The sequence below is a fragment of the Hemicordylus capensis genome, chromosome 4 (genome assembly GCF_027244095.1).
Source record: "Hemicordylus capensis ecotype Gifberg chromosome 4, rHemCap1.1.pri, whole genome shotgun sequence".
In the NCBI taxonomy this organism is placed as follows: domain Eukaryota; kingdom Metazoa; phylum Chordata; class Lepidosauria; order Squamata; family Cordylidae; genus Hemicordylus; species Hemicordylus capensis.
This window is the reverse complement of record NC_069660.1, coordinates 12,009,334-12,081,422: the sequence shown is the minus strand read 5'-3', so window position 1 is coordinate 12,081,422 and position 72,089 is coordinate 12,009,334. Positions and strand designations below refer to the sequence as shown.

At 45.2% G+C, this 72,089-nt stretch overlaps 1 long non-coding RNA gene across 1 annotated transcript; it reads right to left on the bottom strand.

Moving 5' to 3' along the window:
- Positions 1-24,714: 24,714 nt before the first annotated feature.
- Positions 24,715-43,998, bottom strand: LOC128325296 (uncharacterized). The gene is made up of 3 exons (XR_008307354.1): positions 43,659-43,998; positions 32,109-32,156; positions 24,715-24,907 (listed from the first exon to the last, which is right to left on the bottom strand). It is a non-coding gene; the product is annotated as an uncharacterized LOC128325296 (long non-coding RNA).
- Positions 43,999-72,089: the final 28,091 nt, after the last annotated feature.

The window sequence follows — 72,089 nt, the reverse complement described above, 5'->3', positions numbered from 1 at the left end:
AATGCAGGAAGGATAAAAGCACTAGTGCTGGTGAGATCATCTGACAATATGTTCAGATCAACCTGAGTGTTTGAAATTAGGTCTCTAGGGTTGCCAACTGATTCTGTTCCTGTGCTTTTAACAGCAACCTGGCATGCAAACATCTAACAGGTGAAGCATTTGCCTTTGCTTTCTCTCTGTACTAAGAAAAGCATCACCTCCTAACTTATGTGAGCCAAGCTGCTGCTAAAGGCAGAGGAGCAAGGCCAGCTTTCAGGACATGGCTACTTGAAGGGCCATCTTCATCTGCATGGGCTGTTCAAACTCTTTGTACTTCATTGGAGGCTTTCTCTGTGTCTTCCCACCATCTGAGGTTAGGCAGATGGTGGTGCCGAGGTTTTTATTCACTCTTGCATTCCAAGGTATATTATATTTATTGTCTTGTATGTGCGACTACTACAAATATATATATATATATATATACACACACACCACTCTTCAACAAAATTCTCAAAGTGGTTTACATAGAAAAATAAATAATACATAAATACGTTGGTTCCCTGTCACCAAAGGGCTCACAATATAAAAAGAAGCATAAGGGAGACACCAACAACAGCCACTGGAGGGATGCTGTGCTGGGGTTGGATAGGGCCAGTTGCTCTCCCCCTGCTAAATATAAGAGAATCACCACTTTAAAAGATGTCTCTTTGCTCAGTTAGCAGGGGTTTGATATTATCTTATTTGTGATTTTAAATGGAAAGCAAGGCACACATTCAGAAAACAAACAAGATTATATTGAGGGTGGTCAGCTGAAACATATGCTGAAGTTTAGTTCCTAATTGATACAGGGAGGGCTGGAAAATGCAGGAAACTTAGGAAAATTGTAAACAACCCCATTTTAGGAGGAGAACTTGATCTTCATCCAAGGGTGGATTTATTGATCTGTGCTTATAGCTCAACCTGCCTTCAAGCTCAGGATCAGCAAGAACCCAAGATAAGTCAGACCTGCTCTCACTGTGTCTTTTTTTGTTTTGTTTTGTTTTGTTTTCATGTGTCTCTAAACAAGCACCAGCTCTTTAGTCGCTTTGCTCAATTTCCCACAATTGTCTGTGATTTTGTGTGTTTCCAACTGTCTTTTCTTTCTCGCATTAAACGGGTTGACGCTCCGAAGCCCTGCCATCTCAAAGCAACATCTTGACAGGAAGGGGGGAAGATGATGAGAATAATCGTTTCTGTAGTGAGCTGCTGGATTGCTGACTCCAGTCTTGGAGATTCTGGCTGACATCCAGAGTAGCGGAGTGTTTGTGCAAACAGGCTACACTAGAACAAGGAGTTGTGCCAAGTCTGGAACTTGCATTCCAGTCTGGAACTTGCATTCCAGACTAGTGTGCCAATAGTGCAAACATGGGGCCACCCAACGGGCTTGTGCTTTGTTCTACCCCCTGGAGCAGGCAGCATGGTGGGTCCTTCTGGGAGTGGGTGGAGCTTTGGGGGCCATAAGCCCAGCATGCTCCCTCCCAGAGTCAGCCCTGCTTTAGCGAGATTCTCCTTGCTCCCTCCCTGGTTATAGAACAGGCTCTGACTAATCGTCCTTTTGGTGGCCGAGTAGGAATTTTTGCACTCCCCCTGACTGGCCTCGTGTGGTTCCTCCCCGCACTTACTCTGTTCTGTAACCCTTGTAGGTTAGTTAGCTAGGTCACAACAGGCAGGGGAAGTGCGGGGTGGGGTGCTCCCCCCCCTTTATTTTCTGGGAGATCAGACAATAAACAGCCTCATTCCACAATAACTTATATAAATAAGAAAAGGAGCAAAGGACATCTTAATATATATTTTAAAAATATCATATTTTTTTTAAAAAAGGAGGGGGAGGGAAACAAAAGCAAGCCACGAGGGAAAGAGCCTGTACACAGCCAAATAGCACCATCTGGGGAACCAGCGGAGTGGGGAACTCATCGGGCATTGGGAGTTTACGCTAGGGGTGAACATCCTGGGACGGTTTAAATCAGGGGAGTGTGTATTCTGTCCTTTGAGGCTTCGCTGCTCAGGAGCTACATTTTACACTCTGCTCTTAGGACCGGGCCATGGGGATCTGGCCCGGTCCTTACCGCCGAGGGAGGGGGGCTCCAAATACTCCTCCCTCCCTCCATTTGAGCGGCAGGCAGCAGCCGTCCCTGCGGCAGTCCCCAACAAGTTGTGTGGCGTGTGGTGCGCCTGCCGGGTGCCGGTGGGGGCCATCTGCACAGGCCACAGCTGCGTAGTGTGTGGACGGGGGCTGGACCAGGCAGGGGCCTCTCTCTGGGCCTCTTCACACCACGGATTCCTGCTTGCTGCTGCTTCTCCTTGAAGGAGGGGTGCCGTTTCCCTTGTGATCGGGGCCTGAAACCATCCCGTGCGCTTCATTCTCTGCAAGAATCGGGGTACTACAGCGCCTAAGGCGCACAGGGGTTCTTTGGTGTCTCCAAAGTCCTGGCCATGCATTATCTCCAAGATTTGGGGACGGGGCATTGTTTCCTTTGCCAAAGACCCGATTTGGTTGGGGGAGGGGGTACAGATCCCCACCCCAGGCGATTCATCGGTATTGTCAAGGTGGCTTGTTCTAGGGAGCTTGCGTGAGAGAAGCTTCAATCTTGTTAGAAGGAGGCAGAATCAGGAGATGGTTGGTTTTGAGGAGAGTGGGAGGGGTTCAATGGAGGTGAGCCTTGAAGTGGCCCTTCTGGATTTGTGCTGGGGAGCAAGATTGTGCTTCAGTTTAGGGTCCCTCAAACACGAGCGGGTGAGGAGGCTAGGTTTGCCAAGAGGGCTGGCGAGTGGTTTGGTGAGGTAAGAGTGGGGCCTGGAGGGTTTGGAGAGGGGCCCAGCTTAAAGATAGTTGTATTGAGCCTTACCCAAGATAGTTTGCTCTCCTAAGCAGATAGACCTCCAGATCTCTGATATGTACCTGAGGATCTTTGAGATGTTTCCAGTGTCATCGAGCAGGGGTTCCCAACCTGTGGTACTCCAGATGTTGCTGAACTACAACTCCCATCACCCCCAGCCTGTGAATGATGGAAGTGATGAGATCCCCTGACATAGAGGATGCTGAAACACAGCTCTCTGCCCCGCTTAAATAATATTTCCTCTCTCCAAGATGTCGCTCAGTTGCTCAGGTCAGGGGTTCTCAGCCTGAGGTCCCCAGATGTTGTTGGTCTACAACTCCCAGGACTTCACAACTTCAAAGGCTGTGCAGCTTGGGGGCATGAAGTCCACCAAAGGGCCCTGACCCTTTGAGTCGGCCATGGGACAGGTATCAGCATTGATCTGATGGCAGGTTCTGAGCCAGGGTGTGTTGCCCATCTGGCTGGGGAAGGGCTACGTTGTCCAAACACATAGGAACATAGGAAGCTGCCATATACTGAGTCAGACCATAGGTCCTTCTAGCTCAGTGTTGTCTACCCAGACTGGCAGCAGCTTCTCCAAAGTTGCAGGCAGGGATCTCTAACAGCTCTATCTTGGAGATGCTGCCAGGGAGGGAGCTTGGAACCTAGATGCTCTTCCCATTGCGGTTCCATCCCCTGAGGGGAATATCTTACAGTGCTCACACTTCTAGTCTCCCATTCATAGGCAACCAGAGCAGACCCTGCTTAGCTAAAGGGACAAGCCATGCTTGCTACCACAAGACCAGCTCTCATCTCTTCCTAACACGGCATAGGTTAGTCCCCCACTGCCTGGGGTGGATTTTTCCAGCAGCAAAATCCAATTTGAGTTTATCAATAAAGTTGTGGCCCTTTCTCCCAAGTCTTGCTTCCAGTGTACTTTTGGGCACCGTGCTGGTGGGTGTGGGGCAATGCTTGTGTCTGTGTAACGAGTGCGCAACCTGTGGCATGCCGCTTATGTTTTGCAGGGCATCTTTGTACAATAATGCAAGGGCACCGTTTTGAGCATCCCCACAAGAAGCTGCCTTATACTAAGTCAGACCCTTCATCCCTCTAGCTCCGTACTGTCTGCACGGACTGGTAGTGGCTCTCCCCGATTTCAGGCAGGAGTCTTTCCCAGCTGGTAGGCCATTCAGTTTTCAACAGCTACAGATCCTACTTGGTTATTTCTAATGGTAGCAAAAAGCTCCTAGACAACAAGAATATTTGTCGGTTCCCAGGAGGGATAAGCTGGTAAAAGGGAGTTGCTGTTGAAGACTTCTGGGTCAAAACGTGTTTGGTGAAAATAGGTTTTCCGGCATATCCTTTAAAGATAAAGGATCCACAAGTTAATCATTGTGTATGACCACATGTTCAAATTATGAAGAGATTATGTTACAGTGATTATATATCATGAATAATAATATTGGATTTTGTATATTTTGGATACTCATTGCACTTATCTTTTCCTGCTTGAAATTTCCAGATTACTATATCGCAATTACATTATTGAGATTGTCTAAGATCACATGTGGAGCAAAGAGGCACCTTTTAAAAGTGGTGATCCTCTATATTTAGCTGGGGGAAAGCAACTGGCCCTATCCATCCCCAGCACAGCATCCCTTCAGCGGCTGTTGCTGGTGGCTACTGTGAGCCCTTTGGGGACAGGGAGCCATTTGACTTATTTATTGATATTTACACCACTTTGGTAACTTTTGTTGAAAAGTAGTATATAAATATTTGTCATCATATTTTTTTAACTGATATTGTTTTGTTTGCTTTTAGTGTTGTTTTAGAATATTGTTTTAAAAAGTTTAAATTGTTGTGTTTTAAATGTCTTGTTTTTGTTTTTAAATAATGTTTTAATGTTGTTTTTATCTTGTTGTAAACCGCCCAGAGACGTATGTTTTGGGAGGTATAAAAATATGTAAAATAAATAAAAATAAATAAATATTTGTATAGTAATATGTTTTGTATACTGTAGTTTTGATCTTCTTTTATGCATATCATCTTTCCAGATACCAGAGCGTGAACCTGGGACTTTCTGTATGCAAAGTAGATGTTCTGCCACTGAGCTATGAGCCCCATCCTTTTGTGCGGTGATACAATCTTCTTGCACTAGCACAACTCTTTTCCCGTGCATTTAAAGGGAGCAGCTTAGAGTATAATCCGAACTGGACCTATGAAACTTTCTGTCAAAATTGGTAACCAAATATGCTTATTTTCCAATTCCCATCACTTTTTTTCTTTTTTGCATCATGTATATTAGGTTGCAAGCTGCTGGTTAGGGCCATGCTGTTCTTAAATATACATGCAGTGCCAAGAAAATGATTTTAGACACTTTAATAATAGTAATAAGAGTAATAATAAATACCAGAAAAAGCGTTACCTGCTTAATTTCTGTGCAGGGCTAGTTCCTTCTCACTGAGGTGGTGTCATTTGGTCCCCAGCAGGGCACTCAGTATAGAAAAGGCAAGTCCATTCTGAGCGAGAGAGACTGGGGTGAGTTTTCAGAAGTTGGCTGACTAGCCATTCTTTCAGAAGTTAATAACTAATAATGACTCTAAATGACCATGGATGGCTCCCATCCTGAAAGAGAAGGCCATTGAAAAATGGGTGAGAATCACACAGGGCCATCTATAGGGGTTTTGGCACTCTAAGTGAAGTTTGGCAACATAGGAAGCACTCTTATACTGAGTCAGACCCTTGGTCCATCTAGCTCAGTATTGTTTGCACAGACTGGGAGTGGCTTCTCCAAGGTTACACGCAAGAGTCTCTCTCTCAGCCCTATCACTTGGAGATGCAAGGGAAGGTACCTAGAACCTTTGGTATTCTAAGGTGTGAGAATCAATTCAAATTTGAATCGATTTGATTTGAATCTGGCCGATTAAAATGATTTGAATTTGAATCAAATTGAACAGATTCAAATTGGAATCAATTCAAATTGTTTCAATAGCAGTTTAGGCACATTTTGGCAACTTAAAAAAAAACAATCCAGGTGCCCTGATCAGTCAAAAAAAGGCATCAAAACAGGTCAGACTGATTCAGATTTGAATTGAGTTGTCCTGTTCTGTGCTGACTTGATTCCAGTTCAAATCAAATCAGCCAGTATCAATTCAAATTAAATTCAAATCTGAAAATTTGATTCATCTACATCCCTACTGCATTTGAGCATTCAGATGCTTTTCTCAGAGTGGCCCCATCCACTAAGGGGAGTACCCTATAACGCTCACATGTAGTCTTTCATTCAGGTCTCTCGAGGCAGCCCCTATTTTGCAAAGGGGGAAAGTCATGCTTGCTACAAGACCAGCTCTCACTTGAGTGCTCTCCCAGCCAAGAAGTGTGGACCTCTGGCTTTAACTTGAGCCATACAGGATGCCTATTCATTAGTTTGAATGACCAGCTGGAATGGATGACCAGTGAATGGCTAGCTTGTGTTGGCTTTGGGATGCAGTGGGAGAAAGAAAAGAATCAAGGAGCTCAGAGCCCATCTGACACCTGCCCTTCCTCTACTGCCACTGTCTTTCTCCCCTAAGCAGTGCAGGACCTGTGATCCTCAGCACCAACCAACCTCTCTGTCTCCATGACAGGAAGCTTCTAATGGTGCTGTGTGGAGCTTCCTTCTGCAACCAATCAGGCCAAACTATTTGCCAAGACATGGGAAGGTGTAGGATTAACTGACCCCCCTGCTAGGGGTGGGCTGAAAGAAAGGCTGGGATGAAGCAACCAAGAACATAGGAACACAGGAAGCTGCCTTCAAGCAGACTATTGGATCATCTAGCTCAGTATTTTCTACAGTGACTGGCAGGGGCTCTCCAAGGTTTCAGGCAGGAGTGTCTCCCAGCCTTACCTGGAGATGCTGCCAGGGACTGAACCTGAGGCCTTCTGCATGCAAAGCAGATGCTCTACCAGGAGAGCTTGTCTTGTGGTAGCAAGTATGAATTGTCCCCTTTGCTAAGCAGGGCCCACCCCAGGTTTACATTTAAATGGGAGACTACATGTGTGAGCACTGTAAGATATTCCCCTCAGGGGATGGGACCGCTCCGGCAAGAGCACCTACAGGTGAAACTCGGAAAATTAGAATAGCGTGCAAAAGTCCATTAATTTCAGTAATGCAAATTAAAAGGTGAAACTGATATATGAGATAGACGCATTACATGCAAAGCGAGATAAGTCAAGCCTTAATTTGTTATAATTGTGATGATCATGGCGTACAGCTCATGAAAACCCCAAATCCACAATCCCAGAAAATTAGAATATTACATGGAACCAAGAAGACAAGGATTGTAGAATAGAACAATATCAGACCTCTGGAAAGTATACAGTGTACTGTGCTTGATTGGCCAGCAAACTCGCCTGACCTGACCCCATAGAAAATCTATGGGGCATTGCCAAGAGAAGGATGAGAGACATGAGACCAAACAATGCAGAAGAGCTGAAGGCCGCTAATGAAGCATCCTAGTCTTCCATATCACCTCATCAGTGCCACAGGCTGATAGCATCCATGCCACGCCGCATTGAGGCAGTAATTGCTGCAAAAGGGGCCCAAACCAAGTACTGAATACATATGCATGCTTATACTTTTCAGAGGTCCGATATTGTTCTATTCTACAATCCTTGTCTTCTTGGTTCCATGTAATAATCTAATTTTCTGGGATTGTGGATTTGGGGTTTTCATGAGCTGTACGCTATGATCATCACAATTATAACAAATTAAGGCTTGACTTATCTCGCTTTGCATGTAATGCGTCTGTCTCATATATCAGTTTCACCTTTTAATCTGCATTACTGAAATTAATGGACTTTTGCACGATATTCTAATTTTCTGAGTTTCACCTGTACATGCTTGCATGCAGAAGGTTCCATGTTCCCTCTCTGGCAGCTCCAAGATAGGGCTGAGAGAGACTCCTGCCTGTAACCTTGGAGAAGCCGTTGCCAGTCTGTGCTGACACAGAGAGAGTTTATCCGTTCTGATGTAATCAAATAATTCATTTACTTATTTATTTATTGTTAAATGTATATACCACCTTTCATTAAAAACAATCCCAAGGCAGTTTACAAAAGTTAAAAAAATATATAATAAAATGACAGTTAAAAGTATTAAGCTAAAAATATGACAACAAATCTGATTTAAAATATATAAAATACAAACATAAAAACTGTACACGGATATGAATGATCTGTTATCTTCTCCAACAACATCTGGGGACCCAGCTTGGGAACCTCAGCTGTAGGGCCAGGGGACAAAATCTTCTTTGGTGGCCTCCCCATCGTGCGCAGAGTGCACGTACTCCCAGCCCCTAAGCAACGCCCCCTGCGTCTGACATCAGATGCAGGGGGGAGGGCGACAAATATCTCCGCCACCACCCCTGCCCCTGCCCTGCCACTGCTATTTGTGTTGGCCTGGGGAGATGGAGGGTGAGCAAAGCGGCAGTGGCGGCTGTGGCTGACCGGCCAGCTTTTCTGCCGGCCTCTCCATCTGAACGTTCAATATGAAGTCGCATGCCTGTGATGTTCTAGGCATGCCATGTTCATATCCGAACTGCACAGGCACGCAGTTTGGACAGGGAGGCCAGCGGAGAAGCCAGCTGGCCGGCCACAGTGCTCATTGCTGCCACTGCCCAGCTCACCCCCCACTCATCCCACCCAGGCCAACACAAATAGTGGTGGGGCAGGGGTGGCAGGTGTGCATTTCAGCCAGAGGGGCTGGTGGAGAAGCTGGCCAGCCACAGCACCTGCCGCCACTTGGCTCACCCCCTCCCCTGGAGGCCAACACAAATAGCGGCGGTGGCGGGGCAGAAGTGGTCTGCTTGGGGGCCCCTTAGGGGCCCCCTGGCCCTCTGGGCCCAGGGACATTTGTCCCTGTTTGTCCAATAGGCCCTACGCCCATGGCCCTAGTGTGGCCCTAATTCCAAGTGTTTTGTGAAATGTTGGAGGGCAATCGTTCCTGCAAATCTTTTCTGGCTTTTTTTAAAAGGACTTTCTCCCATTGCATGAGAACTCCAGCCAAGCCACATACACCAACAATAGTAATGACAGCATTTTGAAAATCCTGTCTAATAAAGGAAGGTTTGAAAAGAAAGCAAAAACGAAGATTAAAGCTTCAACGCATGAAAGTTGCCGATATAATTGGAAATAAGCTTTCTGCTTTGGTGGCACCTGTAGGTCCGCATTACACCCGTGCTTTTAGGCAAACCTTTGATAATAGATCATGAAGCAGCTCAGCAGTGGTATCTACACAGCCAAGATTTGTTTCCTGGCCATAATGTAGGCCAGAATTGAAAATGACCTGCGGTGGTGTGTTGTTGTTGCTGTTTAACCTCTCACAAAGGCGATGTCAAAACTCACGGGATTGTAGCAGACCACGACAGGACATAAATAAGTAAACAAACAAATAATCGGACCCAGGGAAACGATGAAAGATTCATTTTAATGGAAGACAGGTTTGGCTAGTTCATACTTAATAATATTTAATATTTCATTTACTACTAGGGACTCACCTTATTTTCCTCCCCGCACCGGCCTTCCCACTGGAATGCAAGATTGAAGGCACTCGAGTCAGCGCATTAAGATTTTATAGCTGAAGAAAACAGTCTTGTAAAAAGCTGCTGCTGGAATGATTTAGCAGGATGCCAAAAACAGAAGTAAATGGGCAGTGAATTTGTCTCGCCCTCCTTCTGCATGCCACCCCCACCACTCCCCGGCAGCTGGGGAAGGAATGAAAGAGCCTCCCTTGCAATTTCATGGGGACCCAGACCAACTGCCAGTTTATTTGGAGGTGTTTGTGATAATGGTCTCCCCTCATTATTTGGAGATACACAAGGATGTCTCCCCATCGGCTCTGGCTCTGGGGCTGAAGGAGAGACGGAACAAGCTCCTCACAGCTTTACCTCCTCCCTGAGTGACCCTCAAGGTGGATGCAAAGCTGCGGAGAGCTTGTTCCTTCTCTCCTTCAGCCCCAAAGCCATTGCCAATGTTACATATGACTGGAAGGAAAGGGAGAAGTCAAGCTTGAAGGATAAATATCCGTGGAGGCCAAGTCACCCCTGCTAAATGGGCAAAGAGACTCCTTTTCAAGTAGTGACTTGAAAATTATTTATTAGTGGGGAGAGAAGGGAGACTTTCATATGAAGAACATGTGAACCGCCCCGCTGGATTAGGCCCAAGGCCTACATAGGAACATAGGAAGCTGCCTTCTACTGAGTCAGACCATTTGTCAATCTAGCTCAGTATTGTCTACCCAGACTGGCAGTGGCTTCTCCAAGGTTGCAGCAGGCAGGAGTCTCTCTCAGCCCTATATGGAGATGCCAGGGAGGGAACTTGGAACCTTCTGCATGCAGGCGCTCTTCCCAGAGTAGCCCATCCCCTAAGGGGGAATACCTTACAGTGCTCACACATGTAGTCTCCCATCTTAATTAATTAATTAATTAATTAAAATCATGGCAGGCCCTTGAAAAGATTCCTGCCTGAAGTCCTGGAGAACCATTGTTGTTCAGAGCAGGCAATACTGAGCCAGATAGACCAGTGGCCTGACTCTGTACTAGGCAGCTTCTTATGAACTGATGAAGTCCAAAAGGGCTTTGCATGGATAGGGGAAGCAATAGGCAGGCACCTGGGAAGTGGATAACCTTCAACAAGAGCAGGGAAGGGAAGGTGCAAGAAACTGGCAAAAATCCTTTCCCTTGTTATACACATAATGCATGCATGCCCTCTTGGGTATTGCATCAGGGGTGTGTGGGCTTTATCTGTATCCTAGCACACACGTATGCATGCATGGACTATGAGAGTTCACACAAAACCTAAAGGCAGCCACAACAGAGGGAAAGAGCTGCTAATGTTCCCCAAGAGATATGCCATCTTTTCCTTCCCTGTCTTTTAAATGAGCTGGCTGAGCACCAGAGGGAATTACTTTACATCCTGCACTCCATGACATGGCTACAGCAGCATTCATTCATTCATTCATTCATTCATTCACAGAGCAGTTCTGGCTGACCCAGCTGAAACCTAGTGCTCCTAGGTAGCCTCGCTGCAAGAAGGAGGGTAGGTTTCACAGCCCCAAAGTTGGGCGAGTGGCTGGCAGGAGTCATTTTTCACAGTTTTTCACTTCTCTGATGCCAGAAGAAGTGACAATGTAAAATATCACAAGGCGAAGGAAGCTATGTCACAGAATTTGCATTATCATATTAACCCGGGTCTACTTTGAGTGAGGCTTTCCTTGTCATCCTTTACAGCGGATGGGGGTGGATGGGGAGGACCTTGAATGGCCCAGGGCTCTGTGACAGAGCACAGACTGCACATATGGGAAAGTCCGAGGTTCAGACCTCAGCATAGCATCAAAAAGCTTTCGGGTACCAGGCTGAGAGGGAAAGATCTCAGGCTGAGACCCTTAGATTGCTGCTGCGAGACAAAGTAGACAAGACAGGACTAGATGGACCAGTGATCTGCATGGGCAGGGCAGATCACCCAGGAGATAAAAGAGGAAAAGATTGCAGATGGGGAGAGAGCTGGTCTTGTGGTTTGTGAGTATGAATTGTCTTCTTTGCTAAGTAGGGCTTGCCTTGGTCGCATTTGAGTGGGAGACTACATGTGCACACTGCATGTATGATATTCAAGAGAAATAAGTGGAAGAGTATTTGCATGCTTGCAAGTAGGAGGTCCCAGGGTCACTCCAGCAGGTTGGGCTGGGTCTCCGAGGTTTGTAACCTTGGAGAGCCACTTCCAGTCAGTGGAGACAGTATTGAGCTAGACAGATCAACAGCCTGATTTGATAGAAGGCAATTTCCTATGCTCCTAAGATGAGGTGGTTGCCCCAAGCAGTGAATTCTGGGGCACCACAGGGGTGGCAGTTGCTGCCCACCTCCACCTACCACCGTCAGAACTGCTCTTTGTGGAGTAGTGGCCACAGTCACTAGGTGGCACCAGTCCAGGCCAGGACTGGGGAGAGCCAGGAACACACCGAGGGTCATGTCAGGTAGATTATGAGCCGGGTCTCACGATCAGTGAGACCTGGTTCTTGAGAGTGCGCAGGGAGAGTGGGCTAAGCCCACTCTCCCTGCACACAAGCAGGGAGGGAGCCCTGGGTGGTCAGATTGGCCACCCACACAATTGCCGGCTCTGTGACGGAGCCAGCAGGGACTGAGGAGCTCAGGGGCTGTGCAGCCCCCGGAAGCTCCAGTATGCCCTGCGCGAGCGCTCAGGGGATACTAGGGAGACCCCCGGAGCCGGGAGGTGGCTTTCCGCCTCCCCTCCAGGGGTCTACTCATGAGTAGCCACAGCATGGAGCCATGCCGCAGCTACTCATGATCTTGAAAACCAGGTTTGCGGAGCGCTCTCTCCGCAAACCTGGTTTTAGGGCAGGGGTACTTGAGTGGGTTACCTGCTCTAGAACCACCGGGCTCGCAGCCAAGCCTGGTGATTCTCACAATTACTGAAAATTGGGCTAGCGGAGGCCCCTGATAACTTACCCCTGCTAACTGGGCAAAGAGGCACCTTTTTAATGTGGTGATTCTCTTTATTTAGCAGGGAGAAAGTAACTGGCCCTACTCACCCCTAGCACAGTACCTCCAGTGACTGCTGCTGATGTCTGTCTGATGTTTCTTTTAGATTGTGAGCCCTTTGGGGACAGGGTTCTATCTTATTTTTTTTATTATTTCTCTGTATAAACCACCCTGAGCCATTTTTGGAAGGGCGGTATAGAAATCAAATAACTAACTAACTAACTAACTCGCCTGATTTTCTGCAATTGTGAGAACACGATTGTGAACACAAGTGAGGAGCCAGGAGGGCCAAGAAGGGAGCCAAGATTCAGGAACACAACAGAGCACCCCAAAGGTCAAACCAAGTAGTCATCGTCATCAGGAGCCAGAGGGTCTGCAAAGGATCACATTAGACAGGCCACAAGAAGAAAAAGCGAGACACCATGAGGATCTCAAGACTGCCACAAGTTCAGAGGCGTATCTAGGGAAAATAGCGCCTAGGGCAAGCACTGAAATTGCGCCCGCTGTCCAAACATCTGACACCCATCTTTCAGATAACTTTACCATAATATCAGCTGAAAAATACAAGTCAAGCTCATTAATCTTTTAGTATTTCAAAAACTATTTAGTAGTGGATGTAGCCAGACCAAGAAGGGCTGGAAAACTACAAATTTCAGGATGCTGGGGCTCATGAAATACCTAAATACTATGTGGAGGTGTACTTGGAAAACTAAACAGAAGTGCCTGTCTAATTCTCTACTATGCACTGTAGCATCACTATTACATAAGTTTTAAAAATAAATTGAGAATTGGACTTGCCCAGATACTCTGGAAAATAATTAAAGGATATGCAGAGTAAACTGTGTCACTGCTTGGAATATATTCTAGTCTTTCAGAAAGACAGTTAAAATGAGAGAAAGAGAGCAAGAAACTCCCAGTGGGCCTTAATATTAAGGATTTCACACTGATTCAAAGACAAATTCACCACTAATAGCCATATTATTAACTCACTTATCAAAAGAAGCAAAGTAAGAGCAAATGAAAACAATCCTAGCTCATAAGCTTCAGCTCAGTATTCACAAGCCCTGATTCCCTGTACATAGTGCCAATCTGAATATGTGTATAGTGTCTTATGTTATAATAATTTTTTATTTTTTTTTTACCTGTAGCCCCTTCAGAGGGCTTCCTAAAGGCTGTGGGGGGTGTGTGTCTGCAAATGTTCCCCCTCCCCCCACTGGCCTCTAGGGCCTCACAGGAACCATGTAAGCGCGTGCGGTGGCCATTTAAAAAAATAATCTTTTTTAAAAAAATGGCCGCTGAAAACAAAATGGCCACCATGCATGCTCAGATGGCCTCTGCAAGGCCTGGCATGGCCAAGGGCCTCACAGAGGCCATTTGAACATGCACGGTGGCCATTTTGTTTTCGGCAGCCTTTAAAAAAAAAAATTAATTTTACAAAATGGCACCCCCCTTCAAGTGCCGCCCGGGGCACGTGCCCTGCCTGCCCTACTCTAGATATGCCCCTGCACAAGATCTGCTTCTGAAGGGAAGTCTCTTAAACTCTCCCTGCCTGCAGGGTGGCCAATGCCAGACCTCACAGGGCAGAGCCAGCATAGGGCCTGGAAACATGAAAGCTGCTGCAGTTCAGCAAGTCACCACAAAGGGCAGTAAGGAGTAGAGTCCCAGCCACAGAGAACTCTGACACACAGCCACTACTCCCCAAAGAGCTGCCCCAAGAGAGTCCATTTCCTTCTCCTCCTATCCCAGCCTTTACCTTCCGACTTTCCTCACCTGACTAGTAATTTAAAAGAGAGAGAGTGGGTGATGAAAGGATACGTACATGCTTAGTATATGCTCAGTACAGGCTCAGTAGAGCACCTCCTCTACTCTACCGCCCTTACGTCATTTTCTTTTCTGCTTCTTTCTTTTCATTCTGCTTCATCCGTGGCATGTGTGCCAAGGCAGAAGGTGGCAAATGTCACTGCAGCAGAAGAGGGTGGAGGAGGAGAGAGAGGCATTCACACGCATTGCAAGAACATTGCAAGCAGACTAGATCACATCAGACAGACCACAAGAAGTAAGAGCAGGACAATCCAAGAGGATCTGCTTCAGAGAGGAAGTCTCTTATAATCTCCCTCAGTGGTGCCCTTTGGACCGGACTTCCGGTCCAAAGTCCGGTCTCCTGCAGGCCTCCCCCCACCCCCGCCCCCCGCAATGCTCCGAAGGACTATTGCCACTGCCACTAGTCCACCCACACCATGCTGGGTGGCCGAGCACACCGACAAGACACGTGTGATAGCTAGGCCCAGGCTGCCTGATCCCTCCCTCCCTCCTCCCTCTAGCCAGGCTCCATCCTCAGAGACGGCAAGCATGGCAGTGGCAGCGCAGGGCAAGAGAAGCTGCAGAGCTGACAGCAACTTCTGCCCCAGCCAACCATGAGGCAGAGTGGGGAAAGAACAGGGACTGGAGGAGAAGAAACGCAGGGGTGGGGGTGGGAAGGAGATGTGGCTGTGGTGGCATAGTGGCCAATGGCAAACCTCACAGGATGGAGCCATCAGTGGCTACTAGTCTGAGGGCTATAGGCCACCTCCAGCCTCAGAGGCAAGATGCCTCTAAATACCAGCTTTAGGGGAGTAACAGTAGGAGAGAGGGCATGCCTTCAGCTCTTGCCTGTGGGCTTCTCAGAGGCATCTGGTGGGCCACTGTCGGAAACAGGAGGCTGGACTGGATGGGCCTTCTTGGGTCTCATCCAGCAGGGCTGCTCTAACAGTCTTATGTTCTTACACAGGGAAGTAGCTGATGGTGCAAAGGAAAGAAGGCAGGTGGAGGGAGGGGGCATTGGGCACCGGGCACCCCACCTTGGGCATGCCAGGGTCTTGTGCTGCTGTTCATGGTCTGACAGTATAAGTCAGCATATTGTGTTCAAGTGTGAGACCAGGATGAACCCTCCAGTCCCCAGAGTGAAAGGAAGAAGCATAACAACCCCACAGGCAAGAATAGCAAGATTCCATCTCTTGGGATCACAAAAGGGGAACAACCCCTCCAAGCTTCAGCCGGCTGGGTTCTAGCCCAAAATCCCCATCTTGACAGCCAGCGGCAAAACCAGACTTCTGTCAGCTGTATTCCACATGCCAGCTATATTCTACATGCCAAACTGGTTCTCTCCAGTCTCCATACCAGCAGATTGGAAGTATCCGGCTACCAGTCATAACAATACCCTTCCCCCCACCCCCACCCCATTTAAGTTAGCACCACCTAGCTATCAGTGGCTTACAGACTGCACAGTGAATTGCCAATCTAAGTGACAGGCGGCCTTGTTGCTCCTGTGTCCCTTTAAGCCCTGCCTGCACAACTTGCGAAGGCAGTGAGGTTCTGTGACGACTAAGGAGTGTGTACTCTCACACTTCCACTGCTGCTCCCATTAGGAATGATGTGGGTAGCAGCAGAAGTGTGAACATGCTACCCTTAGTAGCCACAGATTCTCCCCACCTTTGCTAGCTGTGCCAGTGGTGTTTAAAGGGGCTAAAAAGCAGCAAGCACAGCTGTTGCTTAGATCAGCAGCTTGCTGGGCAGTAGCTGAGCCAGTGTTCATGGAAGAAGCATCTTTAACTATCCAGGAGGACTTTGTGAAGCAGTCCTGCTTCTCTTTGGGGACCACTTTGGAGCTTGCAAAGGGCCTGCTATTCACCTTGGCCCCCCTCTGACCCCACTGCAGGAGGTCCCACTTTGCTTTGAGCAGAACCCTTTAGCCTTCTGAAGCTTTGCTACTTTACTACTAACTGGGACCAGCAGGGGCCATGAGGAAAGCTTCTTCCTCTTTGCTCCCGACCACGATGATGCTTAACTTGATGACGAGATCATCTGAGGGGGCTCTGCTCTAGGAGCCGACAATGATGGAGGCACAGTTGTCGTGCACTCGGGACAGGGCCTTCTCTGTTGCTGCCCCCAGACTTTGGAATGCTCTCCCAGTGGCTATTCGCTCCTCAGACTCCATCACAGTTTTTAGAAAGCTTGTTAAATCTTGGCTTTTTATCCAGGCCTTTACATGATTGTTTCTATTGCTGCTTCTGTGTGTTTTATCCGCATATATAGTTTTTATGATTGCATTTTATATATTTTAAATCAGACTTGTTTCATATTTTTAGCTTAATATTTTTAATTGTTCATTTTTATTGTGTTTTTTTAACTTTTATAAACCGCCTTGGTTGTTTTTTTTAAATGAAAGACGGTATATAAATTTAACAATAAACCAACAAAGAAACAAGCTTGCAGCAGGGGGTGGGGGTGGGGTGGGGGGCTCCAAAGGCCTTTAGATCCAGGCTCCAAAATTACCTAGGTGCACTTCTGGTATCCAGGAAATTATTATTTCTTGTTTACACAGTCAGACAGGTGTTATTGACTGGTTTGTTTTATCCAGACATCGAGTCCTTCCCAAGGACCTGGGATGGCTGAATTTTATTGTCAATGTTGTTGTTGTTACTACTACTACTACTACTACTAATAATAATAATAATTTGATTTCTATACCGCCCTTCCAAAAATGGCTCAGGGCAGTTTACACCGAGAAATAATAAATCAATAAGATGGCTCCCTGTCTCCAAAGGGCTCACATTCTAAAAAGAAACATAAGACAGACACCAGCAACAGTCACTGGAGGTACTGTGATGGGGGTGGATAGGACCAGTTACTCTCCCCCTGCTAAATAAAGAGAATCACCACATTAAAAGGTGCCTCTTTGCCCAGTTAGCTTGGGGATTACTTGGCGAAGTGGCGAAGATGCTTCATTTAGAAAGCCTCAGAAATGACTGCAGATCCCAGGAGCACCCATACTATTCCCCGGATTCCATGGGAAATGGAAAAAAATGGGTCCTTTTAAAAGTCAAGCTTCAGGAGGTGGCTGCTTGCTCCCTCGTGATGGGGAGCAAAAAGGAAGGAGAGACGCTTATCTCTTGGCCTCTGCTGGTACCAGTCAGTAGCTAGCCTTGAGGGGAGGGGGCCAGGGGGGCTGAAGAGTTTGGCCCAGTCTGCTTTGCTTCCACCCCCATTTGGGCCCACGCAGACAGTGCTTTGCTTCAGGCCAAAGGGGGTTAAACTCAAACAGCGCCCTCCACCCAGCTTTGCACAGCCCTACTATTCCACTAAGCCCAAGCCAAGAAAGGAAGCATCTCTCACAATGCTTACGATGACAATTTGAACTGAATCTTGAACTGAATCTTTTACACTTCGTATTCCCTTGTTACTTGCATCGAGCCTTTGGGATACACAATGAGTTTGGAGAGGGGGGCGGGACAGGAAATAATTATAGACCCTCCCTAGTTCTGGCCTGTGAACATGGCACTCTAGGAGCAATGGTATGGTATGCGTGTTTTTGAGGATGTTGAATTAGCCTGAAAGGTAGGATATGCCTAATTTCAATTCAATAAATAAAATAAAAACAAGAGGTTAGAGTTTTAGTAAGGCAGCCAAAGGATCTGGCCTCATGTGGAAAAACAGTGGGTTTCCCCTCCTCACTGCCTCTGAGTACACAAATCTGAGTGCACAAATCTTTGAGTTTGTTACTGGAGTTCCAAAATGCGGCTCTGTTTGTTCTGTGGGTCTTCGCTGACATCCCAGACCGAGCTGTGTCAGCATGCCAAGCTGCTGTGCTGTATGATAGCATTCCTCTACAGATAGAGTCCGAGCCTCTGGGAAATGCATCAAACAGCCAGATTGCGTGAACCGCATAGCAGAGGCTATTTCCTGGCCACATGCCATCCTCGCACTGGCGTGACAATCATCCAGAGGGGAAATATGGCAGGCGAGCGATTGCAACGTCGTCTTCCAGCCTGGATTGGCCCGCTTGGCTGGAATCATCTGGAGCAGCTGGCACCATTATGTCGTGCCTCTGCTTTCCGATGCTGGCAAGCTTTGGTCTGCATTGTGTTGGTGCATCTGTGGGCAGCTAGGGCTTGGATGCCTGCCTGCCTGCCTGCCTGCCTGCCTGCAAGGGATTGGGCTACAGGGATTCTGGTCCTGTTCATCTCTCTTATTTTGTGCCCAAAGTGGATGAGGGGCTACCCTGCAATGGCAGGAGCTGTGTTCATCTGTCCATCTCTGACAGATGCCTTTCCAGCCATTAATTTATTTTTTTTTAAGAAACCCTCCGGACAATAACATTCCACTGCATTCCTGAACAAATTGCTCCTTTGCCGAGTTAGCTGGTACAAGAACCAAACTACAAGCTCACGACCGGCTCGGCCCAGGTTAGGGCAGCCCTACCTTCAGAAAGCTGGGGAACAAGAGTGCTCAGAAGTGGGGAGATCCCCCAATGCAGTGAGCAGCAGAGCTTAGAAAAGGCGGGCAATCATTTGCGGGGAGGCAGGGAGGAGCTTGCCTCCACGCCAGCCCTCCTTGGCCGAAAGGACGTGTGTGATTAAATAGCAGCCATAGAAGGGTGCATATGAGAATCAAGATTGGTTTGTGTCCGGGAGGACGGCTGTCCTTACCTCCAAGGACAGAGTGGTGAGGGGGGTCTGAGGTGGCAGGGACAGGTGGCAGCTGGGGAGAAGTGACTGCCAACCGGTGGCGATTCAGCTCCAGCGGTCCTCTGCAACCTGCAGCGGGCCCAGACTTCACCCACAGAGCCAGTGAAGGAGGGGCAGAGCCCTGAAAGGGCCGAAGGGGAGGCACACGAGGATGGCATCAGCAGCACGCCTCACAGAGGGAGGGGGTCTGAGCAGGAGGTGGGCCACTGTGCGAAACAGGATGCTGGACTAGATGGGCCTTGGGCCTGATGCAGCAGGGCTGTTCTTCTGTTCTTCAAGGGGAGAGGCATTGGCAGCAGCTGTAAAAGGTAAACAATTACAGGGAATAAAGAGGGGTGTTGGTCCCGTAATTGGGAACGGGCAATGCATAGCCTGTGAGGAGGCATATAAGGAGCCGGCTGGGTATGAGAGGCTGGTTGGTGGTGAGTGTGGAAGAGGGGGTTCACAGACTTCATGTGTGAGCACTGTAAGATATTCCCCCACTTAGGGGATGGAGCCGCTCTGGGAAGACCAGAAGGTTCCAAGTTCCCTCCCTGGCAGCATCTCCAAGATAGGGCTGAGAGAGACTCCTGCTTGCAACCTTGGAGAAGCCGCTGCCAGTCTGTGAAGACAACGCTGAGTTAAATGGACCAATGGTCTGACTCAGTATATGGCAGCTTCCTATGTTCCTATGAGGCACAGGGTGATGCTCAACCCCTTCCGCGTCCCTGCTCTGAGGCTGGACCCAGTAAGCCTAGCCAGGCTTGGTAAAGGGGACAGGGACATGTAGCCGGACAGTTTATGGGGAGGGTTCGTTAATCCTCTCACATTGCAACACAATCCCAATGAAAACTGTGCCTGTGGAGCTGCTATCAGCCCCAGAAAAGAAGCCTCACTTGGCAGTGAGAAAGGATTCAACAAATGCCATGGTTCAGATTGGGATCCCTCCACAGCTGAGATTTAACTTTAAAATAACCAACGGATGTACTTAATCCAACCCTGTACTTAATCCTGAGTGGCGCTCAGGACCTGGTGCGAGATCTCAGTGTTGTGGAACTGATAGGGAACTGCAATCAAAGTGCAAAATATACTTCAGCGTATATGCAAGTGGAGAATTGTCAAGGAAATCTAACACAGACACTTTTGACTTCAGATGAGGAAACCTCTCAAAAATAAGAGGATTGGTGAAAAGAAAGCTGAAAGGGGAAAAAGTCAGAAGGGCTTAATCACTCCAGAGCACATAATTAATCTACAGAATTCTCTGCCACAGGATGTAGTGATGGTCACCAGCTTAAATGGCTTTAAGTGGTATTTAGACAAAGTAATGGAGGACAAGTCTATCAGTGGCTACTAGTCCGGATGGCTATAAATGACCTCCAGGCTCAGAGGCAGGATGCCACTTGTACCACTTGCAAGAGTACCACTTGCAAGGGAGCAATGGCAGGAGAGGGGACATGCCTTTATTTCCAGCTTGGGGGCTTCCCAAAGGCATTTGGTGGGCCACTGTGGAAAACAGGATGCTGGCCCAGAGAGACCTTGGACCTGATTCAGCAAGGGTCTTCTTATGTTCTCATGAGTGGCAGAATTGGGCCAAATTCATTGAGTATTTGGGGCCAGTCACCATCTCTCAGCTTAACCAACTTCAGCACAAGGGCCCACATGTCACACAGCTGTAGAAGAGCAGAAGGGCTGTGCCCTCACAGAGGGTCTGGAGTGTACTACATGCTGCTAAGCTTGTTCCAAAGCTGAAGGCAGGGCCAGGCAGAGGGGACTGCAACTCTGGCCTCCCTCAAAAAACCCTTTCCAATTGCATGAAAGTGTCCCCGATGGCTATACAATCCTTTTAGGATTGTTGCAGGGAAGAAACAGTGTAAGCTCTTCACTGAGCTATTTAGATGAAGGGAATGATACAATACAAATGCAAAATAAATTATAGCTCTATTTTAGGTTCAGTTAAAGGTCTACCCAATCTGCACACATGCACACGCGTGGACACACACAGACACACACACACACAACTCCATCCCCCAACTATGGAAAAGATGAATGGAAACCCCTGTGTAGTTTTCATCTATTTTTACAACCCCCACCATATAGTAACCCCCGATGCTTATTATGAAATATGATGATTTAAGTGACGGCAGCGGTTCATGAAAAATGACCCCAATAAACAGCTTTGTGGAAAAGAGATGCAGTAAATTAGCACGTGCCTTAATGCAATCATTTGGGTTGTGTGTCATACATTAGCCTAAATGTGCTTAAATGGACAGTTCACCAGCCTATACATAAACTCTTTAAATTATTACCCCGCCCGAAAAGGGCCATTGCTAAAAAGGCTTAAGCTTGTGCTCCATCATTTATGCAGATGAAAGCCGGAGATTAACAGAAAAACATCCCTGTTACTGTTACTGTTAGACAAAGTGCAAATAAGCTTTTCATTGCATATTAATGAATTGCTAATGCTGCTGCTCTTCCCAACGCATTTTTATGCAGATTAGAGCAATGCTATTTGCACCATTGTATATAATATGAATTTACTTTTCTCTTTCCCCCCTCACCCTGTAAGATGCCTACCTCAAGATCCCTCCCCCACTTTCAAAATCCTTGGAAAGCTGAGACCAGAAGGCAAACGTATAACACAGAAATGTCTTTTGGGAAGACAGAGCCAGAATAACATGGGTTATTGAAACAGGGCCTGAAATAATTTTATCATGAATTCAGGAACTAGAATGCAATATTGTGGATTGGGGAAACAAATTGTTAAAGCCGCAGTGTGTGTGTAACAGGCGCTGGACAAAAGGTTGGCTTTAGCCCTATTCACGCATCATGTTCAACACTCATACAGTCAGCATACAGTGTTATTCCCACATGATGTTCAGCACAGATACAGTAGTACACTTCCTAGCTGTACTAGGCATTTGAGGGACCTGTACCAAAGTTCACTTTTAAAATGAACACAGGTACAGTCATTCACACACACACACACACACACACACACACACACACACACGCAACAAGTGAGAGCCATTGTGGTGTAGTGGTTAGAGTGCTGGACTAGGACCAGGGAGACCCGAGTTCAAATCCCCATTCAGCCATGAAACTAGCTGGGTGGCTCTGGGTCAGTCACTTCTCTCTCAGCCTAACCTACTTCACAGGGTTGTTGTGACGAGAAACTCAAGTATGTAGTACACCGCTCTGGGCTCCTTGGAGGAAGAGCGGGATATAAATGTAACAAACAAACAAATACACAGATACAGACACTGCTACTCTTGTACAACGTAATGTGTGAATGGGGCTCTTGATCTGTCCATTGGAAAGACAACAGTTTGTAGCAAGAGTCCTCGACCTGACCTGCATGAGTTGTAAAGTCACAACCCAACTGGGTAGTGGATTTGGAGTTATTTGGTGGCAGATTTTCCTGTATATCCCAGGGGATTTCTGAGGATCTCAGCAAGCTCTAGTAGGTGCCCCCCTCCTATTTGAAAAGTACCGGGATGGCACCCTGTCTCCCTTTTTGCCCTGACCACGAGGCTCAGAGATTTCCCATGATGGAATAATCAGATCATATCAGTGCCTAGAAGATCTTCGACAGGCTTGGTAGGGCCAACCTTTAGTAGGGTGAAGCAGGGTGGCTTCCCCCAACCCCGCTTGGAGCCCTGTGCCTGGCCCCTCCCCTGAGGTTGCTGCTTCCCGCCTCTTCCTCATGGCGCAGCTCTGCCTTACATTCTAGGCAGGCTGCAATGGGGTGTTAAAGTGGAGGGAAGCAGTGGCTGACGAGAGAACCCTCCCTTGCCAACCATGGTGGGTCCATAATCTTAACCCCTCAATGCAGCCTGCCTAGAAGATAAGGCAGTGCTGCACACCTGGTGGGGAAGAAGAGGCTGGCCCAGCTGCACGATGGACATATGTGGCGGTGGGTGGCACACACACGGGGCTGGGGGAGGTGAGGCTGGAACTTCAGCCAGGTCACTCGATGGAGGGTTTGCTTTCCCTCTTGCAAGCCCTCCTCCTCCTAGTGAACTCTCTGCAAGCTGGGATCAGAGGGCCTGAGGAAGGGGTAAAGGAGATGGAAGGATGGCACCCCTCAACATGAGAGGCCCTCAACATGAGGGGCATGGAAGGATGGTGACCCTCAACATGAGGCATGCATGCTTACATTTGCTCAGGGATCTGCTCCCTGCACAGGACGGCTCCGAGGCATAGCATGGGCTATAAACACCAGGGGATCTGACGAAGCAGAAGATAAATTCCCTTCACTTGGTGCCCTTTCTCAAATTCTGGAAAATGTGGTAAGAAAGTAGGAAATTCATGGAAACCCAGCTCCATAAGATAAGGAGAGATTATATGTGCAGACCTGATGTAGCATGAAGAATTATGTAGCAGTAGTAGTAGGAATGGCACAGCGGGGAAATGACTTGATTAGCAAGCCAGAGGTTGCCGGTTCGAATCCCTGCTGGTATGTTTCTCAGACTATGGAAACACCTCTATTGGGCAGCAACAATATTGGAAGGTGCTGAAAGGCATCATCTCATACTGCACAGGAGATGGCAATGGTAAACCCCTCCTGTATTTTACCAAAGACAACCACAGGACTCTGTGGTCACCAGGAGTTGACACCGACTCAACTGCACACTTTCTTCACACACACCCCCAGAGCATATAGCATTATTTCACACACAGAGAAGTTGATTGGGCAAGGCGCTCCATAGATCATCCATATAGGATTGCAGCATATGTCATAAATATGGACATAGAGTTCAGAAATTCTGGAATACCAAGGTATGATCTTGTCTATGTGGCAGAAATGGCTGCTGACCCTTCATTTTAGATTGTGAGCCCTTTGGGGACAGGGATCCATCTAATTTATTTATTATTTCTCTGTGTAAACCGCCCTGAGCCATTTTTTGGAAGGGCGGTATAGAAATCAATCAAACAAACAAACAAACAACAAACAAACAATTTAAGGTGCAATTAAAACATTATTTAATGTCTGGGAAATGGATCAGTATTTTTTGCATTTTAAAATGTTCCTGCCAGCTGCCAGCAAGGGAACATCTGTCTCCATCATGGGCTGGGTGTATTCTGACTGTGCAGTCCTCTGCCTCATGTCAGAAGGAGCTGCCAAAAGGCAACACGGGAAGATCAAGGATAAGCCACTATGAATACAAAGCATATGGGACAGGGTCTTCTTGGTTATTGCTCCAGACTTTGGAATGCTCTTCTTGAGGATGTCCATGCTTGTATGGATTTTAATGTTCTGTTTTAACTTAGTAAATCACTTTGGGACAAATTTATGAAATGCAGGTATCAATCAATCAATCAATCAATCAACCATCCTGGAACCGTGAAGATGCTGGCTGACATTCTACTGAAGTGCTTGCATAATACTGCTACTGGTTCGTGCACATCCCCACTGGAAGGCACCTCGCCTGCCATTTTGAATCCTGTTTTTGTACAGTCCCAATTGTGCAAAGAGTTGCCTACCTACGCGCATACACTTGGATGTGCACAAGTCTTTGCAGATGGGCCAATGAATGTACGGACAGTGGTGGGAGGAGCTTTCTACCATAACACTGCCCCTGCACATTAATTGCACACATGTAGGTCAAGCCCAAACTTCTGCAAAGGGCGAGTATGTCTCATCTTGCCACCTTCATTTTCTCTTGACTTTATGTTTCTCAAACCACAAACATAATTTAATTTTTCATTAAGTTATGCCAATTATTAGCATGGCTTAATATAAAAGTATTAGTTAATTTTAGCTGGGCTCCTTAGGGTACATGGGATTGTGGATGCAACCTGTGGGAGTAAAAAAACAAGTCAGGTCAAGTCAAGTCTTTATTGTTACGGCCACCGACCAGAACAATATAAAAACAAAACAAAACAAAAAACCAGCACATAAAGTTAAAAAGATTAGTTAAAATACAATGCATCAATATCAATAAAATAGATATTGTAAATTAAAACAATAAAATTCCCTTATTAATCATCTGCCAACAAGTATTAATGGCAGCAGTACAGGTTCCAGCAACTCTCGATATAACTGCAGACTCCGAATCTGAAAGCAACAAAGAACAATAGAATTGATCCTGAGTAAAAAACAAAGTATGCTCTGCCGGAATTTTCACCTTGACTGCTTATATACCAAACCACATATTTACCTTTGATCATAAACAACTTCTTCAGAGCTATTATAATCCACTGAGTAAATAATCTGTGTGTGCTTCCTAAATACACCACACACAAATGTTCCAATGCATTATTAATGTAGGTGTGCGTCTGAGAACTATTGGAGGTCTCTTGGACATGTAATGGGCCTATCTTGCTTTGGTAGATTTCAAGCTCTTCCAAGACCACTTTTGGGCTTCTGGGCTCTGACATTCATATATACACCAGGGGTTCCCAGCTTGGCTCTCCAAATGTTGCTAGGCCACAACTCCCATCACCCATAGCCACAATCAGAAGTGGCCCAAGGTACTCCTGCACCTGAGGTGAGGTGCAAAATGTTGCCCTGATAGGGACTAGACCCTTTCACCAACTCTTGCAAGCTTCAAGAGTTCATGGGGGCAAGGGAGGAGGAGGAAGAGGGAAGATTGCTAGCAACCTCCTAGTCTTTTCTTGTGTTTCTTGCAAGTTTTGCAAGGAGTGAGGAGAGGTGCTCCTTGCAATGTTGGCTAAGTTTGGATCAGTCCCAAAGAACTGCTCCATTGGCATCAGGAATCATCTTGTGGGGGTCATCTTGTACCCCCAAAATCTGCCACCTGAGGCAGTTGCCTCACTTTGCCTTATGAAGTGGCAGTCCATGGTCAAAATGGCCAAAGGCTACTGTAGCTGACAGAGTTCAACAACATCTGGAGACCTAAGGTTGGGAACCCCTGGTATATACAATGAAAGAGAAGGTTGAGAAGGAACACAATTTAGTTTTCATGCTTCAGCTAAGCAGGTCTGGGCCTGTAGGCTGCCGAGATGAGAGGCAGCCAGGAATCAGGAGACTAGAAGAACCATCTTTGTCATATCCCCTGTGTCCAGGTCATAGGAACATAGGAAGCTGCCATATACTGAGTCAGACCATTGGTCTATCTAGCTCAGTATTGTCTTCACAGACTGGCAGCGGCTTCTCCAAGGCTGCAGGCAGGAACCTCTCTCAGCCCTCTCTTGGAGAAGCCAGGGAGGGAACTTGGAACCTCCTGCTCTTCCCAGAGTAGTGGCTCCATCCCCTGAGGGGAATTTCTTACAGTGCTCACACTTTTAGTCTCCCATTCATATGCAACCAGGACAGACTCTGCTTAGCTAAGGGGACAAGTCATGTTTGCTATCACAAGACCAGCTCTCCTCTCCATCTTCCATCTAGCCAAACCTGCTTAGCTTCAGTATTCTCCTTTCATATGAAATTGACCATCTACTGACCCAGTTCACTTGGCCAGACTCTGGCATCACAGGTATGGCTGGCTGGGATACAGGAGATGACATTCTCAATTGGAGCAACCAGAATGTGGAACTTCCTGCCTCAGGAAAACTGCTCAGGCCTCTTCTTTTGTCTGCCACTTGAAAACTTTGGAGTTTCGGCAGGAATCTGTCGTGGCTGGATGGTTACCTATCCCCTTGACCTCTTGGAGGCTTCCCCACATCTGCCTTGCCCTGTTGTGTCTTTCAGAGTTTGTAATATGTTTCTATAAGTGTTGCAAATGTCTCTACTTGATTGTGTAGGCTGCCTTGGGCAACTTAGAAATAAAGCAGGGCAAAAGTATCCTAATAAAATAAACTGTACACAAGCTACTCCAAGCAATTTGAAGGGAAATGGAGGTGCAACCATGAGCAAATCATTCGCCCCCTTTCACTCTTTCCCAGATGTAGTTTATTGGCTGCGCTCAGTTGTACAGCATGGGTGACTGTTACTCAGTGCAAGACCATCTGCTCTGCATTCAGAAGACCCCAAACCCATTCCCTAGCAGCATCTCCAGATAGGGCTGCAGAAGACTCCTGCCTGAAACCTTGGAGAAGCAGCTGTCTGTCCATCCAGACAATACTCACCTAGATAGACCAGTTATCTGATTCGGTATAAAGTCCATGTTCCTATATAGTCAAGGCTGTATATTCTGGGCAATGTGTCAGTTATTCTTACAACAACCCTACAAGTAGGACAGAATGAAGATGCCTCAAAGGCAGGATGCCTCTGAGTACCAGTTGCAGGGGAGTAACAGGAGGAGAGAGGGCATGCCCTCAACTCCTGCCTGTAGGCTTCCAGCAGCATCTGGTGGGTCACTGTGTAACACAGGATGCTGGACTAGATGGGCCTTAGGCTTGATCCAGCAGGACTGTTCTTATGTTCTTAAGATGAGGGATTGGGGAAGGTTTGCCCTTCAGAGGAGAATAGTGACTTGCTTAAGACCTCCTTTTGAGATCATGGCTGATGTCTGTGTTGCACATCAGCCGATCAGTGAAAAGGCTCTATGTTCTGCAGTTAAGTCAGGAGACAAGAAGAAAATGCAGCAATTGAAATTCCTACCATCCTGGCAAAGCCAAGGAGCTGTCCAGCAGGTCAGGAAGCAGAATTGCCTCTACAGCAGGGAGCTGTCCAGCTTAGGCAGCCTCTGAAACAAAAAGCTCATCTGGATGTAGCATTGCATCAACAACTGCCAACCACTGACTGCACAGCCCTCTGCCCACCCTTCCTAGAAGGATCAGCAAGGTCCTGATCTAGAGCACATCTAGGCTGTGATCTCCTCCAGGGTAGGGCTCAGAGATGAGAGTCCTTGTGCTGGCAGAGGGACAATTTATGACTATTGTTTCTAGGATCTTGGAGGTGATTTTTTTTTTTAAAGGATAATATATATTTTTCCCATGTAACCAATTATTTGCATAGATATAGAAAATCAAAATTTGGTATCATTTGATGTATATCAAATCATCTTAAAATATATTTAAGCGTGTGTGTGTGTGTGTGTGTGTGCGCGCGCGCTTTATTACAATCATTGGTCAGAAGTACAAGCAAACCGATATTACTACATTCAGATAAGAATTCAGTCAAATATATAAATATGCTTATCAACAGGATAAATCTCTCTGCTTCAAAGAACCATAGTGACCATCTGCCCTATACCAATTGCATTGCTCTGGTTGTTATGAAAGAGGGATGAATTTGCCTATCTCCTTCTCGGTGAATTTGGAGAGTGTGTTCTCTAAGAAGCCGAGAGGCTTCCTAATTTCTATTCTATTGATGTTCCGTTTCCCCCCCCCCCCCCATGGAACTTTGGCTGGCACACATGGGGTTCCCTGGGAATCTGCAGTTCAGGCACTGGTAAGACCAAGAGCTGCTGAGTTTCAGCAAGGTGGCTATATCACTTTGCTTTTGGACCATACCTTGAAACTTCTGCTTATAAGCAAGACAAGAGGAATACACATGGGAAGGAACTCTGTGGTCAGAAGCGCTATTCTCATGAATGCTCCATGTGTTTACTCTTTGCATGGAGGGAGAGGGGAATCACAATGGCTGTATCCATCCCGACAACCTCCTCATGCTGATTGGCCCCATCCCAAGCTTTGTGGATTGAGTCAAAGGGGAGATTTCTATCCTTGTACATGAATGCGCATGTAGACCTGCCACCTGATGGGAGACCCTGCTTGATCTGGGTTCCTGGTTGCACAGAAAGATCTGCACACATACCACTGTACACAGGTAAGAACCCAATTCTTCCTTTTGCCTCAGTGATTGAAGGTCAGAGGTGCGGGGTGGTGTGGGCTGTTGACCCCACTCCCCCAAGATGAACAGATCACTAATCAAGGGTGGGTTTGAGCTTGGAAGGAGACATAGGAGGGAGGACAGAGAGCAGGAGCACAGGGAAGATGGGATAGACTGATTCTGGAGCAGGAGAAAGCACTGGCAAGAGAGGGCTAATTTCTACTGGGATTCTTCATCATGCTTAACTGGATGTATGGCTGCATTGATGTTATTGTTGCTTCAATGCAAATTTAACAATATTTATATATTTTAAATATTTTTAGTCATATCTGTTTTATTTCTTAGCTTAATATTTTAATTGTGTCATTTTTATAGACTTGTTTTTAATTTCTGTGTGAACCGCCTTGGGGTTGTTTTAATGAAAGGCGGTATACAAATTTGACAATAAAATAAATAAATAAACTAGCTGACCCGCACAGAGCATCTGTGCACTCTTTGCCTCCCCCCCAGTAAAATCTTTTCCTCCTCCAACTCAAATCTTAAGTGGCATCCTTGGAAAACTTGGGAGGAATGAGGAGTTGCCGATGCCAAAATAAGCACTTGGTTTCAGTGGGAGCAGGGTTTTGAGCAGGATTTATTTCAGCATTCAAGAAGAGGATTTATTTCGGCAATTTCAAAAATAATGAATCACCTACTGAAGAATTTAATTCGGGCTGTTGATAACGTTGCAGCACTTTACAGTGGTTACTTACTGGTAGTCCTCAAATAGGCCCCGTATTTCTAGCATTGCTATACGGAGCTAATTAAAAGTGCATCAATATTTAATATTCGACGCAATTTCCCTCCCCTTCTCCTCCTCCATTTTGGTTTCAAATGCAACTCGATCATAAAATTACAATTATGGGTAAATAAATTAAGAAAAATACACACCACCAAAACCAGTGTGAGCTGCAGCATTTAATGCTAGGAAAATATGATCAAGAGCAGTGAAAGACGCGTGGCCAGACCCTTGGAAAACACATAAATGTTAATCATTTAGCACTGCATATTTTTGTGCCGGTGATTAACATATACTAATAAAGATTTCAGAGATGTGCTCATTTTAATAGAATGCAGAATTATAATTGGTGACCTATTTTAAGCAATTTAATTTCTCATGACCTGCTTTCCAATTTAATTTCTCATGACCTGTTTATTGTGTTTGGGAACAGAAGCTTCTCCTTCAAAGATGCCTATTTGACTATATGACTTGATTCAAAGGTGTTTTCTTTTATTAAAATGCTCATAAGAACTTGCAAAAACTATATTTAAATGCAGCTTTTTATGGTATCTAATGAACCCAGAATTTCAGATGAAAGCATAAGAAGAAACAAAAATAAACAAGGACATACTGAGGATCTAGAAGATTATTGTAAAGCATCTCAGCTCAGTCACACTGAATTAATTTCAACTCACTATTACGGACAAGCGGTTTGAGGAAGACAGACCTCTACTTTGAAGTTTCCTAGTCTTATAAAGTCTGATCACCTAAGTTGATGACATCCAGGTCAATTTCTTCTTTTAACTGAAGCTAGATCAGCGGGTTGCTCAGTGTGTGCTTGAGGTAAATAATGGACTGGATGAACATGCATTAACTCAGTCTAGACAGGACAGAGTTGCTTATGACCAGAGAGGAAGTGAACATGCCTGGTCTGGATGGCCCTCAAAAGGAGCAAGTTCATATTCTGGGGGTGCCGCTGGATCCAGGCCTGCTTCTGGATTCTCATGTGTCAGAGAACTTTTACCCATTTCAGCTGGTTAGAATCCGAACCCTTTCCTGGGTGCGGGGGATCACAACTCTTTTGCATGCTCGAATAATCTCTGGACTTGACTACTGTATGTGGAACTGCCCTTGATGACAGTCCAGAATTTTCAACTGCTAACTGAGCAAAGAGACATCTTTTAAAAGTGGTGATTATCTTATATTTAGCAGGGGGAGAGCAACTGGCCCTATCCAACACCAGCACAGCATCTTTCCAGTGGCTGTTGCTGGTGTCTACCTTTGGGGACAAGCGACCATCTTATTATGTATTATTTATTTTTCTATGTAAACTGCTTTGAGAATTTTGTTGAAGAGAGGTATAAAAATATTTGTTTAGGTAGACTATGGTGGCTCAGTTGTTGCCCAAAGCTAGTTTGTATGCAAGATATAATGCTGGTTCTAAGAGAAATTCGTTGGTTACTACTCCATTTCCAGACTAGGCACTGTAAAAACCAATATGGCTTGGTATGAGGGATTGTCTCTTTCTCACATTTCCTTTCCACATGATGTTAGAAGATGAAACTTTTCTTCCTGTGCCCCAGTGCTCAGAGGCAAGATTGGTTAGTGCCAAGCCTAAGGAATATTTTTTTCCCAGTAGTAGAATTCCCTAAACGAGGTCTGTACCACTGATCTTTTAGGACAGCTAAATCATTGATGTATTAGTCTTATTTCACCTTCATGCTTTAAGCTGCTGTGACTTCCTTTTGTATCATCTTCTGTGGGAAGTTTTACATACCTGGCTCTCAGTTTACATCTCCTCTGGAATGGAGATGTGCATTCACATATCAGCCAAATTTACCCGACAAAACCGACAAATTTACCTGACAAAACCAACAAATTTTGTTGTCGGTTTTGGGAACAACTTTGAACTTGCAAAAAAGCATCAAAGAAGATCCATAGTAAAGCCTGCTGTCTGGGAAAAATCCTGCTGATAGCAATAGCAATAGCAATAGCACTTACATTTATATACCGCTCTATAGCCGGAGCTCTCTATGCGGTTTACAATGATTTAGCATATTGCCCCCAAGATTTCTGGGTATTATATACCATACTTTTCATTGTTTTGTTGGAGTGTTTTAATGCTGATAGTCTTTTTACATTTATTATTGACTGCATCCTCACAATCACAAGGATCTTGGTCAAAAGGTTAATCATTATCAATTAGCCCCATGAGGCTGATTGTGAGAACACAGAATTTCAGGACAATCCTGGTCAAACTGCTCCAGTTAACCAGCATTTAACCAGGATAAATAACTAGCATACCCTTAGTTCAATTACGTTATCTATCCTGATTATATGCTTATTAACCAGAGTAGTTTGACCAGGATTGCCCTGAAATTCTCACAATTTCAGAGCGCTTGCTGATCTTAATTAACTTTTAAACCAGGATTCTTGAGATTGTGAGAATGCAGTCATTATTGTAATATTGTAATATTTATGTTGTGAACTAACTGCTTTGAGACTTTTTAGTGAAAAGCCAATTTTCAACCTAAAAAATAAAATAAATTGTTGTAGTCCTGGAGGACATCTACATTCCAGTGGAAGGGACCTTGTTGGAGGTAACTCTATGACACCAGTAACACATATCTGTTTCAATGTCATATGAAGCTGTATAGCAACACACTCTCAAGATTTTGGAAGTTGTGTCCAATCCAGTTCTTTTCCATCATATCCATCAGCAGCTGTTTTAGTCGTGAATCAATACCTGGAGATGGTTATGGATGACCAATGCTGGGCAAACCATGCAACAGTCTTGCCCAGTCTGACTCTGGACAATACCTGGACAGAAGGCCACTCAGAAGTCCCATGAATGCTGCTCCACACTCCCTGAAAGAAAGGCAAGATAGAAACAAAATTAGGAAATATAAAAAACTAGTAGGTGAGGCCCATCTTTGACCAGGCAAAGTCATTTTGCATAGATTACACTAATGGGAAAGCTCAAGAAATTAAACGTATATAATATAATTTTTGTTTATGTGCTTGTAAAAGGGAAATAAATGAACAGCTTTAAAATTTGTAGAATTTCAATGTCAAACTGGATCCATTTTATTCAATTATTCACATATATGGTAAATTTGAATCATAGGAAGTTTGAATCTGAGAAAGATTTATTTATTTATTTATTTAAAAATTTAGTTATTTAAATTTTCTTATATACCGCCTCCTCCAAAGACTCTAGGTGGTGAACAACAATGATACCAATAACAATTAATTAAAATAATAAAAAAGATCTTTTGCTTCTATTGAGCATAGTGTCATTTGGGAGTTATTGATCTGATGACTGAGTGTTAAAATCTGTTGAGGGAAAAATATGATTATTATATTCAGAATTTCTTCTAAAAATAATTAAGAGATAAAACATCCCCCCACCCCCACCATATTCAGGTGTAAAAAGTAGCACATTCAGCTAATTTAAGGATTTGGTATTTGTAGGTAATCTGGAAGTATGATTTTATTTCAGACAAGCATACCTGCAAACTCTTCAAAATATATAATAGATTATTGTTGGCAACCAGAGTGACCTAGGTGGAGAGGAGATGGCTAGACTACCTAGAGCAACATGTGTAGCAGACTTCCAGCTTGCTTTGTTTCTTACTAGTATCCCAAGGCAACTGGAATGATGTGCAGAGCAGTGAATCGTGTGTGTGTGTAAATAGACTTGGAATAAAGGAACACACAACACAGTGCCTTTAAGCATGGCTGCTGCTACTATGACTTATATAATGTTTTTCAACTATGGTTCTCAAAGCAGTTCACATAGAAATATAAATAAATAATAAATCAGATGGTTCCCTGTCCTAAAAGGTTTCACAGTCTAAAAAGAAACATAAGGAAGACATCAGCAACCGCCACTGGAAGGATGCTGTGCTGGGGTTGAATAGGAATCGTTGCTTTAATAAGAAAATAAGAACAGCCCTGCTGGATCAGGCCCAAGGCCTATCTAGGCCAACATCCTGTTTCACACAGTAGCCCATCAGATGCCTCTGAGAAGTCCACAGGCCAGAGATGAGGGTATTCCCTCTCTCCTGCTGTTGCTCCCCTGCAACTGAGAACCTATCTTGCCTCTGAGGCTGGAGGTGGCCTGTAGCCAACAGACTAGTAGTCATTGATAGAACTGTCCTCCATCAATTGGTCTAAGCCCCTTTTAAATCTATCCAAACTAGTGGCCATAACCACATTCCACGGCAAAGAATTCCATAGATTAGTTATGTGCTGTGGAAAAAACTGCTTCCTTTTGTCGGTCCTAAATTTCCTGACTTTCAGTATCATGGGATGACCCCTGATTCTAGTGTTGTGAGAGAGGGAGAAAAATTTCTTTCTGTCTACTCTCTCTACTCCATGCATAATTGTATACACCTTTCTCATGTCTCTCCATAGCTGCCTTTTTTCCAAACTAAAAAGCCCCAGATGCTGTAGCCTTGCCTCATATAGGGATCTGTGGACAGGTTCGACAATGAACATGTTTGACATTGAACCGGTTTGATTGTTTGGGGTTGAACCAAACCACTCCCTGTTCAGTCAAACCCCGGACCGAACCACGCTGGGGGTTCGTGATTTTTTTTAAAAAAACATTTTTTAAAATGACACCCTCTCTGAGGGAGTTGTTTGAAGCAATGGTGAGAGGTCACAGAGGTCCCCCCCCCCGCTGGCCTCCTTTGTTAACTGCTTGGTGCGACAGCCATTTTGGAGGCTGCGGCATCTGTGCATTGGACCTCTGAGTGGCCTGGACTATCAAAAATGGCCACAGCACTGAGGAGAAAAGGCTGCAGAATGGCCAAAGAGTGGCCAAATAAGGGAGGCTGGCGGAAGTGGGGAGAGGGAACCTCCATGGACTGCCCTCTGCCCAACTCCCCTAGAGGGAGTAAGTGTAATTTTGATTTTTTTATAAAACCCACAAACTAACCCCCAGACTGAACTGAACCGGGGGAGGGGCGGGTTTCAAGTGGGTGCCAAACCTAACTAACCCAGTCTGGTTCAGGTCCAGTTTGGACTTGAACCGGACTGGACCAGCCGGTTCCGTGCATACTCCTACCCTCATAACAAAGGTGCTTCAGGCCCCTGATAATCTTGGTTGCCCTCTGTTGCACCTTTTCCAGTTTTACAATGTCCTGCTTAAGACACAGTGATCATATCTGTACATGGTACTCCAAATAGATGTCCACACCATAGATTTGTATAATGGCATTAAAATAGTAGCATTTTTAGTTTTGATACCCTTCCTATTTTGCCTTTTTCACAGCTGGTGCGCACTGAGTCAACACTTTCAATGATCTGTCCACCACTACCTCAAGATCTCTCTCCTGGTCAGTCACTGACAGCTCAGGTCCCATCAGTATATATGTGAAGTTGGGGTTTCTTGCCCCAATGTGCATCTCTTTACACTTGCTTACATTGTATCACATTTGCCATTTGGTCGCCCATTCACCTAATTTGGAAAGATCCTTTTGGAGCTCCTTGCAATCTCTTTTGGATTTCACTACCCTAAATAATTCAGTATCATCTGCAAATTTGTCCAGTTCTCTGCTTACCACTACTTCTAGATCACTTGTGGACAATTTAAACCACATTGGTCCCAGTAGAGTTCCGTGAGGGACCCCACTTCTTACTTCCCTCCATTGTGAAAACTATCCATTGATTCCTACCCTCTGTTTCCTGTTCTTCAACCAGTTATCAATCCACGCATGAACCTGTATCTTTATCCCATGACTGCTAAGTTTACTAAATAGCCTTTGCTGGGGAACTTTGTCAAAAACATTTTGGATGTCCAAGTAGACTTTGTCAACCAGATCACCTTTATCCACATGCCTGTTGACACTCTCAAAGAACTCCAAAAGGTTTGTGAGGCAAGATTTGCCCTTGCTAGGGATGTGCAAACCAGTTCAACATCAAACAGGTTTGCCATTGAACCAGTCTAGTTTGAAGGTTTGGGGTCAAACCAAACCACCCCTGGTTCTGCTTGACCCCGGACCAACCCCTCCTGGACCGTTCGGGGGGTTTGTGGACCTTTTACTTAATTTTTTAAACTTTTTTTTAAACTAACCCCCTCTGGGTGGGGGCTGCTCCGAAGTGGCAGGAGGGGGGTCTGCATAGGTTCCCCCTCCTCCGCTGGCCTTCCTTCTCTCGAAAATGGCTGGGTTTGGGCCTTTCCCATGCAATGGGCCTTTGCATGGCCTGGGTTGTGCTCATTAGAGTAGTTCACATGCGTAACAATTTTTTTCCAATCCTTCTCTTCCTTCTGCTGCCTCTGATGCATGTCCCTGATTATTCCTCTGGGGCAAATAAGGGGGAGGGCACAGCTCTAATTGAACAAGGTGTGACAATGTCCCTGGGCCATGGGGGGGGGAGCTGCTAGTTCATGCTTTGTTCTCTCCCTCCTGCTTCTCCAACCCATTGGCATACTGTTGGCTCCTGACTGGAGAACATGTCTCAGCTTCAAGCAAAGCACTTCCTCTCTAGGAGTAGAGGGAGGAGAATATTCAGGCAGTGTCTGACTGGCTGGCTAGTCCCAGGTCCAGCCCACCCCTTCCTCAGCTTGATTGGCAAGTCCAACAGTCAGAGAAATGTCACTGGACATCAACCAGCCAGTCACAAGGAGGAGGGAGGGATGCTGCTTGATGCTTCTCCCCCACTCCCCTCCTGAAGATGCGAGAGAGCTGAAAAGATGTTCAGTTAAAGAAGGTTAGGGGTCCTTTTTGAATCCTGACCCCATTAAAAAGGATAGAGTAAAACTATGAAACCATAATACCCTATTCTCTGCTTCCCCCCTCAATAGCCCAATTCAGACGTTATGCTGTATGTACATTATACACGTACATGTATGTGTGTGAATGACTGTACCTGTGTTCACTTTAAAAGTGAACCTTGATACAGGCCCTTCAAATGCACGGTACAGATAGGAAGTGTACTTCAGTGCTTGCATTCAACTTAACATGTGAATGACTATACCGAATAAATAAATAAATTGAATATATAATATAATATAATATAATATAATATAATATAATATAATATAATATAATATAATATAATATAATATAATATACCTGCATGCACCATACATTCTTTGTAAGAGTGTAGAACATTATGAGCCAGGTCTCGTGATCAGTGAGACCCAATTTGGGAAGCTCAGCTAAGCCCACTCTCCCTGCACACAAGCAGGGCGGATCAGCTGCCCACACTATTGCTGGCTCCGTGACGGAGCCAGAGGGGGCTGGGGAGTTCGGGGGCCGCGTGGCCCCTGGAAGCACCAGTATGCCCTGCACAAGTGTGCAGGGCATACTGGGGAGACCCCTGAGCCGGGAGGCTACTTGTGAGTAACTGTGGCACGGAGCTGGACCACGGCTACTCACAATTAAAAAACCCAGGTTTGCGGAGCGCTCGCTCTACAAACCCGGTTTAAGGGGCAGGCTGCTTGAGCGAGTTACTCGCTCAAGAACCTCCGGGCTCGCAGCCGAGCTCAGTGGTTCTCATGATTGTAGAAAACTGGGCTAGTGGAGGCTAGCCCGATTTTCTACAATCATGTGAATAGCCCTATGTGTTAATGGGCCTAATATTGCTTAGCAATGGGGTTGAGTTTACTCCTAATCCTCTGGCAAATCTGGGACTTGGTTTCCCTTGGAAAATTTTGACTGGTGTGTGTGTATGTGTGTGTGTGAGAGAGAGAGAGGGGGGGTGTTTTTAGATGTATTTATATATGAATTGATTAATGTTGATATATATGTTTTAAAAAATGTTTCTGAGCCAGGGAAATATCCATGTGCATGTGTCAGGTGTCTGCATGTGTGGAGAGTGTGTATTATTTTCCTAGGCGCGAAAGAAAGGTTGTGCCAAGGATTTTTTTTGTTTTTCACAATGTTCTTGCAGTTCTTCTGCAGCAAAGACAGAGGAGAAGGAGCCCTAGGGTTGTGGCCAGGAGCCAGTCTTCACTTCTGATCCCAGGGCCCACTCCAACCTTGCGATGTCCTTTGCAGGAGGCATAAGGGCTAGTAGAGGGAAGAGGGGATTAGCAAAAACAGTTCTAACATGAGGGCAGCATTTTCTCCTCCATTCCTGCATTTCTCAAATCCAAAGCTTTATTTGTTGCTCCCTTTAGGGGAAAAAAAAAATCTCTCCCTTTAGAGCTCCCTTTAGGAAAAAAAAAAATCCCTTTTTGTTGTTGCTGTGGTCAAAAAACTGGAGAGCCAGAATCATTTGCCAATCTATCTGTACTGATAGATCTGAGATCTATCAGTTGCTCCTAACCTGCCTTCTCTCCAGTATGATGAAAACCCCACAACAATTTGTCTTATATTAGAGCAAACAGTGAACTGGGATTAACTTGATCGTGATATTTTTAATCCCAGTCCCCACTAAAGTGCGGCCCATTTTCAATCAAACTTTTAAATAAATGCAGTCAATAAATCTATATGATAAAGGTGCTTTTTCTCTAAAGCTGTAATGTGTTACTTTCAACACAGTTGCAGTATCATACATTCTAATACTGGTAATACATTCTTGGAGATATTAATTGCTTTCACTACAAAGCAATATGGAAAACACCAATTTAATTTAAAAGGGGAGTGCAATCCAGTGGGAGGTTTTCCTGCACAAGCCCCACTGAAATGAACTGTAAGTGGAGCTTGTGCAAGGGAATTTCCCACTAAATTGTTTCTCAAGTCTACCAATGTTTTTCTACAGAAATTCTCCCTAAATCCCAATTTTTCCTCACTAGGTTATTAAAAGAAGAAAAGAGGGGCAAGAGCAGGGAGTGTCCATTCTTATTTCCACCCCCTCAGTGGTGTCACATTATTAGCTGTCCCCTTTGCGTCCCCTAGGCCACCTATGGGAAGCCAATGCAGCTGATGCAAGAAATCAAAGTCCTGAATTTCCCAAACAAATTACTCCATGCTGAGCTCATACACAGACAAAGGGAGAATTCTGGCCACCACTGAAATCAAGGGGTGCTTGGAATAAGAACTTCCACCCATGTAGTGATTGGTTTTTTACATCTCAGCAGTAACCCTGCCGTGCAACATACGATTAAAAATGTGACAGGCCTGTGATGTACGGGGCCATTAGTGTGGCCATGAGAGACACAGGGTGAAGGCCGAAGGCACTTGAACCACCTGAGAAATGCATTTATAGCCCAGTTAAACACACCCTGGAGTGCCATAATGCTGTCGTAATATGGAAGGTTCCCTTTCAATTTTAATTAGATTTTTGGTAGGGTTGGAAAGAGGGGGAGGAGGGGTAAATGCATCTTCCTAGTGTAATTAGAGTTCTCTGGTGGGTGGTTTTTAAAAAGTTATTTTGAATGTATTTTGTATTGCTACCAGATCTATATTTAGAATAAGTTCTTTGCAAGGATTTCTCTCTCTCTCATTGACACCAGATGATGCTCAGTGGCTGTATGCACTGAATGTATATCGATTGATTCAGTGCCCAATGGTGAGAGGCAGCACAGAATTTAGCATCCTAGGAATCTGAGTATACTAATAAAATAAAATAAAATAAAATAAAATAATGATGATGGTAGTGGTGGTGGTGGTGATGGTCTACACAGTGCACAAAGATACATCAGCAGAGTAATGTTGCACTATTTCCAGTGGGCTTACCCCCGTGTAACACTGTTTGTGCATTTTTTTTCATTTACTATTTTACTAAGTAAGCATCCTTCAGCAAACATTCTTGGGAATTTTTCACTTAACAGAAATCTGGAAAGAACCCAATGCTATTTTTCTTTGCAGGGAAGGGGGGATGTGGAGGAAATACTAGGGCTGTTCTCATGACCATCAGTTCCAGGGCAGAAGGCAGCTATTCAAGCTTGTGTAGAACCACAGGAATTGGTTCTACATAGTCTCCACCTTGCTCTGAACCAATGTAGGAGGAAAGGAGTCCTCTCCTACCTTCCCTCCCCACCCCAGCCTTTTCACTTGGCAGAACACTGCACCACCTGTGCCCACATGGCTACCATAGAGTTCCATGGCCAGAGCAGTTGGCAGGGAGCAGATGCTGCCGGCATGGACTTTTCCTAGGCTTCTGGTGGCTCAGTACATGCTGGGAGGGTAGAGGTGTGTTTAGAGGACCATCCACCATGAAGTAGGACTTGCAGCTCCATATTTCAATGAAGACCAACTCTGGAGCCTCAATTTTGTGGACACTGAGTTTGCAAAGCCTGCTTTTCTACCCACCCCCAGATGGTCGTGTGAACAAGTTTACTATGTGCTACTTTGTTGATTGGATTTTGCCTCGTGTGTCAAAAATAGCCAAGGGCCAGCTGGCATGATTAAAGTAGTCCCACACTATGTGGTAAGAATGGTGATCATGAACAAGTGACCTTGATTTGGATTTTCGGTTGGGGGCGGAGGGGTTGCTGCACCACTGGGCTTGGTTCAACTCAGTTGCTCCATTCACCTGGTCCTGGTAATGCGAGATCAGACTTTAAAATGTTTGAAGACCTGAGCTGATGGCAGCAGAAGGTAGATCCAGCTTATCTCAGTCAGTGGGCTGCTTTGTACAGGAGACGGGAATCAAGAAAGGCAGCCAGTGGGCTTAACAAGGCGTCCCCCAGATCTGCAGAAACGGAGATGACAGACAGCAAGTCTTTGCAAGGGAAGCAGAGAGCATCAAGGAGCTCTCTGGTGATGACACTACCCTGGATACTGAACTTCAACACACCTGGCTGTCATCAAAGGCATTGTGAAATGCTTCCCTTCTGCACTACCAGAGTCACCTCTCCCCCTCCTTCTTTTGTTCTGGGTCGCCATCTCATGGTCCCATCTGTCCACCCACAGTTGCCAACATAGCCCATGCAGAACACACAAAAAATGTGATTGCTTATGCTCATACCACCAGGGCACCCTGAATACTGATAACATCAGTCTGTGTAGAAGCGGGTGCAGCCTTATGTACTATACTCCTTAGCCATTGCAAGTTACTCTGTACAACAAACAAACAAACAAACAAACATAGGAAGCTGCCTTCTACCGAGTCAGACCATTCGTCCCCTGCTTTCGTCCCTCTTTCCCCAGCAAAGAGGCACACTTGGTGATTCTCTTTATTTTGCAGGAGGAGAGCAACGGCCCTATCCATCCCCAGCACAGCATCCCTCCAGAGGCTGTTGCTGGTGTTTCTTTTTTAGATTGTGAGCCTTTGGGGACGGGGGCCATCTTTTTTATTTGTTTTGTTTGTGAGCTGCTTTGGGAATTTTTGTTGAAAAGCGGTATATAAATATTCATCATATTTGTATTTGTATACGTCCATCTTGCTCAAGATTGTCTACACTGACTGGCAGCAGCTCTCCAAGGTTTCAGGCAGGTGTTTTCCCTAGCCCTACTGGAGATGCTACTAAGGACTGAACCTGGGGCCTTCAGCCCTGCTACTGACCTACGGCCCATTCCCAAAATATAATTCTGCTTTCTTATTCCACTACCATATTCTTCATAATATATAGAATGTTTCTTTCAGTCATATACCTAGTAATGGCAACAGCATGCCCACCTGTAGTATTTGGTCACATGCTTATTTAGTGCTCCTCTGAAGATCCCGACTTATGATTGCCAAATAGCATCTATGACAGGGTAAAGGAACAGGGTAAAGGATCCCCCCCCCCAAAAAAAATATTTATGTAGCCTTCTAGGTCCTGTTAGAATTGTGGACAACTGTGCGATTTCCCAAATATTCACAACACTTCTCTCTCCTGCCTGCTTTTCTCTCTCTTGCAATTTGTCTTCTCTTTCCCTCCTCTCTCTCTACTGCTTCAGTCAGTCAATTTTGTTCTGGCTTCCTTCTTGATCATCATTCCCCCTGTCCTAAATTTAAAAATCTCAGCAGATCAACAAATATCACTGTCTTAATTAGAACAAAATGTGGTTTCTGTCCTTCTAAGCCTGGAAGGGATATCCCCCATTTGCTGCATCTGCCCTAACCTTCTGTGCCTTTAGTTAAGGGGATGTTCTGTGGTTAATCCCTCTGAAAGCTGGATTAATTTTTAAGGACACATTTAAGACCAGTCAGATGTAATGCATTGCTGTGCAGAACCAGCAAGCACCTGTCCCACTTGCCAGAGTCATTTTCTGTGTATTTGAATGTTATAGAAATTCAAGAATAGACCCACAACAGATGTTGCGGTATATCCCCAATGTGTATCTGTTACCTGAACCTGTGGCTGAGCATGGTAAAAAAACCAAATGTCAGCAACAAAGCCAGGAGTCCCTGTTGTAGCTTGGGTCTTACTTCATATGCAACTTTTATTTTTCTCTGTTTTCTGGGTGTTTTTCTTGCGTGGGGTGAGTGGGGACTGGTGCTCGGGCCCAGCTCCTTTTCAAAGACCTTCCTTCTCAGAAACACAAAGCTGTAAAATGGCTGATGAGAAAGCAAGAGTTTTGGATACCTTTACCCTCGAAAACAGAAGGGCTTGAGACTGTCTTGAGGGAGTGCTTTTCAAGCTGATAAATTTCCCACTCTTTTTTGTTCAGGCCCTCCTCCCTGTACCACAACAGATTTGCATTACTGTCACCCACCTGCTTGAGGGAGCCATGTAGGTCTCAGATGAGAGAGGGTTCCACAGCCTGGGGGCAATAACTGAGAAGTTGCAATGCACACCTCCAGTTTTATATGGTTCCAGGAAGAGATTCATTTGTGGGGTTTTTTAAAACCCTGAAGTTCTGGACAAGGCACAGGTTTTGGGCGGAACTCTAGTCTCTTCAGAGGCATCGACAATGGCTGAAGCTGCTGAAAAGACTATATGCATCAAGAAACCCTACACATTTAATAGGACTGTAGGGTTTTTGGGGGCAGAGGGGAACATTTGACATAAAAGCTGCATATTCTGGGTGACAATTCAAGCTGAATCACACCAATTTGATTCAGAACTGGTTTGACCTCCAAACTACACCCCCACACACACACCATGTCACAGCCCAGAAGCTTTAACTTCAAGAGAATTCTAGAGATTCTAGAGAATCAATATTTCCTCCAAAAGCAAAATCGAGACAGGTACCAAAAAAATAGGGACAGTCTGTAGTAAATAAGGACAATTAGAGCATGCGAGCAAGTGACAATTTTCTGAACTCCCTCATCTGTAATATGATGATAGCAATATTGACCCCGGTTACAGAATTACGGAGGCAATATATGTGAAGCACTGGAAATGTGCTATAGAAATGATTGTTATAATTATTTGCCGAGTAAAAGTCAAGGCAGAGCGGTACATTTCAACCACAAATGGTCTGGTGATCTTGTGTTCATTCAGCAGCACTCAGCAGCACACTAGCGGTGAAAGCGTAATACATGCAGCAACCATGGCAACCACTCACAGAGTGCCCATTGCAGCTGTGTGGCTCCCCCACCAATCACAATCACGTTATCCATGAATAATTTCCCAAGAAAATGTACACAAAAAGCACCAATCACTGTGCAGCACCGATGTGACTTCATGGCTGCAGACACTTCTCTCAAGGAGCCCGAAAACTGAGGTGGAGTTATAAAAGAGAAAACAAAAGTTCAAAAGCCCTCTAAATGTTGCTGGGTGGCTGTTGTTTTTACCGTCCAGCCAAAATAATGCTGACACTGCTCATCTGTTGAGACATTGCAAAGGCCGACACCATGATCATATGCACAGCGTATGCACATTGCAAGGGTGAAATGTGTATATCTTCAGGCATCCTGTGTGCTCTGATTCATGGCACAGGGCCAGGGCTGGTTTAGGGGTGGGCATGCTGGGCAGCAATCTGAAATGGGAGCCAAGCTGATAAATTAACCATGGGGGCAGGTGCAGCCTGTGCTTCCTGGAGCAGGAGTGGGGTGGTGAGTGTGGGAGAGTATGCTGTAAAAATAGTCCCAACTGCTGCTGCCATCCAGCATAGGAACATAGGAAGCTGCCATATACTGAGTCAGACCATTGGTCTATCTAACTCAGTATTGTCTTCACAGACTGGCAGCGGCTTCTCCAAGGTTGCAGGCAGGAATCTCTCTCAGCCCTATCTTGGAGAAGCCAGGGAGGGAATGTGAAACCTTCTGTTCATCCCAGAGCGGCTCCATCCCCTGAGGGGAAGATCTCACACTTCTGGTCTCCCATTCATATGCAACCAGGGCAGACCCTGCTTAGCTAAGGGGACATGTCATGCTTGCTACCACAAGACCAGCTCTCCTCCTGCATCTTGCAGGCCCAAGATGGTATCCCATGCTCCTGGCTCTCTCTCTGCCTTGGCGCTGTCAAGTTTCAGCAATGTTTAAAGTCATACTTTCCCACCCTCACCACCACCCAGTGATCCTGGCCCTCTTCTGATGTGGAGCTAAACCACAGAATGGTGTTAATATAAACACAGACTTTAGAAGAAGTGTGCTTACCTCAGTGCAAATCTGGCATTACATCACCTTATGACAGCAAACTCAAAGGATCTAAGCCTCGGGTGCAGGGGGGATAATTCCATGTATTGGGATGTGCAGAACTGGTTCGATCTGAACTGGGTCTGATTTGAACCAGCCCAATTCAACCAGTTTGCATTCGAACTGAACTGGCCTCAAAAAACAGGCAGCCCTGTCCAAGTTTCAACCAAACTGGGCCTGGTCTTTTATGGACCTGTTCAACCTGGTTCAAGGGGTGATGCCTTTAAAGGGGAATCCAGTGAGGGGGGCAGTAAGAGGGCACATTACCGCCACCTCCGGTGGCATCTCTAAACCCGGGCACTCCCCCTAGCAGTACAGCTTGTGCCACAGCATGGTTCTGGTCTCCATGCATCCACAGGCTGCACTGTGCTGGGAGCAGTGCCAGGGTATAGAGGAGCCACTCATGCCACTGTTAGCACCGCTGGTAAAGTGCCCTCTCACCACCCTCCCCCGGACACCCTTAGAGACATTTTAAAGGCAGGATTCCCCTTTATGGAATCCTCACTGCATTCCCTTTTACAAACATAGCCCCTTGAACCAGGTCGAAGTGGTTCAAACTGGTTCGACTTGGCTCGATTGAATGGACTGTACTACCGGCCGGTTCCACTGAACTGGCTTGCAGACTGGCGGTTTGGTTCAAAATCGGTTTGAATCCAGACCAAACTGCCACACCCCTACCATGTAAGTATTTCCTTTCATTCACCTTTTTATTTTATATTATATTATATTATATTATATTATATTTATTTATCAAATTTATATACCGTTCAAACTTTTATCTCTGGGGCAGTTAACATAAAACAATTAAAACACATATAAAAAGTTCAAACAATTCAACAATTTAAAATCAATCACAAAATTAAAACCAACGGATTTTAAAAAGCGGAAAAAGCTTGGTTGAAAAGATGGGTTTTCAGATGTTCTTTAAAAATTGCCAGTTGAATGGCATTCTGTGACTTTAAGTAACGCACATTACATATGCATGAAGAAGGAACCAGAGAATACAATTCTCTGTATTTCCCTTGATGAGCATGTTTGTCCTCAGCAGAACTCCCCACTTTGGGTGGAAGAGGAAGTCATTGGGAGGAGGCTGTCATCTTCATCTCCATAAAGAACTTCCGCTTCTCAGGAAAAAAAATGAAAAAAAAGAAGCTGTCTGTCTTTCTCCTTCAGGAGAACAGGAGGGCTCCACTCCAGAAAATTGCTCACAGGCTCAATTGCAGAACAATGTGTGTATAATGAAGGTAGACAGAGCAGTGTGGATAGTCCCTCTGCATCGGGGCAAAGAGGGAGCCCATGTTCGCCCCTCTCCCTGGCGGTCCCTCGCAGTGACGTAGACAATGAACAAAATAGGGAGGGATGGAGCTGCGGGCTCCGGTTATTTTGAACGCATCCACTCAGTTATAGATACACCCCTGCTCTGTATCCCCATAGTTGCCGCTTATGAACCCACTTCTTTAGTCAGGAAGGATGTCAGCCACAGTAACCAAAGCAGTGCGAGGTCCTATCTGGGCAGAGGCTCTGCCTGTACTGTCCCTTGTGGCAATGTGCGGCACTGCAGTAGACTTCTGAGCCTCGAGGCTCTGGGCAAGCCCCGCCTCACGGGATCTCTCTACACAGCTGTGTCTTCAGAGAGAGGAGGAATCAGAAGAGAAGCTCCATCCGTTGCCTCTGCAGCTGTCTCTTTTGAGGGCACTAAGCTTCTGATGCTGATTGCTGGAGAGCCTGTCTAAACTGTAAATTTGCTGATGGAAGGATGCAACGAGAACTGTGGCTGAAGCATAAATTCACTTTCTATAAAAGGGGAGAAAATGAAAGATACAATGTATGGGAGACCCTGGTATATTACAGGCCTTGTGTTTATTAGGAAACTATAGGAGAATAACGTTAAGCAAAGACGTTGAAAGTTGCAGGAAAATCCCTAGTCTTTCTAGAAATGTTTCATATGGAAACAAGTTGCTCCATAAAGAAGTGTTTGTGAAAAATTGCTCAGGCTCTTTCAGGATCTATTCGAGGCACAACACAAGGGGAATGTAAAACATATCCAAGAACCATGGGATGCAAGGGGGAAAGTTTTCTGTGCTGCTTTAGGACCTCCAGTGTGTTGCAATCCTGTATGCTGAAAATCTTTGGTTTAAGAGGAGAGCTTTAAACTTTCACTTGTGTTCTAGAAAACATGGAAATTCCAAGTTAAGGGGCCCATCTTATCTTCTGCACCATAGAAGTTGTAAAGACTTTGTGCAGTCTTGTGTTTTACGCTGGCTTTAGAGGCTCTTTGCAACCACAATTTGCTTGGTCTTTCCGTTTGAGATTGGTCTGGGGAGGATCCAGCCAGGTAGAAATTCAACAGGTGTAACCTTCCTCAACCCCCTTGCTAGAGATACCCCTAATTTCTGCCTCATATCGCACTACAAGGCTCAGTGCTTCTCCACCATGCCCTCTATTTAGTAAATGTCCAGCCAGAACTTCCTGATTCCTGATGCATTGTGATGCATCCGGTTGCTGGTGCATCCCACGATAAGACTGCAAACTGAATATGCTATCAAAACCTTACACTCGATTTGCATTCCCACAGCATCCGGCTGTAATCCTCAAATAGGCTACACTGGATGCAATAGGCAGCTTCAGTCCTAGAAAGCTGTCCATGTTGACATGAGTTCCTCGCACCTCTGTCAAAACTGGCAACAGCCGCTGGAGGAGATGCAAACAGCTGGATCAGGTCTTTGATTCTTCCCAGACATGTAAGAGGATTCCCCCTGCCACTTGAAAAGTGATATATTAATAGCAGTAGTGGCCGGTGTAGGGGTGGCGGAGAGAGGGACATTTAAGTGTAAATTAATAGGTGCTTACCACTGCTACCGCTGCACTTGGATGCTTCTTCAAGCAGCAGCATTCTGTCCAGCACCCCTTGTGGCGGGGGATCACCTCCACCATTCAACTGGTCTCCACAGTGCAAAGTCCACCATTGGCAGCCAGGTGAGTGGTGGAGGCGACCCCCCACCCCAGGGGTTGCAGGGCAGCGTGCTGCTGCTCGAAGCAGTGTTCAGGTGCAGCGGTTGTGGAGGTAAGCACCTATTAATTTATTTTGATTATTTTTATTATTTATGGTATTTATTTGATATGATTTATATACTGTCCTTCCCAAATATGGCTCAGTGTAAATGAGCCATTTAAGTGTAATTTACACTTACTTACTTAAATTACTTAAGTATAATTTACACGTAAAGGTGTCTCTCGCTGCCCTGCTGGTGGCCCCCTCACCGGCCGCTATTGATTAGTAGCATGTCTACATAGAAAAGTTTGCATAGCCATGACCATTTATTTGGCTAACTGATCTCTGGAACTAATGACACTTGATACAGCCATGACATATTTTGGTTATGCGGAAGAACAAAGGTGACATCTCTGCCTAAAAATGGTTTGTAAAGGTTTATAGTCATACACAATAAATTGGATTGGACTAAAAATGGAAGAAAATACTGAGCAACCAGGGTAGCCACAAGTCCACTCAGAGCTAAGCCAAATGAAGGTGGGAGCTTACTTCACAAACATGTTCAACTCTACCCCCAGTATAAATTGTTTTTGCTTTGGTGGTGGTGGTGGGGAGAAAATAGGCCCATTCACATGTTATGTTCAACACCTGTACAATGAGTGTACAATGTACACACAGATCTATACACAGGTACAGTCATTTACATATTATGTTGAACACAGGTACAGAAGTACACTGCCTATCTATACCATGCTTTTGAAGGGCCTGTATCCAGGTTCACTTTGAAAATGAACACAGGCGTAGTCATTCACACATGTACGAGTGTACAGACATCTGTACACTCATACAGCATAATGTCTGAATCGGGCTAATGTGTCAGCATGTTCTGAAGCAACCAGCTAATACTCCCCTTCTTCTCATTCTGAGTTGGCATGCAGTGAGATCCAATTAAATATAGTGCCCAAAGCCAGAAGAATCCCAGCCTTGCAATCTTTCCTCTGCACTCCATTTAGATTGATAACCAAGAAACTGACTCAAGATTGATGACAGGAATACTCTTGATGTTGGATCATATTAAGGTATTGAAAATATCCTTATTAGGGGGAAAACGGAGCCCATCTCCTCCCAAATGAATGAGCCTTCACTTTAGGGACATTCCTGTGGCAACACTGATGGAGAACTGGTGTTTTCTTGGTGCTGATTTTGATGTCTTTCAGCACAGAACACACATAGTTCTGTGAGCTTCTGCTGTTGCTTCCTAACTATTTCTTCCCTTACAGCTACATTAAGTAGGTAAATGAATAAGGGCTAGGGATGTCCCCTGGTGCTAGCCACCATATTCTTGACTGTGTCACATCTTAATTAACCAGATTGGATGTTGTCCTCACTGGACCCGCAGATGTTGTCTGTGGCTTTATTTCCCTCATCTTTGCCTAGAAAGAATTCTCCCAACCCTCTCTGTTCTGTTCCACTTCGCCCCGGGAAGTGGTGTCCCCCCACACACACTTTTTGGAGCTACGTTGCATCTCTTGTAAAGAGTATTCTTTCATTTGGGCATCCTTTCAGCTTCCCTGAGAGGTAGCACATTGTTTTCCTTTCTTCTCTTGTACCCCGGTCAAAAGGAAAAGAAACACCCAATGTCAGTGGCTTTAATCGCCTAATAAAGTCTTTCACCCACACACCCCTAGACCTGGCTGGCTGGCAACAAGAAGTCAGGGGCACGGCAAACTAAGTCATCGAGTGTTGTTCAATCTGTCAGATCCCTTTCAGTGTGCTTCTCCCTGCCAGCCTGCGCCTGTGTCTCTGGTGGAAGAGGAGGAGGGGCAGAAGACCAAAAGAGGAAGCGGGGGGGGGGAGAAACCCTTCATGGCAGCATGCCCACAGAGGCTTGGCACCCATCCAAGTCAACCTCCTCTCTCCGCTCCCCCTTCCATGGGCACAAGAGCCTGCCAATCTGTTCCGCAGCCCCGACACCCGCCTGTCGCAATGCAAGTGGGAGCTGGCATGTGAAGGCCATCGGGATGACTTTCCAATAACTTTGCTCACAAGTGGCCCTCTACTCAAAGCTTGGCACCTCCGGTCTCCTCCTTCCTTGCTGCTCCAAGAGCTGGACAGGTTCCAGCCCTTGAAAAGCCAATTCACCCTCTCCTTTTGTGGAGGATTGCTAAGCCTTGATCTGATTTTATTGACTCCGCCGTGCCAAAAGGAAGGCGGATGCCAAGGGTCACTACAACGCCTGCAGAACTCCACCAGCCGCATCAAGAGGAGCCGTGGCATGCTTTACAAGAGACGTTCTCCAGTGACAAAAGACAAGGGTGTTTTCCATGCACTAGGCGGCTGTGCCAGTTTTTATTTTTTCTTCTTCTCGTGCTTGCTTTCCTCCCCATGGCTTCCACGTCACACTTTTCTCTTTATAAGCTGCACGGTGGAAGGATTTGAAGGTCAAGTGAGGTAAGCTTTTCTCCTTTTGCTGGCTAAACCATGCATGCAGTTGAACAGCATGGCCACCAGGAGCAGCAGAGACCCAGAGAGATAACAAGTGACTAGGAGAGACAGTTGGAGCACTCTCGATGGTGGGTCATGCTAAGGTACTGGAAATATAGTTATTCGGAAAAATGAAGCACAACTCCTGTCCTCAAAAAAAGAAAAGTATGCATATTCTAGATTGCTCTTTCCTTTCTTTGAAAGTCATAGAAGATTGGAGCAAGGAAAGTCTGAATGCATCAATGCGCAATGCTACCTCTTATTCCGCACAGCTTTGGAGTTGTTCTGTAAACTAGCTTTCAGGTGTTCCCATGACTACTGCAAGGTTCTTCCTCCCACCTAATTATTGTGTCTCCTGGAGGACAAACATCACACCTGAGTCAATGTCAAGCCAACTCACCCTGTGTTTTCTCAAGCTACTTCCTCAAGGCAGAGTAGGCTACACAGAGTGAGCAGGTGCACAAGAAAGCTTCTGCAGTATGTTAAAGAGTTTGCCTGCAGCAGGCATAAGAGATTGCCGGGAAATTTAGGACCAGCAAACAGAAGTATTTTTTCACATAGTGCATAATCAACTTGTGGAATTTCTCTGCCACAAGATGTGGTGACAGCCAACAACCTGGGTGGTTTTAAGAGGGGTTTGGATAACTTCATGGAGGAGAGGTCTATCATCCGCTACTAGTCAGAGGGCCAACTCCAGCCTCCAAGGCAGGATGCCTCTGAGTACCAGTTGCAGGGGAGTAACAGCAGGAAAGAGGGCATGCCCTCAACACCTGCCTGTGGCTTCCAGTGGCATCTGGTGGGCCACTGTGTGAAACAGGATGTTGGACTAGGTGGGCCTTGGGCCCGATCCAACAGGGCTGTTCTTATGTTCTTATGTTCTATGAGAAAGTGTTTGGACTTTGGGATGAAGCCCAGCAGCCCCTGTAACACTCTGTGGCATCACCCTGTAGATGACATCAGCAGGGATGCCAGAAGTGGCTGGACATGTTTGGGCAGCCTGGGGTTGAAGGCAATAGGGATGATGCAGCCACCATCTGTGATCCCTCTTCAGCAGAGGTTCCCAATCTCGGATCCCCAGATATTGTTGGTCTACAGCTCCTACCATCCCAAAGGCCATTGTGGCTGGGGGCTGATAGGAGTTGTAGTCCAACATCTGGGAGCCCACGACTGGGAACCCTGCTCTTGAGAATGGGCTTGAACAAGATACAGACGGAGAATGGGTTTTTGGCAATGGGCTTGAGAATATGGGCGTGGTGATTTACAGACGGTGTGACTGCAAGTAGAGAGCACCACCCAGAATCTCGATATGGCTTGGGACCAATGGGGAAGTCCTTTATAAACTTTTGCCCTGAGACGGTCCCAGTTCAAAGTGGGGCCCTGTGCAGGGAATTGCCCCACAAGGGAAGCTCTCATTGGAGCTAACGGAAGCATCCCTCCTGGGCCAATTAGCAACTGCACAATGTCCTAACTTGAGTTGGGACTAAGGCAGGAGCAAAGGGTTAAAGTCCCTTCCCCTGCCCCCATTGGATCAGTCCCAGTCTTGTTCAGGACCATAGAGGATTCTGGATCAGGACCCTGCAAGGCTGCTATTTACAGTTAAAAACAAAACCCAAAACACATGCCCTAATCATCGAATGTGTATATCATCGAGTTCCACCCTCCATGAGCAATGAAGCCAGAGAGGGGGCCAGCATGTGGCACCCAAGGGCTCAGCACATCACTGTTTACACCTGCTGCTGAGTAGAATTGGGCTGAGCCAGCAACTGGCAGCTGTGAGATGGATGGATCACCCTCCTTCCACTATGGGGCCCAGCTCCATATAGGGATTTGCTAGGGCCACTGATTAGCACACACTATTGCTGTTGCCAGATCAGCATGAATGAAAGAAACTCATGTTTACCCCCATGATAAGGGGAGGCGGCCACCCAGGAAGCATGGAGCCCATTAGAGGTCACCTTGCCAAGGTCCACCTCCCGCCCGGTCTGTAGCTCTGAATGAGGTGGGATCATGGAGGCTTATAGTAGGAGAGGACTGGCTACCAGGTGGGGCTTGGAGGGCCAGGGTAGCCAGCGTAGTCATTTCACTTTGAGCGACAAAGGCTCTGTTGCTAGAAATGTAAGGGACAGGACAACATGAACAACAGCAAGGGCTGATTTACATAATGTGGTCTGAAAAGCAGTTCAATGACTTCAGAGATGGGCAGTCTCGAGTATATAAAATACGTATTTTTGATACTTTTGTATTTTGTATCAAAAATACATCTGCTCAGATATTTTGTATTTAAAATACTTTTCAGAAGTATTTTGCCCATCTCTGAATGACTTGAGTGCCAGTGCGGTGTAGTGGCTGGACTTGGACTGGAGAGGCCCAAGTTCAAAGCCCCATTCAGCCATGAAATTCGCTGGGAGCCTCTGGGTCAGACGCTTATCTCTCCGCCTAATCTACCTCACCAAGGTGTTGTGGAGATAACCATAAAACCATATACTGTACACTGCTCTGGTCTCCTTGGAGGAGGAAGAAGAGGATATAAAAGTATAAATGGATAAAAGAAGAGCTGGGTTTTTTGCAAATCCCCAAACGGTAGCAAGACTGCTTTCAAACTGTGCCAAGTCCTACCTTTTCAACTCAGGCTGACATTTTATAACCCTCTCTGGACAATTCTCAGGCCCTGTGTCCACATTAGTTAGAGTGGCATAGTTGCTCCCCCACTGCTCTGGGAAATACTGATCTCTTCCACCCATAAGATCAGAGTGGATTGAGGGACTCCCATCCCATTGGAAGGATGTGTCTATTAGATGTGGGAGAATAGCAGCCCATCGCAGTTTTCTGCTGGTAATTCAACTGTGGGCAACTCACTGGAAAAGCTTATGCTTAAAACTTACATCAGTCAAGTAAACCTACAAAACACATGAATAGATGATCTGAAGACTGTCTCTAGTTTATCTGGGCCTACGACTGTTCAGACTTAGAGGCCAACCACTCACACAGGCTTCTGCTAGAAAACAGAAACTGTTCCCCAAACACTCTCATATGGCTTGTATCATTCTGAGGTCTTTTCAGCTTGCTTCTTAAAGAAGTATGAGTATGTAACAGAGTCACCAATGTGGTACCCAACTCCATGGTTTGCCACACCAATAAGTCCCGAAGGCACAGAATGCAATTCTACTGTTGAAGTTAAGAAAGTTGAGCCCTGTAAGCTTCTAGAGGAGGAGAATGCTTAGGAACAATCTGTAACCACTCTGAGCTCCTTGGAAGAAGAGTGAGGTGTAAAGATGTTAAATAAAATAGGATCGATAGTATAGGTGGGAGATATAGACAAACTCTGGATTAGTGGGCAACTATGCCATTATGGGCAAGATGTGAGTGGGACATCAGAAGTATTTTGGTGGAGTGATCAAGTCATATCAGCTTGCTTTGGAAACTCAGGACTTGGACTGAAGCCACGTTCTCTAGGGTTGCCAGGTCAGTGGTATTTAAAAATCTGAGGTTACCGAGACAGGGCCTGGCAAAATCACAAGAGCCGAATAACGAGAAAAAATCCAGTACTGGGAAAGAGCCTAACAGTAACAGATGGAGCCCAGTGGCAGACCCCAAATAGCCTGTGATTAACTTTTGCTGCTATCATCATAGTCCCAGGTGCCAGATCCGCTATTATCAGAGGGGTCAGATCACCTATTATCAGAGTCTGAGGACACAGGGGAAGATTGAGGGCAGAAACCATCCCAGGATGAGCTCAAAAGGTACCACCCCAGAAAGGGAGCCTGAACAGCCTGAAGCAGTTTGAGGACATGACCATACCCTCCACTTCTGACTCAGATTATTCTTCCTCAGAACTCTTGGAAATGTAGGAAGTTCCCCAGCTTGCTAAAGCCATCAGCTGAGAAATGAGATGTAGCCCCTTTAATCCCCAACAGATGTTGCAGAGAGAGGAGAGTGGGAGATATCAGTTTAATGGCTGGACAATCTAAGCCCTTGGTTCTAGATGATTGCTGGAACAATATCCAAGCTTGCTATTTGTGGATGCCTTCTATCCAGCTGTTACTGCCTAGTGATCTGCTGATACCATCATCAAACTCTTTCACTACTACCCCTATGGGCCCCAGCATGAAAGCAGAGTGTCACTTGTCTGCCTGAAAAAAGGGAGAAAGCTGGAGAAACCATATCATTTTTAGCAAACCTGCAGCCCTAGCAGTCACAGAATCTATTCTGTACACACCTCTAAATGACCCCACAATTTGCTCACCCATTGCTGGACAGAGACCAAAATAAAACTGAACTGAATCTGCCCACCCCATTATCTACTAGTTTTCAGAATCACACAAGGGGTTTCTTCCCTGCTTGTGAATAAGCAGTGTCATGATTCTCCAGGAGCACAAGTTGCCATTTTGAATGCTGCTGCCAACCTTCCAGTTTGTAGTTTCAGCATTAGCACACAAAATGGCTGCCCGTGGTTGTGGCAAACATCCAGCTTATTGCAAGAAGGGACCAAAAATGGTCACCATGCACCTGTTATCTTTGCATGGCAGACCTGTAGAAACACATCCACATGAACTCGCATGAGAGGTTAAAAATGGACTTACCATCTGTGAAAAGAAGGAAAAGAAGGAAAGATTGCTTGTGAGGGCAGTGAGGGCTTCTCAGGCAGAGTGCAATCCAGGCCTGCTGTAGCATCTCTTCCCTCAAAAGAGTGCAAAGCTTTGGTCAAGTGCGGGGTGGGAAATCATGCTGAACACGTATCAAACATTTTGCATCAAAGTTGAATGTTAGCAGGGTCAGAGAGAAACTTGGAACAATGTTGCTACAACACATTTTGCAAAATGATTCACCCTGAAGGTTCATTTCCTTCTTGTCTGAGTAATTGGATACTTTTGGACACCCTGCAGCTGCTTCAGGTGAGATAATAGCCGGTTATCGCAAAGTACCAAAGCTCACATTAGTGCGTGTAGACTTATTCTGGCTTCGCTAAATAGAGCACAATGGATTAAAGGATCCTTTCCCCTCCCGCTGTTTGAATTCGCAGGCCTTCCAGCGATGCTGGGAGCCTGAGAAAGCTCCATACAAGTCATGGCTTGGGCAGCCCTCAGCCGTTGTGCAAACCCAGCAAGGGGCATCAGGCTTTTGCAAAATGATCACAGACCTGTTCTTGGTTCAGACAATTACGAAAATGAGAGGCATCTGCTTCAGACATGTGCAAAGTCCAAAGGGGTGGGGGAATGCACAAATTTAAAATTTGACATTTTTTCAGAATTCACTCCACTTTCGACTTTGGGCTCTTGAAATGGAAATTTGAAAGATACTTTTAAAACCTTACATCAAAATCCTAGCTGAAATGTAAAGCTATAATGTCAAGCACTTGCACACTTTTTTGATTTGTTATGCTTAATTCAGTGACCATTGTGGGTTGTTGTTGTTGTTTTGGGGCTGTGTGTGTGTTTGGTAGTACCTGCCTCTTGCAGTATTTTAACCCTTTGCACCAGACCTTCACCAAATCCTGCAGTATCATCCTTCATGCCGGTATTTGTCAAAATGTTTGAACGTTTGCTCCACAATTCACTCCTGTTCCATTTCAGAGCAGAAAAAAAAAAGCCCTTGAGGTGCTGTGGATACTATGACAGGGCTGGGACATCTAAGGATGCAGCACACTTCTCCATAGAAATGCATATGGAGCCACACATTCTAAAGAACATCAAGGTCTCAGACCAGCAAATCATGGGTAAATTTCTCTGAAAGATATGAAGTTGTGCCATTGTTTGTTTGTAGTCATGTATCCCAATATTTTCTCCTTTACAGGAAACCCAAAGGGGCAAGGATTCCATTGCAACATAATTAGGACTATCTATACATTTTAAATTGCAATGCCATTTCAGTGTGGTCAGGTATTTGGGAGACAGATATGAAAGGCTTGGGCTCAAATCCCATCCTAGTACCTGCTAATGTCTCAGAGATCAGTAGCTCAGCCCCAGCTCTTCGCTCAGTGAATGGGAATAAGAGTGGCCTACCTTGCAGGGCTGTTATGAGGATGAATGAAAGACAGCAAAGTATTTTCCATGCATCAGGTCCTAGCAAAGTGATTCCTAGTAATACAGTAGGGGTCACAGTTGACACAGGGTCCTGCTCTGCAACATGTTAGCTTTACCCTGAATGCAGCTGGTGCCAATTCTATGGATATTATTCTCTACATAACACGACGACAACATGAGGCCTTTGATGTCAGCCGCTGGGTGATATGGGCACAGAGCTTTTGCGACTCGTTCTTATCTCATTAGACTTGTTAGTAGCGGAGGCATCCGTCTTTGTGAATGGCATGCCTAATGTGAACATGAGCACCAGGGCAAAGGTATGATGGCCTTGGCAGTTGATCGCTGCAAAATGTTTCTCTGCTGCCTTTGTTCTGCTAAAAGCTCAGTGTAATAAGCTTTGCAGAGCAAAGCTGAGAATAAGACATAACCTGTTCACTTAATGCTTATAGCCTCATATAGTGCACAAGGGAAGGAGGAGGCACCAGAAACAAAGGGCTTTTCAGGACAGATGGACATGGTTAGGGCTACCAGGTGTCAACCTGGAAATGCACTCTTTTCCTTTAAAGTCACATGGGAGACACGGCAGCTGCGGTTTCTCCTGCCTGTTCTGGTTTTCCTGGCCATTTCGTCCACCCCCTTCCCTGCCTGCTGCAATGAGCAGGCCTCCAGGTTGGGTTGCAGCCCAGCAACCCTCAGCATAGCCAAGAGGTGTGATGAGTGTCCTGTCCACCAGCGGCCTCACCCTGCTTCCTTTTGCTGGGCCTTTTGGAAGCAAGGAAGACACTGTGCATTCCATGTGAGGAAGGCAGAACTGAGGCACAATTATAGTCATAGCCAACCCAATTTATACAACAGCAACAATTACTCAGAATTGAAGGCAAAAGTCTGTCACCGTCATCATCCATCAAACCAAAAGGTGCTATGCCATTAGATAGTGATGAAAGACAAGCAAGAGTTAGTCCCAGGGGGGTAGGGATGAGTAAGGGGGAACAACTGTCCCCTGACTGCCAGGGTCTGGGGAGTTTGCCAAGGCACCCTCCTTACCCTTGGCCAGAGCACCCCCTTGCCCCCTCCCACACCTGGCCGGTGAACAAAGTGCTCTCTAGATGGGACCATGAGGCCCACCCTTCTTCTCCCAAGAGAGTGTTTCACTGAAGGAGTGGAACCCAATGAAACCCTGACTGGGGAGGGTGGGATAGGTCTGCGTGGACTTTCTCCTGGGCAGTGGCCCCACCCCCTGCATCCCCAGTCAGTGGTTTGTGGAATCTCTGACAGAGAGCTCCTTTCTCTGCCTTCTCGAGAAGGACCTGGGACTCTCTCCTTGGTTATCACCTCTCCCCTCTCCTCACCTCACCTCTCCTCCTCTCTCTCTCCTCCTCTCTCTCTCCTCACTCCTCCTCTCTCCTCCTCTTGTCAACTACCTCTCCTCTCTCCTCCACCTCTCCTCTCTCCTCACCTCTCTCCTGAGATAACACCTCTCTCCTGGATTCTCTCCTGGGCAGTGGCCCCACCCCACGCATCCCCAGTTAGCAGTTTGTGGAATCGTTGACAGAGAGCTCCTTTCCCTGCCTTCTCAAGAAGGCAGAGAAAGGAGTTCCTAGCCAGTGATTCCATGAACTGCAGATGGGGAAGCTCTGCTAGGGCTGACGGGCCTTGTCCTCAGCATTGGTCCCACCCATTTGCATCTGAAATAAGCTGCAGGGGGCATGGCTTGGGTTGTGCACGTGCTTTGTACACATGTTTGGAAAGCCTAGGAGACAGGGAAGCCACTGGAGGACTTTGTCCTCTGGCTGCAGCCAAACTCCCTATGGACCTGAGTGGGCCATAACTCTACCACTGGGCTGTGGCCCACTTTAGGGGATAGGGCCATAGGTCAGTGACAGAGCATCTACCTTGCATGCAGATTGCAGAAGGCTCCAGGCTCAGTCCTCAACATCCCCAGATAGGGCTGGGAAAAACTCCTACCTGGAACCCTGCAGAGTTTCTGCCAGTCAGTGTAGATAATTCTGTGCTAGATGAACCAGTAGGCTGACAAAGCAGTTCCAACCCCTTCCCCTTCCTTTGGCTTTGTTCTATATTGCTGGACCAGACAGATCCTAGGTAATTATCAAGAGCATAACTGATCTTTCTTTGGATCAGTTAACAACTTAAGAATTGCCTAGGATCTATCTAGTCCAACATTCTGCCTCCAACCCTATGCCATGGGACTTCATAGGAACATAGGAAGCTGCCATATACTGAGTCAGACCATTGGTCTATCTAGCTCAGGATTGTCTTCACAGACTGGCAGTGGCTTCTCCAAGGTTGCAAGCAGGAATCTCTCTCAGCCCTATCTTGGAGAAGCCAGGGAAGGAATGTGAAACCTTCTGCTCTTCCCAGAGCAGCTCCATCCCCTGAGGGGAATATCTTACAGTGATCACACTTCTAGTCTCCCTTTCATATGCAACCAGGGCAGACCCTGTTTAGCTAAAGGGATAAGTCATGCTTGCTACCACAAGACCAGCTTGCTTCACAAGCAAGGTATCTTGTAATAGCCATGCCTCATGGTTGATTCATACCATATATTTATATAGTTTACAGCTCCTGCTCCCAGCAGCTCATCTTACATTTTCCAGGCAGTCTCCCATCTAGGCAGCTTATTGGGCCAGACCTGGTTAGTTTCTTCAGTATAGCTGTGCCGTCAGAACTTCATCTCACATTCAAGATTGGAATGAATCAGTCCACCTAGACTATAATCTCAGGACTTTCCCTTGTGAAATCAAGGCACTGAACCACTGAAGTATGATTCCAGCCAGTGGGGGCTCCATAACCACCCAGTCCCCACTGGTCTTGTTGGGATGCAGGGAGGCAGGGGAGAGGTGTGACACAAGCTCTAGGGAACAAACAAGGCACGGAAGAGGCAGAACCCTGTGTTAGGACTGGATCATCACAGCTTGACATCCAGACTAACAAAGTCCTTGTGCAATGATCAGTGTGGCACACTGAGAAAATCACATGGCTGTGCAAAACCTTGAAGTTGCATCATTGTGCTCTTGTGCAAATGATCCCTGCAATGTAAGCAGATGATGGACAAGGTTCCCCAGCAGGAGGTACACCACAAGGTTGCACAAGGATGTTTGCAGTAGTGCAACACTAATTTGGAATGCCAACACCATTATTAGTGCAACTAACTGGCACAACAGCCTTGCACTAATGCAATATATTTGTGCAAATGCTTTGTGAGTCTGGATGTTGGCCATTGGTTCCTTTTAAAGTAGGTTGGATCCATATAAATCACACAACATCAATGGATAGGAAAGGGTGTAGAATTCTCCCTACAACTTCCCCCTCCATGTTCTGTCCAGACATTTTTCTCCTAGTGAGGCACTGACATCTGGAACAACACCTCCCAGGAGAAAAAGTGCTGGGGAGAAGCAGCTCTGGGGGGTGGGGAACACATATTGGGGAAAGCTTTCACATCCTTTCTGCACTTTAAGTTGCCCCACCCCTCATTTAATGGGAATTGGCATGATCTGAGACAGGGTTCTGCTTCTAGAATGCTTTGTTTGCCTCTAAGTAGAAAACTGCCTGCATTTCATGATGATGGTTCTGTATAGCACTCATGATGATTCCATAGAATGAAGAGATTGGGTTCCTGTGAAACTTTCCTCATTAAAAGAGACATTAGACCAGGGGTGACCAACCTGAGGTTCTCAAACTGTTGTTGCACTACAACGCCTATCATCCCCAGCCACAATTGTTCTTGGATTACCACTCCCATCATTCCCAGATGTCATACACTGCTGTAACTGCAGTCCAACAACAGCTGAGAGCCTCGGGTTGGCTACCTCTCCACATTAGAGCTATGGTAGAATTAATTCCTGTTCTTTTCCCCTCCTGGTAGGGTCTTTACTTCTTTTGCAGCTGTCCAACAGTTGTCCAACAGGCAGAAACTCAACAGATGCAGCACTTCTCTGGCATCACATCTGGCATGACATCCCTGGATGGGGGAAAGAAAGGCTGCTGCATGTTTGTAAAGCATGTTTGCTTTAATGTTTTTATCAAGGCTTTAACGGAAAGGGAGGAGAGCAGGAAGACCAGAGACAATAAATCAACACACAAGACTATCCTAATCGCAATAATCCAAAAGATCTCCCCACACCTGCTTCTCTATTAACAAAACAACATTTGTGTCCAGGTTCTTTCCAGGAATTAATGAAAGGCTGCTGTCCTGAATTATGGAATTAATGAAAAGCTGCTGTAATGCAGAGTTTAGGTGTACTAGAATCATTGAGCCGAAGTCTGCATAGGACTGGGTTTGCTGAAGGATTGACCCTGTCTTCTCATGAACACCCCCTAATGAGGTCATACAGGGTCTTCTCTCCCTACTCCAGTGTTCTTACATGTTACCTTCTATTTCAGCAAATCTCTCTGATTGATTAGGAAAGGCTGGGACATTTACAAGTCCAACAGATTGTCTGATTATCCCTTGCAGCCCCGGAAAATTGCATGAAGCAAATTCCGGCTAAATGAAATGCCCAGTATGCTCCACCGAATCTGTAAGACAGAAACATACATTCACATACATCAACACACACACATAGATATGCACATGATAGACTGTATACCGTGAACTCCGTTCTTTCATGTGTGTTTCCTACTGACAGTTGCTTAGGCAACCAGATTCTATGGATTGCAATGACTGAGCATAGAGCTCATTTTATTAATATTTTATTATTGATTTTGAAATTTCGAGCCTGCTCCACTCCTATGCCTTGGGATGGCTAACAATAATTTGAAAAGCAATCTGACTGACAAAGTAAAATACTAATTCCCTCATATATATATTATAATCTCTTCCCAACAGTCTCTCTCTTTGTCATACTCTTGCAAGATTCAGTCATACTCTCTCATCACAGCAAGTAAGAGAACCAAGGCTGGACATATGTAGATAAAGTGGGCCAGGTTATAGAGATAGGGCTGACAGTTTTCTTAATAGTTCCCATTGAACGTTCTGGAACACCACATGTAGACTGCAGTCTGAGTGGTGTCCCTGAGTGAACCCCTTTTACTTTCTCCAATATCAGAGAATGGTATCCACATCCTTGGGGGTGGGGGAATGCTCTTCACTTAAAGAGAAAGTTACAATGGGAGCAAAATCTTCCCTTTGCCTTGACAGATAGAGACCAAGCCTCTTCTAAGAAGGGGAAAGTGTCTATGAAGGACATATAATTGCCCCATAATAGCTGGCGATGGCTAGCACGATGAGGAAAATTACCTAAAGTAGTCTCATTGAAATTAAAAAGACAGGTTAGACAATGCCTAACTTGTCCTTTTAATTTCAGTGGGACTATTTTGAGTAATGTTCCACATCATGTCTATTTTGAGTAATGTTCTGCAATGTGTCTATGAAGGAAACAATGTGACAATGGCAAATATTTCTTCTATTATGGCACTATCACAGAGAAATCCTTTGTAACCCTTCCTCCATATATCATATTGTATCATAATCCTAATCTCTCCCTGGTGTCCCAGGTTGAGGCAGTGGCCAGAGGTGCTTTCTATCAGTTTTGACTGATATGCCATCTGTGTCCATTTCTTGAGATAAATGACCTCAGAACAGTGGTACATTTCCTGGTAAACCCCAGACTTGACTACTGCAATGTGCTTCTATGTGGGGCTGCCTTTGTACGTAGTCCAGAAACTGGAGTTGGTCCAGAATGCAGCAGCCAGGTCGGTCTCTGGTCATCTTGGAGAGACCATATTACTCCTGTACTGAAAGAGCAACACTGGCTGCTGATAATTTTCCGGGCAAAATACAAGGTGCTTGTTATAACTGTTGTATTGTTATATCTGTTGTATTGTTTTTATCCCTGTTTTTATTGCTTGATGTTTTTATTGCTTTTTATTGTATGTTTTAATTTTTGTAAACCACCTTGGGGTTTTCTTTTAACGAAAGGCGGTATAGAAATGTAAAAATAAATAAATAAATAAATAAATAAATAAATAAATAAATAAATAAATAAATAAATAAAATAACTTATAAAGCTTGGGCCCTGGGTATTTAAAAGAACGTCTTCTTCATCATGAACCCCACCACTCATTGAGATCATCAGGAAAGGTCCATCTGCAGTGGCAGGATATGTTGTCTTCTCATCCTGAAAATGAGATAAGGCATATTCTATGAGGCTATTCCCATGATCCCTGGAAAGCAGGCTAAGGGAGCTTAGCCCGCTTTCCAGGGATCATGGGAACTACTGGGCTCGCAGGTGAGCCTGGTGCTCCCAAGGCGGCTAGCCCACCTAACTACCCCTCCCATTAAATGAAGTTAACAGAGCAAGCGCTCCACAGCATATGGCAACACACACGTAGAGCCCCAACCTGGAGGCTGCAGCCAGCCTCCCGAGATCGGGGGTCTCTTCAGGATGCCCCGCGCACTCATGCGGGGCATCCTGGGATTTCTGGGGGCCACATGGCCCCCGATCCTCACAGCGCCAGCTCTCCCCACAGGAGAGCTGGTCTTGTGGTAGCAAGCATGACTTGTCCCCATAGCTAAGCAGGGTCTGCCCTGGTTGCATATGAATGGGAGACTTGATGTGTGAGCACTGCAAGATATTCCCCTCAGGGGATGAAGCCGCTCTGGGAAGAGCAGAAGGTTTCAAGTTCCCTCCCTGGCTTCTCCAAGATAGGGCTGAGAGAGATTCCTGCCTGCAACCTTGGAGAAGCCGCTGCCAGTCTGTGAAGACAATACTGAGCTAGATAGACCAATGGTCTGACTCAGTATATGGCAGTTTCCTATGTCCCTATGTTCCCCTACCAGCTCCATGACAGAAGTCATGTGGGCAGCCGATCCAGCTACCCAGGGCTGCACTCTGATCCTCTGCGGGGAGAGTGGGCTTTGCCCGCTCTCCTCACAGACCCGACAGAAGCTCTTCTCACGGATTGTTAGAAGAGCTTCTATATATATCCTGCCTTTACCTCTTTTACCCACAAGCTCATCCAGCTCTGCAAGGAGACGTTTTGTGGATTGGAGTTGGCATGTAGAGCACTCATGGTCTATACAAATATGAAATTATTGCTAAGGTAAATGTGTGACCTGGCCATTAGTAACAGCAGAAGAAGTTTGGGGTGGGGAGTTGGAGTCAGAGAAGAGAAGGAAAACTGGGAGAGAGCATTGTCAGAATTGAGAGCTGAACCTTGCCAGGAAATGTAGAAGTGAGGAACAGCATATTGGCTTGAAATAATCAGTCAAATGTTTGGCTAGGAGGCAGTGTATTATATGTAATACTTTCTAATCTTTCTTACTGTCTTCTGCTCTCTTCCTGCTCATACTGTGAACATCGGGGTAGGGCTCTTTTAAAAATTCTGTGTGCAGCACTCAGTTTATTTTAAGCACTGCATTAAGAATTAATAATAATGTTGTCTGTTGAACCTTGATTGTTAAATTCAGGCTCCACGCAGGTGTTGGTAACTTAACAGATTTATTTACAAGTTTATATATGCAACTCCCTAGATGGCCTCCTAAAACAGGTCTGCTGCAGGGTTTCTACTAGACTAAGGAAAGAATAGGAGAGACTAGAAGCTGGGCTGTATTTAAGGGGGGAGCACCCGATAACTGTGGCTATGTCTATGCACAAGCACGAGACAGTACAAATCTTCGACTTGTGTGCTCCACTTCACTTAAGGAGATTTAAAACTTCTGTTTCGTTTTAATCCTCAGTTTCTGATGCATGCCGAAATTCAGAAAACTGGACCATGCGAACCATGGTTAGTTAACCATGGTTAGTTAAGCCAGGATATCAGACCAGACTCTGACCTTGGTTTGATATCCTGTCTCCATAACTCGTTCTGGTTTGAAATGGGAAACTGTAGTTTGTTACAAGGATGTTTTCAATCTCCTCCCCTTCCATATTGAGGGTGACAGGAGCCCTCAAGCCTACAGCTTGTGTTGGAATCTTGGTTTGTTACTTCTGAAATCTTGGTTTATTACATCTGAACCCAGCCTGTACCGGAACACAGCACAGCAACAATACTATTGGGCACATATATATCCAGTCTACAATGGCAGTGATTAAAAAACCATCACAGTGGTGGCTGAATTATATAGAGGGCTGGTTCAGAGAATTATCCCTCCAAGATCTTAATTGGTTCAACGGATGCAGTGCCTGAAGGATTGGGCCCAAAGGCCAGGATGCCATCACGACATGATGAAGCCTTGTGCCAGGTCCTGACATTGTCAGTATCCAGAGGCGTCACATCTTAGCCTCAGCCATGAAAATCTACATTCCAGAAGTACTTCCAAGCTATAGTTAATCTACTGAAACGCATCACCATCAGACCATGCCAGAAAATGCAGCCCATTGACCAGAACACACCTTTCCTTCAGCTCTCTGATAAATAGGTTTCTATTGTTCTTTTTGTTGTTTGACTGGAGTTGCTGTGTGGGGAAAATAAACCCCCAAACAGCAAACTCCACTTGAAAAAAACAACAACATGTACACACAAAGATTTCTAATCATGATGCGGCAATCCAGTTACCAGGGGCAAAATTTTCATTTTCAATGGATCTGTATTTGTGGGTTGGGTCACTTTTCTGACTTTCATTGTCTTTCTTTATTTTCATTTATAACAATTTATCCAAATTGTTGCCACGGACAATGTAATTTCTGTTGCCCAGTATTCAGTATCTGCCTTGTACTCGTGTTTCACTTGCACAAATCATATGCTAATGAATATATGTGTTACAGAGCATTAGCTGATATGCCAGTGTCAAAGCAGAATTCCTTGCAAGACCTTGGCTCCTTACCATGCTAATTCAGACACGGTAAGGGCCTCACCCTTACAATAAGCCACAAGAGTTGCAGAACTGCCTTCCTGATAATGCTGAACAGTCTTGCCTAATTTTATGCCAATCGACACCCACATCTTAAAGCAATAATCTCCTGGCCCTTGGAACCACCTGCCTTTTTAAAAAAAACGATATGGCCAGATGTGTTGTGATGTCACAGTAGGCCTGGCTTATTTTTGTGAGTGAGCCAGTTGTTTGGCCTTGCATCAGACCCACTGTGACATCACAGAAGTGTGATTGGTTGGAACAAAGGGTGGAGGAGAGGATCTTCTTGGTTTTCACCCCCAGACTATGGAACTCTTTTCACAAGGAAACTTGTCTGGCCTCTACCTTACAAACCGTCAGATGAAACCATCAGATGAACCCCCCACATAGTAGTTTTGCTGAGACTGCTGGCTTTGCTCCTCCTGTTTGTTCTGTTGATCCTTTTTTTTTTTTTTTTAGTTTAGTTTAGTTTTAGTCGATATAGTTTATTTTTACAGTTTAAAATCTTTTTTTTTTGCTTGCTTTTTGCACACGGCTTTTATATGTTTCTTTTGAGTGTGAAAGTGGCTTCTAAATGTTAACATTAGAATAAAAATTAATAGCTCCCAAGTCAGCTCCTGAAAGGACAGAGAAATTCCTTAGGGGATGTTTGTGAGCATCAAACTGACGAGTTCAAAGGCAAAGGTGGGAAATCCATTTTCAAGGTGGGAAGGAAGGTGCCAGGCAAAAGGCAAATCCTTCTTGCAGGACATTGTGGAGTTGGCAGCAAGGCTGTCTATCTTCCATCCACCATACAGCACAAACTTGCAGCTTACGTTGTTGTTGGACTGCAATTCACATCATCCCCCTCATCCCCAGACATAATAGGCTTTGGCCATTGTGGCTGGGGATGAAGAGAGTTGCAGTCTGACAACATCTGGGGACCCATATTTGAGAACCCTTGATAGACCAGTTGTCCAGGACCTACTTGCTAAAGTGTTCAAGCCAACTTTCTGGCTCTCAAGATGGCTGGGGGAAACTGGGAACTGTGTGAGCAATGTCTGGCAAAATCTCAATCTGTACATTTTCAATGGAGATGCAAAATGGGTTATTCTCAGCTATGCTATTGTGAACAGAGGGACCCTTCTAGTCTGAATGGAGATGCTAACACCCTTGAAGATCTCAAGATCTCAGGATTATAGTGTGTGTATTCACTTACTTATACAAAGCTGCCATTATGCTGACTTAGCCCAGATCAGATAGTACAGAAGCTATACTGTATTAAATACAATTCCATAGAAACAGCACATTATGAGGTATGAACAATCCCTAAGGAGAGAAGCGAGCTCCAATTCCATATAATGGTAACTTAGGGTTGACCTTCTTCCCAGTAGATTCAGCACACACTCATACACCAACCATGCACAATCCACGCCTACAAAACCATATTTTCTACGATGCTAAGCCTATGGATTACTGGCTTGGGCCTTTGCAAAAAAATAAATAAAATAAAAGTTGCTAGGCAACCAGCCAGGGGTTGCTATGGCATTTTCAAGTCGAGCAGCTGGGCCAATCAGTGCTAACTGTGAGCTAGTGAAGGCGTAAAACCTCTAAATTTAATGTCAGTGCAGACAGGAAGGGAAGCTGTTGAGGCATGTAGGATGCTGATCGTGTGCTTGCTAAATGCGGACAACATGGCCCCCGTGATTAGGACCAGCACACTAATGAATATTCATTGGGCTGATTAAAGCAAAGTCAATTAACTACTTGACTGCTTGATTTTTTTTTTTGCGTCCCAAACTTGATTATATTCTTCTGTGCTTTTAACCATTTTGCAACCAGAGAATAGATGCACTTTTGTTTTTCTTTCCCTCCCCCCATGTCTCTCTTTCTCTCTGTTTTTGTTTGCTGGTGATATGGGGTTTTCCTCCTTTATGATTTTACTGACAATAACAGAACCTATTTCCGATTTTATAGCTGTTTTTTATTTCACTAATAAATCAAGCTCTTCTTTAGGGCCACTGTCTTCCATCACAGTTACTGGTAAGCTGAGAAGGTCATGGTTTTCTTCAAATTTCTTTTTAAAACAAAGGAGTCAGAGGTTTGACTTCCATATCATAGCATTATTTTTTAATATAGCTCAACGGGATTTACACCTCTTTCTGGCAGCAAGATACAGAAGATTTTGCTAGTGGTCAAGGAGAGTATAATTTTGAGATACGGTTCTGCAGAAACCACCGGCCTCTGAGATATTATTTGATTTGCCATAATATTCCCATTTTAAAGAAAGAACAAACTCTTTCAGAGATATAATTTTTACCCAGTGTAATTCGGTTACAAAGTGTCACGAAGATTTTTGCATTTTATAATCATGTAATTTCAGCCCAGAATATTCTCACAAAAGCATGCCATAAAAGAAACTAAAGCGTAACATGATATAAAATGATGTTGTTGATCTGATGTTAGCTGGATAATTTCTGACATTTTATAATAAATATAAAACCAAATACAAGGCAGGCTGGTAGAGATGCAACCCCCCATCTCCCCATTCTTTTTTCTGCTTTAGTTTGCAAAATTCTTAGATTTTTAAGCGGTATCTACTATCTAGCCACATCAAATAGAGACTCATGCATTTGACATGCTGAGCTGAATCCTCCCCCCGCCTCATGTGAGAGATATTAATAGCTGTAATTAATATAACCAATAGACAGTGGTTAAAAAATCTTCTGTGACAATCAGTTCTTTGTCTTTAGCAGCCAGTGAATTAAAATAGTATCAAAAACTGCCAAACTTTACAAGTAAATGGGGATTTTTTAAAGGAATCTCAACTGTTCCATTAATGCAACTATACATTTGCAGATACTTTTTTTTTTTTTAAAGAAAAATCAAACAGTTGTTTACCTGTTTTATTTCCCTCCTCCTGTCACTAAAAAGGAGGCATTCCAGATTTCTGGTTGGAGGAGTAGATATTTGTGATTTAGAGTTGAGAGGTGAACAGGAACATTTAACCTGTACAGATTCAGAAAAATGTGTTTGTGTGTGTGTGTATGTGTGGTGTGCGTGTGTGTACAGGAGAGAGAGAGAGAGAGAGAGAGAGAGAGAGAGAGGCAAAAAGTAAACATGCTGAACAGAGAATGCTAAAGTGCATGACGTTAACCTATTTTTCATATTCATTTCTCTCTTCTCTTACACACACACATCCATTGCAAGTTTAGTTAGTTGCTTATACACCCATACACACATACACTTGTGTACACACACATACAGAGACAGATAAAATGTCCAACATTTGATGAATATGCACAATTACATTTGTGAATGCATGAAAATAATTATATTTCCCACCACCTTGCTGTGTTACATGTGAAACTTCTGACAATCAAATGTAGGTGACTAATTAGTACTTGTGTTTTTGGCTTCACAAAATCTGTTCCTGGACCATCACAAAATTGTCAACCCTTGCATATGAATGTTGATGTTTGCCACATTTTTGACATTTGCTCCATAACAAAATATATACATTATTACATATACAACTCATTCAGTATCAACTGATTTAAAATAAATTCTATCTACACAATTTACTTAGTTCCAGGATTATCTATAAGAAATTTTCTAGGATTGCACTGAAATACACAAATTGCAAGATATATCCAGAAAAAGAAGTCCATGGTGTATTTTCACAATAGATATGCACACATATAAGATAAAGGACACTAAATAAATAATAAGAATCAATTTGGTTTTTTCAGTTCCCATGAAAGTACTGTTTCAATATTATGACCTGCTTCTTGATAAACATACCATGTATGTTTGCCATTCAGTTATACACACACACACACACACACACACACACACAAATCAGGATTGGCCATGCAATGGGTGTTGCTCAGTGTGCTGATCGAGGAGCATAAAATGAGAAGGGAACTGCTTTCAACAGTCCAGTCTATTTTTTATCACCCCATATTATTTCAGAGATTTGCACTGGAGCCATTAAACTCTTTCCTGGTTGACATCATTGTGTACAGAATCTGACCTCAGGTTACAAAATGAGTGAACTACACAAGCAAATCACAGCAGTGGTAAACTTTGCAATAGCAATTTAAAAATCAAACCAAAATAGGATCATCCTAAATAGCTTGGGATTCCTCTGGTGGAGATTTTTTTAAAAAATAAATGGGGAGCAATGTTGTTGTTTGACAGGCAAACTGACAGCAGTATACAAATAAGCGACTTGCTCTTCTGCTGATAAACAGGAATCATGTCTGTCGGGCAGAGGTCCCAACATTATTTAGGTCACTAGCAGAATGCGCTTGGTGGTCTCCTCTCTGCTACACAGCCCATGAAATGACAAACCCTATCAGACAAAGGAGTTGTCTTGAGAATCCCTTGGTCGTGGGAGGCCATGGCATTAGTGAAGAGGGGTGGCTGCGGGTCAGGTTTAAGACGCATTAACAAATTCATGTGAAGGAAGCTCTCCCAGCACCTGGCAGCTTGCTCAATCTCTCTGTTTCATGAGCATCAGATTCCCTACAGTGGAAGGTTGGGTTTCTTTTCAACATATGTTTTTAAATCCTATGTATTCTGTTTCCTGGGAAGACAATTTGTCCAAATGCGCTCTCTCTCGCTCTCCCCCCCCCCCCGCCCAATAAACAGCTCCTGCTAATACTCCAAGAACTACAGGGTTCAAAAATGATGAGTAGGATTGAGACTGCTAGTTCTCTGAGGCGAAAGGCTGGAGAAAGAGGATTGATTTTTTCTTCTTCCAGGCAATAGAAAGAGGAATTGCTGCTTGCACGATGAGTGCACACATCCTATTTTCACTTCTAGTAACCAGATTCGGTAGGTTTTGGAATTGTTTCAAAAACCTCCTGAACCTATTTTGCTAGAGGTTAGAGTGGGACATGAAAATGAAATGTGTACAGCATGGGAAATGATACTTCTTCCAAACCACTTTCACCTCTCTCAGAAATTATTTTTGGTCTCCTGCCACAGATTCTGTCAAAAAACCCAACAACAACCCACCAAAAAACCAAAACATTATAGCAATGTAGAATGAGGAAGATTCCCACCCCCCTTTCATTTTAGTCCAGATAATACTTCTGGGGACCAGCTCTCTCCCTACCCAGATTTCATTACAAAATAATGAAATATTCAAGCACAGAATCCATTCCAGCAACCAGGAGAATTCTTTCATACTTAGCCCTACAGAAAGATAAGAAAATTAAAGCTCAGATTTTGAATTTTAGCTGTTTTCTTCCCCTGGAGATACCAAGGTAAATTAAGGCCAGCAATGTCAGCAAAATACACTGAGCCTTAATTCTGAATTCCCTTCCCTCTTTTCATTGATTCAGTCTCCTTAATTGTTCTTGAAACTGGTTTTCAGTGCCTGGGATCTTTCAAATACATTTTTAATCTGGAGAGGACATTGAGATTTTAAGAAAAAAGAGCTTGGTCCTTACACTGTCATTTATTTTTAAGTAGAACAGTTACCTGGATATCTACTAAGAGCTGAATTCCATGTTCCTTTTTCCAGTACAGGGATTAATGTACATGTCAGGAAAATGGCATCTATGATATCATGTGATAATTATACCTTGTTTGTGTCTATTTATTTAAGGCATGAGTTCACAAACTCATAAGAAGCTGCCATATACTGAGTCAGACCATTGGTCCATCTAGCTCAGTATTGCCTACACAGACTGGCAGCGGTTTCTCCAAGGTTGCAGGCAGGAATCTCTCTCAGCCCTATCTTGGAGATGCTGCCAGGGAGGGAACTTGGAACCTCGATGCTTTTTCCAGAGCAGCTCCATCCCCTGAAGGGAATATCTTACAGTGCTCACACATCAAGTCACCCATTCAGATGCAACCAGGGCAGACCTTAGCTAAGGGGACAAGTCATGCTTGCTACCACCAGGCCAGCTCTCCTCCCTTATTGGACTTCAACTCCCAGATGTTGTTGGATTTCAATTCCCATAATCCCCAGCCACAATGGCCTTTCATTGTGGCTGGGGATTATGGGAGTTGAAGTCCAGCAACACCTGGTTACTCAAGTTTGTGAACCCCTGATCTAAGGATTTCTATCCCACCTATCCCAGGGTGGCTCTTCCAGGAGGCCAGGTGAGGCATTACCTCAGGCAGCAGATGGTTGGGGCACCAGATGCCCTCCTGCCCCCACTTTTAAAAAAAGAGAAAGAGAAGCAGGAGGGTCCACGTGTGTCTGTGGGGGGCCAACCTGAGGCAGACAGGGGCCCCACCGTGGCTTCTGGCCTCATAAAACGGTCCCTAGGGCAGCTTACAAATACAACTCTAGATAACAAAATGCAAAAGCAACCACAACTAAAACTCTAAACAACAAACTAAGAGGGAGTCAGCAGCAGCTCATCCTAAGAAGCCGGTGGGGGTGGGGTGCAGAGCGGGGTCCAAATGAGGCACAGCTTTCTCTGCTTCCTGGCACGTCCAATTCCACCTATTGCTCCCACCCCACCTCAACCAAGAGCCATGTTACCTGCAGACTGGCCAGTCATCAGGCCAGCCTGCATGGGCTGAGCCCACACAGCTCTACCTGATGAATGGCCAGCCTGAAGGCAGTGTGGCTCTCATTAACAAGGTGGGTGAGGTGTGATGGGGAAAACAGGCACAATCAGGCTGCTGGCAACCAGAGCCTTGTTTGTGCCTCATTTGGTGCCCTCCCTGGCTCATTAAGACGAGCTACTGATGGACAGAGTGCCTATTTATTCATGTAATAAATGTGTTCACATTTATTTATGAAACAAACAAATAAATAAATAATATAAATAAATAATAAAGCACTATAAATATAAATAATACATAAATAATAAAGCACTAAAAACAAGAAACAGTATGGGGGGAAGAATCTAAAAATTGTGGGGTGGGAATTAAACCAAATACATGGTGAAATAAGAAGTGAAGTGGGCAGGCCGATTCTTGTGGGCAAAGTCAGGCCTTCAACTATCCTGGGCCCAAAGCATTTAGAGCTTTAGAAGTGATCATCAGCCCTTTAACTTGGAACATCAGAAACAGACAGCATTGCAGTCATGCCTGGGTTCTCAGGACTGGGTCCACAGACGTTGTTGGACTACAACTCCCATCATCCCCAGCCACAATGGCTGGAGACACCCCAGATATGGGTGCAGTTAAAACACACAGTGCAAAAACACTCCTGGCCACGCTTATACATGCCTACCCAGGAGCAAGGCCAGTTCAGAGACCAGTGGTCTGACTCAGTATAAGGCAGCTTCCATAGATATAGGTTTAAAAGCCAAAACTGCCAAATCAGGCCTTCCCAAACTGCCAAATCAGGACTTCAAGAGCAGTGCAACATTATTCAGAACAGGCTTTGCTCTTAAACCTATATCCCTGGAAGCTGCCTTATACTGAGTCAGATCATTGGTCCAGGTAGCTCAGTATTGTCTGCACTGACCGGCAGTAGCTCTCCAGAATTTCAGGCTCAAGGGGTTTCCCTCACCCTACTTCAGGATACCAGGGACTGAACCTGAGATATTTGGTACCGCTGAGCTACAGAGGTCATCCCCTTGGCTTTTCTATGTTAAAAGCAGGGAGGTCATCCTGTATCACTTCTGTTGTTGGCTTCCTGACTGATGATCTGCAGTATATTCCGATGACCATTCCATTTAGAACATAAGAACATAAAAAGAGCCTTTCTGGATCAGGCCCAAGGTCTCTCTAGTCCAGCTTCCTGTTTACCACACTGAACCACCAGATGCCTCTGGGAAACCTACAATCCGGAGATGAAGGCATGCCCCCTCTTCTGCTATTGCTCCCCTGCACCTGGTACTCAGAAGCATCCTACCTCGGAACCTGGAGGCAGCCTAAAGCCATCAAGACTAGTAGCCATTATATCTGTAGATGCGTCCTTCAAGCACTGGTCTGTCCCTTTAAAGCTATCCAAGCTGGTGGTCATCATCACATCCCATGGCAGAGAATTCCATAGATTAATTCTGTGCTGTGTGGAAAAGTACTTCCTTTCTATGGTCCTAAACTTCCTGGCAGTCAGTTTCACAGGATAACCCCTGCTTCTAGTGTTAAGAGAGAAGGAGAAAAATTTCACTTTATCAGCTTGG